Source organism: Xyrauchen texanus, chromosome 23 (genome assembly GCF_025860055.1).
Source record: "Xyrauchen texanus isolate HMW12.3.18 chromosome 23, RBS_HiC_50CHRs, whole genome shotgun sequence".
NCBI classification, from domain to species: Eukaryota; Metazoa; Chordata; class Actinopteri; order Cypriniformes; family Catostomidae; genus Xyrauchen; species Xyrauchen texanus.
The window spans coordinates 37,521,808-37,582,755 of NC_068298.1; the positions used below are offsets into that span (position 1 = coordinate 37,521,808).

General features: G+C 39.5%; 1 protein-coding gene across 1 annotated transcript; it reads right to left on the minus strand.

Annotated features, from left to right (window-relative positions):
• Positions 1-14,951: 14,951 nt before the first annotated feature.
• Positions 14,952-57,411, minus strand: atg2a (autophagy related 2A). The gene is made up of 42 exons (XM_052154973.1): positions 56,909-57,411; positions 56,009-56,171; positions 54,878-55,027; positions 54,368-54,470; positions 53,907-54,045; positions 53,371-53,583; positions 51,952-52,054; positions 51,079-51,246; positions 50,764-50,906; positions 46,191-46,266; positions 45,788-46,040; positions 44,966-45,107; positions 44,182-44,280; positions 43,521-43,688; positions 41,744-41,990; positions 41,420-41,507; positions 41,142-41,310; positions 39,173-39,315; positions 38,864-39,015; positions 38,614-38,768; positions 36,738-36,888; positions 36,299-36,483; positions 36,139-36,219; positions 35,946-36,052; positions 35,762-35,854; positions 35,609-35,679; positions 31,940-32,016; positions 31,645-31,815; positions 31,426-31,552; positions 29,010-29,230; positions 28,657-28,886; positions 26,183-26,318; positions 25,546-25,761; positions 25,335-25,436; positions 22,814-22,898; positions 22,583-22,730; positions 22,421-22,490; positions 21,843-21,925; positions 19,093-19,214; positions 18,803-18,957; positions 18,403-18,555; positions 14,952-16,748 (listed from the first exon to the last, which is right to left on the minus strand). Exons 1-42 carry the CDS (start codon positions 57,077-57,079, stop codon positions 16,512-16,514), a joined length of 6,066 nt encoding a protein of 2,021 aa, XP_052010933.1. The 5' UTR covers positions 57,080-57,411; the 3' UTR covers positions 14,952-16,511.
• Between the last annotated feature and the right edge of the window lie 3,537 nt (positions 57,412-60,948).

The window sequence follows — 60,948 nt, forward strand, 5'->3', positions numbered from 1 at the left end:
TCCGTTCTTATCTCCTTTGGCCGACATTTTGTCTGCACAACAGGTTCACACTGGCTTTAACAGTATTTAATAAATGATGTTTACCTTATTTAATGCAACACTAATGTGTAAACACAGTGGTATACAAATACTATACTCATTGTTTAAATGTGTAACACTTTACAGATAACAGCAGTTCACTCATAGTTTCATGTATCTCTTGTAAACAAAATAATGTATTTAATACATATGTGTATCAAAATACATATATTAATCAAACAAGGTGGCAGGGTAATTGCATTTTCTCCACATAACACACCACCAGTGGCGATTTCTCAGGGCCAGCAAAGCTTTCTCTTCTGGTCTAACATGCTAATAATACATAATTTTCATCCTTTCATTCTCAGTCACCTTTGATTAAGAGTGGAAAGCAATTGCAAATACAATCTACAAACAAATAGAGAAAAAGCAAAGTGTGAAGTGCCCGAAGAATTTCTACAGGATCTCTCAACAGTGCAAATGATTGAGCCAACTAAAGTCAGTTTGTTAGATTCATCAGCCAATCAGATGGATTTATTTGTTCTTATGTAATTTGAAAGCAAAGTGCGCAAGATCTTGCTGATGAGTGAGGCGAAGACTTTGACAATGGCCTGGTGTCAAGAAGGGCAGCAAAGAAGCCACTTCTCTCCAAGAAAAACATCAAGGACAGACTGAAATTCTGCATTAAGTACAAGGATTGGACAGCAGAAGACTGGTATAGATATTTTCTCTGATGAAGCCCCCTTCCGACTGTTTGGGACATCTGGAAAATCGATAGTCCAAAGAAGAAAAGATGAACGCTACCATGTGTACTGTGTCATGCCAACAGTGAAGCATCCTGAGACCAACCATGTATGGGGTTGCTTTTCATCCAAGGGAGTGGGCTCTCTCACAATTCTGCCCAAAACACTGCCATGAATAAAGAATGGTATCAAAACTTCCGGCAAGAGCAACTTCGATCCAGGAGCAATTTGGTGATGATCCGTGCATTTTACAGCATGATGGAGAACCATGTCACAAGGCAAGAGTGATAATGAAGTGGCTCACTCAGATCATTACATTGAAATTTTGGATCCGTGGCCAGGCAAACCCCGGATCTTAATCCCATAGAGATCCTGTGGTCAATCCTCAAAAGGCGAGTGGACAAACAGAAACCCACAAATTGTGATCAAATCCAAGCACTAAGTCAAGAATGGATCGCCATAAGTCAGGATTTGGCCCAGAAGCTGATATCCAGCATGCCAGAGCGAATTGTAGAGGCTATGAAGAACAAGGGTAAACACTGTAAATATTGACTCTTTGCATAAATTGAGTGTTTTTGCCAATAAAAGCCTTTAAAACTTATGAAACGCTTATCATTGTTTTCCAGTATACCATAGAAACATGTGAAAAAATTATCTACAAATACTGAAGCAGCAAACTTTGCAACACACAAAATGTATGTCACTGCCAATCATTTTGGCCACGGCTGTAGAAGGTAGGCAGAAGCTGAAGCCTGGTGCCGTACCGTTGTTGTTCCCCTGGAACGATTGCTCTCTTGGAGTGAGAAGGCTTGGAGTTTTGGAACAGATAAATTGTGCAGATTGGGGAAGATGTTGGCCCTATATACGCCAACGACCATGATTACGGCACAGCTCCGAACCCCGCATTTGTTGATGCTGTTCTCAGCGAGATTGTACAGCTGAGGCAGCAGCTGGAGCAGATGTCACTCAAACAGCGTTTTGGGCTACAGCATTTTTTAGGCTCTGACAGGGACATCCATTTCTACACAAGGTATTTAAGCCTACATTTTAATAGCCTAAGTGACATCTCACTAATACCATAGTCTATTTTGTCATGTCACTTTGTTCACTTAAGTGTGATTGACTAATATTTCTTGTTCTGTTATTCAGGCTTGTTGTTCAGGCTTTTTACTTTGTCCTTGGCTAAAACAGAGCCAAATACATGAGAGTTGTCCACAAATGTTACTTATACCACTAAATGCGACTATAAATCTTGTAAAAGTAATTTCCTCATTAACACTTAGGTTACAAACAAATGCTCTCCAAGGCACAAACATTTTAAGAAAGTTCCTAAGAATGCGAACAGATGGTCATACAGACAGACAAATACAAGTTACCTGATTCACCTCTGACTAGTAGTGAACCTTGAATTTACTAAAATACTTTTCACTTTTAACTATACTCAAGAAATGCAAGAAATGTATGCATACCATGGCATTTCTATTTTTCCAGGTTTTCTTCTTATGACCACCTGATACGGTTTTGGCAGCTCATTGAACCATCGCTGCAATTCATGGTTTGAGTTTCCAGAGCAAGAACTACAAACATGACTACAAAAAGTGCTGCCATGGTATATTATTACAATTACTTTTTACAATTTTATCATGTAACCATAAAAAAATCATTTCATATTAACATTAATAACCTATTCTGCATAAAAGCAAATGTAAGAATATTTTTTTTATACGTTTCATCTGACATAGTCTTTACAGCCAATAGATGAACTGTTCCTCTTCCTGAACTACCTTGCCCTTGGACTGAAGCAGAGGAACCTGCCTGATCGGTATGGGGTCCAATCTATCGTCAGCAGGATCATCCTTACATGAAGTAGTTTTTTGTTCTGTATTCTTGGATCACAGTGAATTTGAATGCCCAACACAAAATGAATGAGCACTTGCCAGTAGAGTTCAGAGATTACGCAGACACTACCTTAATCATGGACTGCACAGAGCTCAGATGCCAAATACCTACCTCTCCTTTGCTCCAAAGTGAAGTGTATGCAACATTTTGTTTGATTGTTTTTATGACCCTCCCATCTCTGAATATTCTTTGAATAAAAATGTCATCTTCAGCGTAAACAACAAAATCACACCATTCTGAAACAGTGATGAGTAGTTGGCCCTGTATCTGCCAGTAGCATGTGTGAGATTGTTTGAGCTGTAGCACTCCATAGGAGACCCTAAATTAGGAACAGCCTACATATCTTCTCACATTTGGGCACTTCACTTCTACCATCTGGTGATGAAATAGGCCAAGGTACATCAGGGTGGTTGATGAAACCACAAGGGTAGTGATTTACCTCCTTAACAAAGCTGTATTCCTCTACTGCTTTGGGCTCCATCTGAAGGCCCCTCTTCATTTCTCCACTCTGATAGCCTGGCAGCAAAATTCTCAGTGCCAGGCTCTCTGCTGAGGACTGTCCTCTCACATGGCAAACCTCTCTAGAAATACATCAATATATACCAACACCATCAATTTTTAAATAACATGAAAAATCAAAATGCTGACAGTCGTGTCCCAAAGTTTAAAATTACCTGAATCTAGAGGAAGTCACACGCGGCTTTCTTAATTGATGCCATTCCTTCAGCGTGCTTTACTGTCTTGTGCTTTTCTCAGTTTGGTGCACCATGACCTCTGAAGTTGCTAGAGAATTCATGTGCAGCCACTGATGGTAGCTTTACACAAAACAGCACTCTGAGGGACCCAGACAGTAGCCATAAAGGGGTAAGGATGGTCGTGGTGGTGTGGTGGTATGGTGGTATGTGGGCATGTTTTTGGTGGACTCCATGCTGGAAGGTGATAGGAGAGAACACTCCCCTCTTGAAATTTTCCAAAGGCACTGTCCACCAATGGTATATCCCCTGCTATTCCCATTGTTGTTATGGGTGGAGCAGTTTCCCTTCGCATTCATAGGTAAATCTCATTCACATGCAGAAATGACATGTCTGGAAGGTCACAGGTCTGGTCACATTCCCCTTTGTACAAGTTACTCCTGAAAATATACAAGACTGAACAGTTAGACAAGCATTTATTTACTGTTTGATATTATCATAAATGAATGCTTTTCATGTCAAATTCTACTTCAGTGTTGTGTAGCTCTACGCTACAGGGATGTTGTGTGTGTCTGTGTATAGACATTCAGGTCAATTAGAGGTTCATTAAAGACTACAATTTTACATTTCAAGTACATATTTTAATTCATGTAGCGGACATACTGCCCATTCCTACACATTACCTGATCCCTTCAGCCAATCTTGTTTAGCTCATAGTTTCATAAGGAAGGATGCTGTATTCAGCCATGAAAGTTGATGTGATTTACATGACATATCCAGGAAGAAGTGAGACACATAATGTAACATATGTTAATTGTTGTAGTGTTGAAAATGTCACCTGGGTTCTAGGTTTGTGCCACTGCTGCTCAGACCCTTAGCAGTTTTATTATGTTAACCAATGCTAACGTTAAGCTGTCGTTGGTCTTTCAACTTAACGGTAGCTAACTTAAGTTCGGCAACGTTAGCTAAGTTAGCTCTCTATAGCTAGCTTACAGAATGAAATAATTATTACGTACTTTTGCTAACTTATCCAGCTATATCCAGGTCTATGAAGGTATGTACAGCTTAAATCCTTTTTCACGTTTGCTTGAAGTATTTGAATTTGAATGAATCAGGCGTTGTATATCATTTATGCTGATATATCATTTATCGAGGTAGATCCTGCAGGCTGCGAGTATAGAAAAAACTTATTACGGAGTTAGGGGACATGATTAAATGCATGTTTTTGTAATGTTATTTTTTACATAATTAGTAGCCCAAGTTAATATACAAAATGTAAGGTTCTTCCATCAAATCCTCATTAGCTTTAAAATGTGTTTACTCTCGTTGATGTTGCATTTAGTATTCGCTATACACAACACATAATTTAAATGAATTAAAACCGACTGAATACTTCTCACAAGACTCCACACTACACTGTCATTTAAGGGTTAAACACCACTTGACACAACAGCATGACATAGATTTCAGTGAAGAGCCTCTGGTAAGAAACCAGTTTACATTTTCTTTGATTGACACCTGTTTGGCTGTAAAGAGTAGCATCTCTAGTTTTGTTTGATATGCCTCTTTAAATAATCCATTTAACAAGTTCACATATGTGGAAAATGAAAAAAAACAAAACAAAAAAAAAACCACACACACTTGTTAGTTATTTTGAATAATGTTTTAACTATAACATCTACAGGTCATTTTGCTTTATTTTAAAATACAGTGGGTACGGAAAGTATTCAGACCCCCTTAAATTTTCCACTCTTTGTTATATTTCAGCCATTTGCTAAAATCATTTAAGTTCATATTTTTTCCTCATTATTGTACACACAGCACCCCATATTGACAGAAAAACACAGAATTGTTGACAGAAGCACCCTTTTGATCTAATACAGCCATGAGTCTTTTTGGGAAAGATGCAACAAGTTTTTCACATCTGGATTTGGGTATCCTCTGCCATTCCTCCATGCAGATCCTCTCCAGTTCTGTCAGGTTAGATGGTAAAAGTTGGTGGACAGCCATTTTCAGGTCTCTCCAGAGATGCTCAATTGGGTTTAAGTCAGGGCTCTGGCTGGGCCATTCAAGAACAGTCACGGAGTTGTTGTGAAGCCACTCCTTCGTTATTTTAGTGGTGTGCTTAGGGTCATTGTCTTGTTGGAAGGTGAACCTTCAGCCCAGTCTGAGGTCCAGAGCACTCTGGAGAAGGTTTTCGTCCAGGATAGCCCTGTACTTGGCCGCATTCATCTTTCCCTCGATTGCAACCAGTCGTCCTGTCCCTGCAGCTGAAAAACACCCCCACAGCATGATGCTGCCACCACCATGCTTCACTGTTGAGACTGTATTGGACAGGTGATGAGCAGTGCCTGGTTTTCTCCACACATACCGCTTAGAATTAAGGCCAAAAGGTTCTATCTTGGTCTCATCAGACCAGAGAATCTTATTTATCACCATCTTGGGCTTTCATGTGTCTTGCACTGAGGAGAGGCTTCCGTCGGGCCACTCTGCCATAAAGCCCCGACTGGTGGATGGCTGCAGTGATGGTTGACTTACTACAACTTTCTCCCATCTCCCGACTGCATCTCTGGAGCTCAGCCACAGTGATCTTTGGGTTCTTCTTTACCTCTCTCACCAAGGCTCTTCTCCCCCAATAGCTCAGTTTGGCCGGACGGCCAGCCCTAGGAAGGGTTCTGGTCGTCCCAAACGTCTTCCATTTAAGGATTGTGGAGGCCACTGTGCTCTTATGAACCTTAAGGGCAGCAGAAATGTTTTTGTAACCTTGGCCAGATCTGTGCCTTGCCACAATTCTGTCTCTGAGCTCTTCAGGCAGTTCCTTTGACCTCATGATTCTCATTTGCTCTGACATGCACTGTGAGCTGTAAGGTCTTATATAGACAGGTGTGTGGCTTTCCTAATCAAGTCCAATCAGTATAATCAAACACAGCTGGACTCAATTGAAGGTGTAGAACCATCTCAAGGATGATCAGAAGAAATGGACAGCACCTGAGTTAAATATATGAGTGTCACAGCAAAGGGTCTGAATACTTAGGACCATGTGATATTTCAGTTTTTCTTTTTTAATAAATGTGCAAAAATGTCAACAGTTCTGTGTTTTTCTGTCAATATGGGGTGCTGTGTGTACAATAATGAGGAAAAAAAAATGAACTTAATTGATTTTAGCAAATGGCTGCAATATAACAAAGAGTGAAAAATGTAAGGGGGTCTGAATACTTTCCGTACCCACTGTATATATCCATCCATCCATCTATCTTCAACCGCTTATCCGAAGTCGGGTCGCGGGGGCAGCTGCTCCAGCAGGGGGCCCCAAACTTCCCTATCCCGCGCCACATTAACCAGCTCTGACTGGGGGACCCCAAGGCGTTCCCAGGCCAGTTTGGAGATGTAATCTCTCCACCTAATCCTGGGTCTTCCCCGAGGCCTCCTCCCAGCTGGACGTGCCTGAAACACCTCCCTAGGGAGGCGGCCAGGGGGCAACCTTACCAGATGCCCAAACCACCTCAACTGACTCCTTTCAACGCAAAAGGAGCAGCGGCTATCTCTAAGGGAGAAGCCCGCCACCCTTCTGAGGAAGCCCATTTCGGCCAAATATATAATATAAACAAAAAATAAAACAAAATATATATATATATGTTTTTATATTATCACTATATAATACAGCTCTATTCATTAGTAAATGCATTCTTATAGATTTACTATACATTTTCACACTGCGAATAAATGCATTCATGATAATGTAACAGAACAAAAGTCTTAATAAAGACTCATATACAGGTTCTTTAACGGACCATTAATTTGGTGTGGGCATCAGCAACCAAGAAAAACGCTTCACTGCCCCATGCTTGGTTCAATTATATAATTTTATTTATACAAAAAGGTCTTAAAATCTAAAACACTGTAGGGAGCAGCAGGTTAAGAACCATCATAATACATGCATGAGATGTTAAGAGTCTTAAATTGTTCAACCATAAATTTACAAGCTTTTAAACTGCAAGCACATCAACATACCAATTAATATTCAGCAAAAGCTTCAAAGCCCTTTTGTCCTACATGCATTAAATTCATGACTCATGTAAACACCCAATACACAGCAATTCAGTACATATCCACCACACACAAATTCATAAATACCTCATAATAAATACACACCAAAACAAAATAACATGGATACCATTCTAGCCAAATACATAACTGTCGTCAATTAGCTACAGTAGAGAAAGCATGGAAATTAGGAAAATAACCTGCCCTCATACCCCCACTGAATCACACGCACACACAAATTACAAGTGCCGGGGGCCACTGGTTAATACTCCCAACTAGACCCTGCACCCCGGCAAAAAGAAATCCCAACCAGTCAAACTGCTGGCCTCCTTACCTGCTACCGGACGTGGGTACCTTGCTCGGAGAAACATCAAGGACGGCCGCACCCAAATTACTCCGACATCCAATTGTCCCTCCCAATTTACTTACACACGTGCAATACGACAATAAACGTCCCAGCATGGCAGCGTTAGGTTTGGCGCTCAAAAGTACACAACCCCCGCACGCACTGCTTCCATGTTTTATGGGGACTTTCCATAGACATAATGGTTTTTATACTGTACAAACTTTATATTCTATCCCCTAAACCTAACCCTCACAGAAAACATTCTGCATTTTTACATTTTCAAAAAACATAATTTAGTATGATTTATAAGCGGTTTTCCTCATGGGGACCGACAAAACGTCCCCACAAGGTCAAAAATTTCGGGTTTTACTATCCTTATGGGGACATTTGGTCCCCACAAAGTGATACACACAAACACACACTTGGAGCACATTAAGCAAATGACCAACAGGTGTGCGGTCCCATTCACCACCCAATGAGACAGGGTGGAAATGCTGCAAACACATGGTCCCTCTTATTTATATTCAACAGCTTACAACCACCCTCCCTACTCCAAAGGAGTCCTCACATTCCCCCTAGAATCACATTTGATACCACTGAGGCAACGAGTACACCATCGTAATTCCTCCATTTCCACTGGCAGAAGGTGTGGGCTTGGGGGACCTTCCCACTAGGACGCATGCGTCCCTGCTCCACCAACATCTACGTCACAATCAGTCCCCCCATCATTCTGGGCAGGTGCCGCTGAACCTGTAACACAACCTCCCATCCAAGGATACATCCACCAGTTACTCTGCATATTATTAACATTACAATCTGGAGGTAAAACTTCCTTTTCCTCTATGGGCTAGGTGGTTTCAAACTTGCATGGGCGTAACATATTGCAATGCAACACTCTCTCCACACCCTTACCCCCTTCCAACTTAACCACATAAACAGGTACATCAAAATTAGGTTGTGACACAATGACATATGGATACCGTTCCCATTTGTCGTCCAGTTCACCTCACACCCTGGACCTCTTATTCAGGACCATTACCCTCTGAACCATCAACAATGGTTCCCCTTTGACCTTATGGTCAAAATCCTTTTGATGGAGCTGAGACTTTTGAACCTGTTTCCTGGCCTGGTTATAGGCAAACATTAACCTATTATGGTGGTGATGCACCCAGCTGTCAACAGTCCCAGAAAATCCCTCTCCCAGTCCCAGCATCACATCCATGGCCAATTTAGCATGGCGACCAAACATTAAGAAATAAGGGGTGTATCCTGTCGATGGGTGAGGCATGTTATTATAAGCCTGCACCAGTTCTGCCACATATTGGTCCCAGGTCTCCTTCTGGTCATCCTTTAGTGTGCCCAACATACTCAAGAGTGTCTGAAACGTTCACACTGCCCATTCCCTGCTGGATGGTATGGGGTCGTATGGGACTTCTTGATGTTATACAATGAGCATAGATCTTTGATAACTTTTGACTCAAAATTGGGACCCTGGTCAGAGTGCAGCTGATCAAAACCCCCAAATGGCTGTATCAAGTGCTCCCACAGCACCTTGGCCGTGGTCACTGCTGTTTGATCCAAAGTTGGCACTGCCACCACATACCGGGTAAAGTGATCCTTCATGACCAAAATATTATATTCCACTGCGCGAGGTCTCCAATGATAAAAAGTCAACAGAAACAATGTGTAGAAGGTATTCTGATTGGATAGGCACAAGAGGGGCACTCACTTTATTGACTGGGGTTTTCCGCAGACTACAACGAACACATTGGAGACACCACTTCTCTACTCCTCGTGCCAGGCCCGGCCAAAAGAAGCGTCGACGTACCAAACCCAGGACCTTCTCCACCCCAAGATGTCCAGCCTGGTCATGCACCCATTCCAAAACTTGATTCTGCAGACAATGGAGCACTATCACTTGCTTCAGCTGGTCAAGAGTCTTTGGATCGCATACCTCTCTGCAAAGCAACCCCTCCTCAACACAGATGCGAGTCCAATGTCGTAGCAACAGCTGGGTGACCGATCTTCTGCTGCTCACTCTTTTGGGGCAGGTCCTCTCCCTCTGTCCATCTAGACCCATAACCATGACACTACAGGATCTGTACGTTGGGCCCTGATCCAATCGGCCAGAAGACTGGGGCCAAGTCTGTCCTCTGGATTTTTCTGTGCTGCTATTCCACCATCCTGGCATTCCTTAAGATGCTCCCTCAATGGAACAAAAGCCTGCACACAGGCGCAAACTATTTCAGGTGCCACATATCCGATCCCGCCACAAGGGGCTACCCAGTCCTCGGCTGGGCTACCTTCCGTTTCACCCCTAGGTCACCTGGACAGGGCATCAGCATTTCCATTTGTCTGCCCAGATCTATAGCACACCTCAAACTGGAACCCTGCCAGCTGGGCTGCCCACCGCTGCTCCACTGCACCTAGGTTTGCTGTATTCAAATGAGCCAATGGATTATTATCTGTGAACACAGTAAAGGGAGACACAGCAAGATATTCTCTAAACTTTTCCACTATGGCCCATTTTAAGGCCAGCAATTAGTTTGAATGAGCTGTAGTTTTTATCATTCCTTTCAGCTGGACGGAGGCTTCTACTTGCATAAGCAATCACTTTCTCCTGCCCCTCCTGTACCTGTGCCAGCAGTGCCCCCAAACCTTTCTGGCTAGCATCAGTGTACAACACGAATGGCAACTGAAAGTCAGCGTATGTCAATATTGATGCTTGTAAGAGGCTGAATTTAAATTTCTTGAAAGCTGCATCCTGTGCCTCTCCCCATGCCCAATGAACTTTTCTACCTGGAGCAGATTGGGTGCACCGCTTTGATGTACCCCACGTCATTGAATTCAGGGGTGCGGCAATCTGGGCAAAATCTGTGATAAAACGCCTGTAGTATCCCGCTAGGCCCAAGAAAGCCCGAAGTTGAGTAATATCCTGAGGAGTTGACCAGGCCTTCACTGCCCGCAGTTTCTCTGGGTCTGGTGAAACTCCACCTTCTGCAATCACATGGCCTAAATACTGGACTTTAGTCTGAAAAAGAGAACACTTGATGGGTTTAACTTTTAAGCCATAATTCCCCAAACGACTGAAAACCAAATCCAGGTGGGAAATAGGAGCCTCAAAGGATGGGGAAAAGACTATTATACCATCCAAATAAAGCAGCAGTGTTTCAAAATTTTGGTCAGGGGTTCTCCACCAGTCTCTGAAAAGATCCTGGGGCATTAAATAACCCCATCGGCATCCGATTAAATTCAAATAGCCCCATCGGGGTCACAAAAGCAGTCTTTTCTTTGTCAGCTGGGTGCACCCCCACCTGCCAATACCCATGTGCTAAATCTAATGTTGAAAACATGCTAGATTTTTTTTAATGAAGCCAATGATTCTTCAATTCTGGGGAGTGGGTATGCATCTTTATGGGTAACCCCATTCAGCCGCCTGTAGTCTACGCAGAAACGAAGGGTGCCGTTCTTCTTTCTTACCAGCACTACAGGTGCTGCCCAAGGACTATAGCTTTCCCTAATGATCCCATTGTCCATCATATTCCCCAAAAGCCCCCTGACCTCTTGGTACAATTTTGGTGGAATTCTACTATATCGGTCTCTAATTGGCGCAGAATCACCTGTAGGTATGACATGTAGGACCTTATCAGTATACCCATAATCTTCATGTTCTGAAAAAACCCTCTGATGCTTGGATAATAATTTAGTAATCATCTCCTGTTATTCAATGGTAAATTGTAACGGATCTAACGAAACAGCTACCGGCCAAGCCGCATGTTCTGATGGTAATTCCTGCACTCTAGCCTGCCTGACCCCTACCTCCACGGTCTCATCTAATGGTCTTATCTCTACTTCTCCTTGAGATTTCAAAGGGCATAACTACATCAAAAATATGCCCTATCCGACAGCGCTTAAAGTGTCACTGGAGCTGGGGAAAGGTTCAATATTCGGACCATAACTCTATCCTTTGACACTGTACTAAGTGACCGGGCTACCAGTAACTGCCCTGGTGAAGCATCATCTTGGAGAGGCTCTACCAAGCCCACATAGTCCTTTCCATCAGGTCGTAAACGTGCACAGGCCTCTACCACAACCTCCGAATGAGCTGGAATGACCTTCAGTCTTCCCTATGGCCAATAAATAGAACTTAGCTGCCCTAACTCATCAGCAAACTTTAAGAAATCTTCACACACGGAGAACATTTGACGCCACACCTTAACTTGGGCTACACTTTCTAACCCCGAACAACTGTCCCCAGCCTGCGTCATCAAATTCTCTACATTCTCTGATTACATTCATGCCAATCAACCCCGGATACGATGACCCACAGGAATCTTTAACAATCAATACTCCTCTTTTTGGTATTATTTCTCCACATATGTTTAAGTCCACCTCAATATACCCAATGTATGGAATAACTAACCCATTAGCAGCTACCAGATTAAACTTTTGAATGGGTGGGTGTATTGTTGGCCGTCCAGTTTCAAAATGTTTCTTAAAGTAACTTTCTGTCAATGTCATCACTTGTAACCCATTATCAATTAAACAAGACGTTTTAACCCCTTGTATAACTACTTCGACTACCAGACATTGCCCTATTAAATGTTTTTTGTTCTCTAATAGGCCACTACCCAAAATACCCACCGTTTGGGCCTGCACAGTGGGTTTTATTAGTTTGAAGACCCCTGAGCTCCATCCGCAACCCTACAACGCCTTTCAATGTGGACATCTTGCTTACAACGACGGCAAATAGGTCTTCCCTATGGTCGAATTGATCAGAGTCTCTTCGGCCTCCCCTTAACTCATTCCTAGTTCCTGCACTTCCGCTTCTTGGTAGTAGATTCTGTACACCCTCACGCACTTTAATCATTCCAGCCAGAATTTCTTTTATTTCACCTTTCAACTGCAAAAACACCTCCTGTCTAATTTCCTCAACTAATTTTGTTGTATCCAGGGAGGGTTTTACCTGCACTGTTGCGGCTACTGCTTGAGCTATTTCCCCAAACTCATCGGCTCGTAAAATTGCTTCCTGTTTAACCTCTAAAAAGCAACATTGGTTCGAGCTACACCCATACTCCGGAGTTCCCTATGCAATCATACGTCAGACAGTCCTGAAATAAATTGATCTTGTAAAATATTACCCCCAGTAGTGCCATCCCCCCTACCCCCAAGAAGGTTACTTAATTCTTGAAGTGCCAGGGCAAACTGTCTAACATTCTCATTAGTCCTTTGTTTATGAGTGAAAAATTGTGACCGAAGATTAGCAAGGGGGACTACATCTCCATAAATGCCTTTTAAATAGGTAAAAATCTGCTCAACAGTTACACGCTGGGCTGCCGGCAAAGCTAGTACTTCCCTCTTTGCTTCGCCCTCCAGATTACTTATAGCAGCTGAAACCTTTTGCACATCAGAAAAAGGATATATGTTAAACGATGTCTGAGCGGTAAGCCAATCTTGAAAACAATTTTGAGAAGTTCGTTCACCATTAAATGTTGGACCCCATAGTGTCCCCATCAAAGGAAAAGGTTATTTTAAAAGTTAAGAATCATCATAATGCATGCATGAGATGTTAAGAGCCTTAAATTGTTTAGATGTTCAACCATAAATTTACAAGCTTTTAAACTGTAATTACATCAACATACCAATTAATATTAAGCAAAAGCTTCAAAGCCCTTTTGTGCTACATGCTTTAAATTCATGACTCATGTAAACACCCAATACACAGCAATTCAGTACATATCCACCACACACAAATTCATAAATACCTCATAATAAATACACACCAAAACAAAATAACAAAAGTACATACCATGGATATCATTTTAGCCATATACATAACTGTCGTCAATTAGCTACAGTAGAGAAAGCATGGAAATTAGGAAAATAACCTGCCCTCATACCCCCACTGAATCACACGCACACACAAATTACAAGCGCCGGGGGCCACTGGTTAATACTCCCAACTAGACCCTGCACCCCGGCAAAAAGAAATCCCAACCAGTCAAACATTAATTCATAAATTTAAAATACCTTACTGCTGGCCTCCTTACCTGCTACCAGACGTGGGTACCTTGCTCGGAGAAACATCAAGGACGGCCGCACCCAAATTACTCCGACATCCAATTGTCCCTCCCAATTTACTTACACACGTGCAATACGCCAATAAACGACCCACGTCCCAGCACGGCAGCGTTAGGTTTGGCGCTCAACAGTACCAAACACACCCCCCCCCCCCCAAAGAAACATACCAGCTTTATAACTTGGAGCACATTAAGCAAATGACCAACAGGTGTGCGGTCCCATTCACCACCCAATGAGACAGGGTGGAAACGCTGCAAACACATGGTCCCTCTTATTTATATTCAACAGCTTACACTAAAGCTGAAAAGTTTTGCTTTCAGAGGCTTTATATGGGGTTAGGATGAAAATAACGTGCATTTCGTACTGTTCTGAGACCAGTGCAGATAGACAGCACACTGGAGGTCAAGTCATTCACTAAATAGGGAGCAAGGGTGCATCCTATAGCTTTCCATGCAGTTAAGTGCATTCACTGCTATAATCTGACCAAAAGTTCAGTTTCAGGCTGCAGATGATGTTTGGATCACTCAACATGTTTGCAGATATGGGACAAAGATAATCAATACATAGATTCAGAATTGTATAATGTATAATTTTATTTTAACATGTTTGGCAGTGATTGATGATTCTGGTCACTACTTAGAATCAGAATTATTTATTCAGCTGTATAGAAAATCTGCTGTAATGTCTATAATGTCTCAAAAACATGAATAACCAACACTCCTGGATACTTATAAAGTATTTGTTGGAAAAAAATTTGATATGACTTTCTATAGCTTGGTATTACTTAAAAATGTATAACTTTAGTCCCGCTGTCATATGAGGACATACATTTTTAGGGAAAACAATTTGTTCTAGAATAATTATTATATATATATATTTTTTGCATATTTATTAAGTGCTACTATTTACAAATAAAAAGGGAAATGGAAAATGCACACTGCAGTCATGCAGGGTTCTCAGAAGGTTAACCTAAATACATTTTGTTCTTGTATGAATCCGTTATGAATTAGCATTTTGTGTTAGCACATCATGACCGAACATGCCACACTAATCCATTGTTGGTAGAAAAATGTATTTCTCATATTTGTGGGTGCAATGAATTCACACCATGAATTTCAAACATTCTTCAAATGTAATTTTTATTTTATATTTTTATTAATTTGCTTACACATTGTCTTGGTACTATACAGGTAATTCATACAGCATATGCCATAGTTATAATTACAGAAGAAATAAATGCACACGGATAGCTGTCACATTGCCAGCCAAACACAAACATGCATATCCTTACACACTCACTCACACAACACACTGTACACATACTAAAACACAAGCCAAAACAACTCACTTCCCTTACACTTTATGCAATTGACAAAAAGGTGACATTACCCACAGAGCTCCTTCTCAATTGCCCGAATCTCCACCCCTTCTTTTTGCACAAGGACATCAATTGCTCGACCTCATACATTTTTACATATCATTAGTCATAACTGCAAAGTGAAATAAAACATTTAAAACACGTAGGAAGGCAGCTAATGAGACAAAAGCAAGCATGTTTGGTTTTGGGGTAAATCGCGTATAAAAGGGTGAATCTCACAAAATTTCTCTAGAACATGTCCAGGTCATATTTCAGCCCCTAATCAGAATGAAGAATCATAAGAAATTATATTGTGCTTAAAAGCCTATTTTTTTTCACATATTATTTTCATGACAATTTCCCCAACAATTGGAATTAATGTAATGCATTACAATGCAATGTCATTTATCTTTATATTTTATGGTGTTATTTTTTGTACTACCTTAATGCTAATTTAAATTAAAAGACGTATTCTACTATATAACAGTTATGAGAAACACTGTCAAAATAATAATGGGAATTACAATAAACCTAAAAGCATACGGATGCATTACAGCAATGTTAATATGGGTAAAAAAATGTGCTTTATTGTCATGTAAATACTTTTAACAATGCAAAGAAATTACAATAAATTTGAGGTAAAATATCACCTGGACATATTTCAACTTTCAATCACATTCTGAAAGAAAAACAAAATGATGAAGGTGTTAGTTTAGGCTTTTGAGAGAGTTAAACAGGTTGAAACTTTAAAACAAGATCTTTATAATGTCAAAGAATCAATTATGGCACAAAGACACCAGGAAAAAGGACTGTGCTTAAAACACAAGTCAAAGAGGACAAAGATGAATCGCTTTCCTAGCGTTACAAAGACATCCACAAAAACTATATGGTAAGGCCACCTGACCTAAATTAGAGATTACAAACGGCATTATGTTTGTAATATGTCAGAGGGAGAATATTGATTCAATCAAACGTTAAATGAGCGTTTAGAAGCAAGAAAACACTTGGTCTCTAGCTCACAGGTAAACAGTGTTACAGATTGATATGATTGCATATGTTTCAGTAGGACGAGAGAAACATGGGTTGCACTTGGCTGTCTAGAGAGCTCCGCTTCTAGCAATGTACAAAGTGAAAACAATTGCATTGCATTAAACAAAGTGTCTAACTACGTGGAAGCCACTTACAATTTTTTCCATTGAGCCGTTTCCATGTTTTTTTTTTTTTTGTCCTCCATTTTTGCATTGATACTTAAAGATTAACTCGCATACTATCACAAGTCATTCATTCATACTTCATTTTTACATTCACACTAACAAAAAAACACATCAATCTCATTCTTGGCCATCATCTGTGCGCCATTTTAAGAAGTCCTCTTTCCGCGCATCTGGTTTAATTTGGTTCCGCATGCCTCCCAGCAGGTTGGAGGTGGCCTCTGAGGCAACTATTAGGGGGCGGACAACGGTGGGTGGGATCTGGCGCAAAACCCCACCTACTGCCCCGGGAAGACCTTTCTGCTCGTGCCCACGGGATGCCACATCACACAGGGTCTGAGCTGTGTCAATCACTCCCTGTGAAAAACAAGTTTCCATTAGTGTGTATGAGAAGGCAGTTAAAGCATATGCTAAAGCTGCAGTCATCAATTTCTGCACCACTAGCGGCACCAAATAGAATTGTAAAACAACACCTTTCAAACAAGTTTCCCAAACACTCCTCAAACTCCCATCCCAAACACACTTCATTGGCATAGAGCCAATGTTAAGCTTAAAAAAAAAAAAAAAAAAAAAAAAGATTTTCTGATTAATCGTGGTCATTTAAAGATCCTGATATTTATTCTTAAAATCACAAGGCCAGTCTTGTACTCTATGTCTGACATATTCCTTACGTCAATTGCAATATACCACTGGGTGTCTTGTGTTAACAGGCCAAAAGGAAAAGAGACTAAAGAGAGAAACAACACAAATAACAAGAATTTTTACGTTTTTTTTTATTTCCTCATTTCGGCACCAACAAGCTGTTTGACTGACCGACAGGTGACTTATGTGTGCATGCTCTGACAATGCTCGCGGTGTTGCAGTAATGAGTACCAGGTGAAACTCGCCTAAATGGTAAAATTAGGTGAAAATATCCTTCTTTGAGAGATATAATGTAAACACTGTAATTTATGCTTAAAGTGCACTTAAACAGTGGGACAGCAGGTGGATTTGTTGCTGTCTAGTATGTTGTAATATCAATCAACAACAATAACGAGAGAACAGCTCTTGGCGGGTATTGAAATTTAAGGGATATTTCACCCAAAAATTTAAATTCTCTCATTATTTTCTCACCTTCATGACATCCCAGATGTGTATGACTTCCTTTCTTCTGCAGAACATAAATGAAGGTTTTGAGAATAATATCTCAGCTCTGTATGTCCTCACAATGCAAGTGAATGGGTGCCAAAATTTTGAAGCTCCAAACATCTGCATAATAATAATCCATGAGACTCCAGTGGTTTAATCAATGTCTTCAGAAGTGATATGAATGGTGTGGATGAGAAACAGATCAATTTCACATTCTTCTACTAGTGTTTTTGGTAATTCACATTCGTCAAGCACATCGCCCCCTACTGGACAGGGAGAAGAATTTCAAGAAAAAAGGACTTAAATATTTATCTGTTTCTCACCCACACCTATCATATCACTTCTGAAAATATGAATTAAAACACTGGAGTCATATGGATTACATTTATGATTCCTTTTATGTGCTTTTTGGAGTATTATATTTTGGCACCCATTCACTTGTATTGTGCGAACCTAAAGAGCTGAAATATTCTTTTAAAAATCGTAATTTTTGTTCTGTAGAAGAAAGTCATACACATCTGGGATGGCACGAGGGTGTGTAAATGATGAGAGAATTTAGATCTTTGGGTGAACTATCCCTTTAAGGTGTCGAAATTAGTATTAAGAATCATCAAATTACTTTCTATTGTAAGCAAAATCGATATTATAACTGAAATATATGCATTAATCAGAATCGAATCAAGAGTTTGTGCATCAGAATCGAAAATGCTTATCGATACACCAAGCCCAACCTAGAGTTGGCCATTTTTTTGTCCAATTGTTGGCATTTTTTTTTAATTGGTAACTTATACAAGGTTCATATAAACCCACAACATGATAACTCACACGACAACACAACAACTCACAACATATTTGACATATTTGCAATAGTATAGAGACATACTTCTCTGACGGTGTCATAGGCTTTGGCCACGCCCTCTCTGAGGTCAGCTGGTTGAGGGGTGCGCCTGGGACGGCAAGTAGGGCGTCCCTCAGTGATGTAACGTGTCAGAGGAGGAGTCGGAGATAAGATGTCATACACAGTCTCAGCAGTAGCCTGGAAATACACAGTCAAAATATGACTTCATATATCCAAGACATCTAACCTCATGCCTGCCCTGAAAAGTGTGCTCAATTTGTGTACACTTGAGTCAATTAGGTTAAAAAGCATAACCAGAAGTATCTAGTGACATTCACAAAACAGAAAGGCATTGTCAAGAAAGATTGGATCTGGCAGTATTTTCAGGTCTTCTATACCACGGCTCAGTAATATTTGTGAGTGTGTGTGTGTTTTGTGTGTATACCTGTATGGCCTGCACCAGTCTGTTGCTGAGCTCGAGGGCAGCAGAGGCTGTAGAGGTGCCGAACGATGCTGCCCCCCTCTGGAGCCCTCGGATAATGCGCCCGTCCTTCCGGTACTGTTCAATGGGCATCCAGAACAGATCGCGCACACCGTGGACTACAGAGTAAACAGCACAAGTTAAGAAAGCCTCTATCTGTTTGGTATATCCAAATGCATCTCAAAGTTATTAAATTTGAGAGAGAGAGCCAGTTGAGAGAGAGACAGTGCTGTTAAATGATATCTTGTACTCACAGAGCTGTACGACAGAATGCATTGGGCCTACACCTCCCAGAATCCCCGGCAGCTGGTTCTTCCTAATGTCCGTAAGCCACTCATTCACAGCATACTGAATAACCTTATCAACACCCAGCAGCCTAAGAAGACCGAGAGAGATCAAGAAGTTCAATTTTAATTTTTATAATACATTTATTTTTGGTCTGGATGATGGATTTAAAGATGTGCTTGAGTGTTATGTAAAATAAGGCAAGGAGAATTGTTTTTAAAAGGCCATATTTTACAATTTTGTAGCATTTTATAAAGTGCTGTGAAAAAGTATTCTCCCTCATCCTGATTTCTTCTGTTTTTGTGTATATCTGATACTAAATTCTTTCAAATATTTAAACAAAATCTAACATTAAACAAAGGCAATCTGAATAAACTCTAAATACAGATTTTAAATGACAATGTTATTTATTTAAGCAAAAAAGTTATCCAATACCATCTGGACATGTGTGAAAAAGTATTTGCACCCTTAGTTACTAAATCCCCAAATCAATTAAACTGCATTCATAATTGGGTTCAGTTGGACAAAACAAACCAGACCTAATTACTGCCAGCACTGTTCAATCAAATCAACACCTAAATAGAACTTTTTCAGCTGCATGAAGTTGGCTAGAAGGTCTCACCCAATAAAACACTATGCCAAGGTCAAAAGAAAATCCAGAAATGATGAGGAAAAAGGTGACTGAAATACATCAGTCTGGGAAGGGTTACAAAACTATTTAAAAGGCTCTGGGACTCCAAAAAAACCACAGTGAGAGCCATTATCTCCAAATGGAGAAACCTTGGCACAGTAGTGAACCTTCCCAGAAGTGGCCGACATTCCAAAATTCCCCCAAGAGCACAGTGATGACTCATTCAGGAAGTCACAAAAAAGCCAAGGACAACATCCAAGGAACTGCAGGCCTCTCACATCAATAAAGGATCCATGGTAGAGTGGCAAGGCAAAAACCACTGTTAACTCAGAAGAACATTAAGGCTCATCTGAATTTTGCCACACATAAATGATCCTCAAACCGTTTGGGAGAATGTTCTCTGGACTGATGAGTGGGAAGTGGAACTGTTTGGAAGACAGGGGTCCCGTTACATCTGGCATAAATCAAATACAGAAGTCAACAAAAAGTAAATAAATACGGTCAAGCATGGTGGTGGTATTGTGATGTTGTGGGGATGATTTGCTGCTTCAGGGCCAGGGTGACTTGCAATAATTGAGGGAAACATGAATTCTGCTCTCTACCAGAAAATCCTAAAGGAGAACGTCCAGTCATCAATCCGTGAGTTCAAACTCAAGGGCAACTGGATTATGCAGCAAAACAATGATCAAAGCATAGGAGTAAGTCCACCTCTGAATGGATCAAAAGAAGCAAAAGTAAAGTTTTGGAGTGGCCTTGTCAACGTCCTGACTTGAACCCAATTGTGATGATGTGGCAGGACCTTAAACCTGCAATGTGGCTGAACTAAAGCAGTTCTGCAAAGAAGTGTGGGCCAAAATTCCACCACAGCGTTGTGAAAGTCTGATCTCCAGTTATTGGAAGCGTTTGGCTGCAGTTGTTGCTTCTAAAGGTGGCACAACCAGCTATTAAGTTTAAGGGGCAGTATGTTTTTCACATGGGTGATATAGGTGTTGGATAACTTTTTTGCTTCAATAAAAATATATTTGAAAACTGTATTTTGTGTTTACTCAGGTTGCTTTTGTTTTATGTTATTTCTAATTTGACGATATAAAGCAATTTAGTATGAAAATACACAAAAATAGAAGAAATCAGGAAGGGTGCAAATACTTTTTCAAAGTACTGTATACTCTCACTGAACACTTTATTAGGAACACCTGTACACCTACTTATGCAATTATCTAAATCAGCAGCAGTGCAATGCATAAAATCATGCAGATACGGGTCAGGATCAACCATCAGAATGGGGAAAAATTTGATCACGTTGATTTCAACCATTTTCATTTCAATAGAGTGGTGGTGGAGTAGTGGGCTATAGCACTAAACTGTTAAGCAGAAGGCTGTCGGTTCGCAAGGCACTTAACTCCAGGTTGCTCCGGGGGGATTGTCCCTGTAATAAGTGCACTGTAAGTCGCTTTGGATAAAAGCGGCTGCCAAATGCATAAATTAATGAATGTAAATTTCAACCGTGGCATGATTTATGGTGTCAGACGGGCTGGTGTGAGTATTTCTGTAACCGCTGATCTCCAGGGATTTTCATGCACAACAGTCTCTAGAATTTACTCAGAATGATGCCAAAAACAAAAAGCATCCAGTGAGCGACAGTTCTGAGGATGGAAACATCAGGTTGATCAGAGAGGTCAACAGAGAATGGCCAGACTGGTATGAGCTGACAGAAAGGCTATGGTAACTCCGATAGCATCTCAGAATGCACATGTTGAAACTTGAGGCAAAGATAAAAAAAAAAATACAAATAAATGTTTTACGTGGCTTCATGAAATTTCCACGTAACATCAGACTGTGCTGGTGTCCACTCACTTTTAGGGCAGAAAAATAATTATAATAAAATGAACAATAATATACCTTCAGTACTTAGCCCCCTAGTTAACTTATCTTGACCATTTTCCATCCTCTCTGAGAATTAGAAAGAAAAAGCCTGATTTTGTTACTGTATCTTTATAACTTCTGCATTTAAATAACCTGATTTTTGAGCACAGAGGTTTAGAGAGCCCAGATGAGGATAAAGAGGCACTTGTGAATAAGAATGATTACCCATGTCTACAGCACAACCTCTTCAGCTTCAGTTCAGAGCAGTTCAGCTGGGCCAGACCAATCAAAATTCCAGCAAACGTACCCTAGGAAACCAGAGATTATATTCACTATTAGTACAGCAGCTGGAACTCAAACAAAATAACATTTCCTGTTTTTAAGTTCTTAAATAAAATCATTTTGGCATTAAATCTTCACACTAATTTCGATTTAGACAGATCTGCAATTGACTAGTATGTGAACCATTTTGATTAATTCAGTAAAGAGCTGACATTAACGGATCAATCGTACACGGCTTGCGAGCAAGTTTTACTCTGCAAAAAAGCAATATCTAGCTCATTAAATATTTCACAATATTGATAAACTAGAACGATCTCTTAAAAATAAACTATAAAAATGTCCATTCCATGATTTTTAAGGTTTTATTCATTCCCATGATTTATTCATTGTATTAATTTATTAACTTCAATGATCCATGTTTTAAAATTCCCTGATATTTTCCAGGTTGTCCATGGGAAACCTGACATGGATAAAATGACTTTCATGAAGAAAAGCATCAGTAATTTTAGGTGATCTCAAACCTGCTCAATAACCACATGCTTTCCCTGATAGTCCAGCCAGATGGGAACTTCAGAGGTAAAGCGGAACTCTCTAAAAGAGAAAAAGTTTGAGTGAACGTTAAGTACGATTTCAACATTTGTTTCATTGGACACTGATTGGCGGTTTGATGTCAGATCTTTAACCTGAAGTAGATTGGTTGGTCGGAGGTGGAGCCAGTGGAGGAGGAACTCTGCTCACTATAGGTTGTTTCTACAGAGGCAGCAAGATCATGGCCCAATCCTGAGGCAGGATCAGACTCGTCTAAATGCTTTTGAGGAGCGTCAGTTCTCACTGGGAAGAGATCAAGGGAGTGACAGATGTCAATAATATAAGAAAGAAGGAAAGAATAGAACTGTTTCAGAGTCTAGACTTACCTTCAGCTGCAGGGTCGGTGGGTAGGTAAGGATTTACTCCTGCTGCCATGTTACTGAAGAAGTCCTTCAAGAAGAAAAGTGCATCCTGGGAAATGACAACAAATAAGTTATTGAAGTCAACATGAAATCAAAATGAATCTGCTGAGCAAATAATGATGTCAATCATGTAATATTTCACATAAAAAAATTAATAAATTTTATTTTTTGATTAAATTAAAAGAAGCAGATTTAAAAATGTTGGTTATTTTTGCATTACAGTAATTAGAAGTGGGGGTCAATTTCTCTCTTTCTTTCTCTCTCTCTCTCATATATATATATATATATATATATATATATATATATATATATATATATATATATATATATATATAACCACCTGCCTAATATTGTGTTGGTCCCACTCGTGCCGCCGAAACCGAGATGATATTCTTCTCACTACAATTGTACAGAGCGGTTATCTGAGTTACCATAGACTTTGTCAGTTCAAACCAGTCTGGCAATTTTCTGGCAATTGTAAATATTGTGGCTGATTGGTGTGTGTGTATACAGTGAGGAAAATAAGTATTTGAACACCCTGCTATTTTGCAAGTTCTCCCACTTGGAAATCATGGAGGGGTCTGAAATTGTCATCGTAGGTGCATGTCCACTGTGAGAGACATAATCTAAAAAGAAAACTCCAAAAATCACAATGTATGATTTTTTAACTATTTATTTGTATGATACAGCTGCAAATAAGTATTTGAACACCTGTCTATCAGCTAGAATTCTGACCCTCAAAGACCTGTTAGTCTGCCTTTAAAATGTCCACCTCCACTCCATTTATTATCCTAAATTAGATGCACCTGTTTGAGGTCGTTAGCTGCATAAAGACACCTGTCCACCCCATACAATCAGTAAGAATCCAACTACTAACATGGCCAAGACCAAAGAGCTGTCCAAAGACACTAGAGACAAAATTGTACACCTCCAGAAGGCTGGAAAGGGCTACGAGGAAATTGCCAAGCAGCTTGGTGAAAAAAGGTCCACTGTTGGAGCAATCATTAGAAAATGGAAGAAGCTAAACATGACTGTCATTCTCCCTCGGACTGGGGCTCCATGCAAGATCTCACCTCGTGGGGTCTCAATGATCCTAAGAAAGGTGAGAAATCAGCTCAGAACTACACGGGAGGAGCTGCTCAATGACCTGAAAAGAGCTGGGACCACCGTTTCCAAGGTTACTGTTGGTAATACACTAAGACGTCATGGTTTGAAATCATGCATGGCACGGAAGGTTCCCCTGCTTAAACCAGCACATGTCAAGGCCCGTCTTAAGTTTGCCAATGACCATTTGGATGATCCAGAGGAGTCATGGGAGAAAGTCATGTGGTCAGATGAGACCAAAATATAACATTTTGGTCATAATTCCACTAACCGTGTTTGGAGGAAGAAGAATGATGAGTACCATCCCAAGAACACCATCCCTACTGTGAAGCATGGGGGTGGTAGCATCATGCTTTGGGGGTGTTTTTCTGCACATGGGACAGGGCTGACTGCACTGTATTAAGGAGAGGATGACCGGGGCCATGGATTGCGAGATTTTGGGAAACAACCTCCTTCCCTCAGTTAGAGCATTGAAGATGGGTCGAGGCTGGGTCTTCCAACATGACAATGACCCGAAGCACACAGCCAGGATAACCAAGGAGTGGCTCTGTAAGAAGCATATCAAGGTTCTGGCGTGGCCTAGCCAGTCTCCAGACCTAAACCCAATAGAGAATCTTTGGAGGGAGCTCAAACTCCATGTTTCTCAGCGACAGCCCAGAAACCTGACTGATCTAGAGAAGATCTGTGTGGAGGAGTGGGCCAAAATCCCTCCTGCAGTGTGTGCAAACCTGGTGAAAAACTACAGGAAACGTTTGACCTCTGTAATTGCAAACAAAGGCTACTGTACCAAATATTAACACTGATTTTCTCAGGTGTTCAAATACTTATTTGCAGCTGTATCATACAAATAAATAGTTAAAAAATCATACATTGTGATTTCTGGATTTTTTTTTTTAGATTATGTTTCTCACAGTGGACATGCACCTACGATGACAATTTCAGACCCCTCCATGATTTCCAAGTGGGAGAACTTGCAAAATAGCAGGGTGTTCAAATACTTATTTTCCTCACTGTATATATACACTGATGCATTCTTAGAAAATCCTTTCAAAGAATATATGAAAAATTCACATTGCTGTAATGCAAAAAAATATTCTCTTTACTTTTATTCAAAAATATCATATCGCTCATATTTTGCCGCCACCTGGTGGAGTAAAGATGCAAACTATAGAAATGGGTACTGAACAAATCAGTGAACTAAATTCAAATGAACAAATAATCTAAATCACCACCACTATTTGGAAGTCCACAAACACAAACAAGTGGAGAGATGCAAATAGTGAAGCATCCCAGTGCTGTTGGACTGTATATCAGCACTCTTTGAATGTTGCTCATTCAATCAGGTTTGAGGACTGTTGTATAAATAGTTTACAACATGTACCTGGTCTATATTGAGTCGCAGTGGTAAGAGACTGACTCTCAGACAGCACTCTGGTCCGCCTAGACCTGATTCAGGCATCACCTGTAGAGCTTTTATGGTCAGCTACAGCAGCATGCAGGATGGATGAGAACACAAACAGAGTTAAAGAGAATGGTCAACAATACCACCATAATCACAACCAAACTTTTGAATCCTGCTCTTGATAATTCACCATGTTGGAGTGGGCTCTGCGTGGCATGCTCTCGCTGGTGTGCAGATATAGGAACTTGTTGATTTGAGAGGAGGCCAGTCGATCTCGCACCTCAAGTTCCTGGACGATAAACACCTGACGGGAAACAGGCTGCTCTCCAAGACCCATCCCCTCAGAATCCTGCCCCGGCACAGTAGGGGGCGCCACCACTGGGTATGTCTCATGCTGGAAGCTGACCTGAAGAAACAGTTACAATACAAGTGATTAAAATCTAGCAGTCAAAACCTTGTAACGAAGCATTAGTAGTTGCTCTCAACATATTTCGGAACACAACGGCGCATGCAATCGAGCTTGCATAGCTTAAATCTCCTAAACAGTATGGACACACACACACACACACACACACACACACACACACACACACACACACACATTTACATTACATTTACATTTATGCATTTGGCAGACGCTTTTATCCAAAGTGACTTACAGTGCATTTATTACAGGGACAATCCCCCTGGAGCAACCTGGAGTTAAGTGTCTTGCTCAAGGACACAATGGTGGTGGCTGTGGGGCTCGAACCAGCATCCTTCTGATTACCAGATTACCAGTTATGTGCTTAGACCACCACACACACACATACACACACACACATCACCTTGGTCAGTTGTATCTCCATGAGCAGTGTGTGCTGCCTCCCACTTCCTCCAACCCAACGCCAAGAGTTCTGGGGCCGCGAGGGTCCCGCTGAGCGAGAGGGAGAACCACGTGCTCCAGGAGCAGCTGAACGAACCCTAAGAGACACAAACATTCAATCTGTCTATCCAGAGCTCCCACACTTTTTGACCAGTGAGTTTACATGATCTTCACAACTGGTGTTTAACAAATCATTTTGATGTCATTCAGACCGATTTATTGAAAACAAAATATCAACTCACAAATTAGCTTCACTTTGACGTGAGCAAGTTTTAAGGCCTTTTCACACAAAGCTAATTTTTTCTGTGTGGTTTCGGTTTGCTCTGAACAAGCTTTTAGTATAGGTACAATGCATTCCTATGGCGCCATTCACACCGGGTCAGACAAATCATCCACCGACAATCCAAAATTATTTTATCTGAAGCAATTTACAAAATGAGGAAGGATACAACAAAAGCGATTCATCTTAAGAAGATGATAACATGAAAAGTGCTTCAATTTTATTAGAAATGTTCTAGCCAAGACACAGATCAGAGTGCAACAATAATTTTTTATTTTTTTTTTATAATGATGATGATAATAATAATAATAATAATAATTATTATTATTATTATTATTATGTGTAGTGTCAAGTTCTCATGGACAATTTGAACTAAATTACACGCTAGTCATAATATGCTTAATTTGCATAGCACAACTTGCATTGTGAAAACAGTTTCCGTAAATAACATGCTACACACTTAGGGCTGGATATCGTAAGGGATTTAAAGATTCCAGTTCCTTAATGGTTCCTGTAATTATTTTAGTACCTTTTTTTTTTTAAATAATTATTTGGAAATGAGAAATGCAATTCTTATTATATTTACTACCCTCTGTTGTCTGTTACCAAATAACATTTTATTCAGATTTCTACAGTGCATATATAACAAATCAGAAATATATTTAATACAATTCTTGTTTGCTGACTTTAGAGACATACAATCCAATAATAGATCCTTACTATATTTTAAATAGAACAATTTAAACCAATAATAAATGTGATGGCATATCTCATTAATTAATTTATTATTTTATAAAATTCCACTTATTACAACAAAACTTGTGTATATTAAATTATACACTGTCATATGAGCAACCAGTCAGTAACTGCACTGCTTGATTTAATAGAGACACAGCAGGTCATCATTAAACAAACAGTAACAGTTCCAGAGACAGTTCAGACTGTGTTATGTTGTCTAATGTTGTAATTCAGACTTGTGACATTTCAACAGTTCTTATTTAGAGTTGGACATTCATAACTTGCACATCAGTAGAAGATTACTTGTATACTGAACTATAAATGGAATCGCTGTATGTTTCGCACTATAGATTCAAAAGAACCGGCTCATTAGAATGGTTCTTTCAGAATCGGACTATACCGGAAGTGTGTTTTACACTGTAGAGTCAGTAGAGGGCAGTGCTGCTGCAGAAATGTGCTGCTGGAAACACTGTCAGAGTATTTCAGGATGGTGTTCCAGCCGCATTGTTGGAAAATTGCACGCAGGGAACCGTTAACGGAACTGAAAGTCACGAAGATCATACGATTCCGATTTTTTTTAAAGAATGGAACCGGTTCCCAACCCTATACACATGCAATGCAATATAATAAATGGGCTAATAATGGAAAAAAGCATGGGTAGGGTAACTTTTAAAGAGTAGCTAAAACTACAGTAAATTATGCTATTACTTATGGAGCTCAGGTTTTCACAACAAAGACAGTTGTACAGTATTTCTGTTGTAGAATGGATTTTCTATATGTTTGATATGCTATATTTGATATGATATATTTTTGGTAAATGTTTGAAGATTTAATTTAGCTTGGTCTGTTACAGATTGACAAATATTTTGCACATCATCATCAACTAAAATATATTATTTACAGTGACAAAAATGATAGTCACTTAGGGTAGCTCTGTTGTCACAGTGACTGACTTGATTTACATTTGACATTTGATAAGAAAGCAATGTGGAAGTAAACTATAGCAAGTAAGACACAGGTAAAATATGATATGACATTTAGGTGTACTACTGAAATTCTGTAAGTTATACGTCTATTTAGACTTAAGCAGTGCCTGAGAGAATATATATATATATATATATATGTGTGTGTGTGTGTGTGTGTGTGTGCGTGTAGCTTATAGAGGTAATGAATCCAGTTCTATCTTTTGTTACATTATCTCTTTGATAAATGGAAAATAAAAAAAAAAATGTAAATACAACAGAATATATTCTATTCTATTATTTTGTAATTGCCTTGAAAATGCTTTGAAAAGTTTTTTCTTTTGGGTCGTTAAATACCCGAGATATGTAATGATGTTTGGCGAAATACCTATACATTAATACTTGACCATAACGAAGCATGAGTTTTCAGATCACCGTTGGTTCTGCTTGACTTACTTTTGGCAGTGTTGTGTGTGGGCAGAGCTTGGTTTGCCACCAAAGTCTTTGCCCCCATACAGGTGCCAGACGATGGACACTTCTCGGAGCACCACTCTGTTCTGAGGCACTGGGAACCGGGATGGGGCACGCAACAGGTCTGAACTGCCCCGCGGGCGAGAGTAGTACCCATCCCAAACTTTTATAAGACCCTGAGAGAGCACAGTCACCACAGGCTCACCGTCTCTGGGCTGTCAGAGAGAGAGAGAGAATAACTCATTATGGGATGCAAAAACAAAAAGCTAATTAATATAGATAAATAAATGTCACTTACAGAAAAGAGAAAATATTAAGTAAGAAATGAAGGTACACACCGGGATGCCCATGCCAGGAGCCTCTAGGATGCAGAAGTCATCATTGTCAGAGGACGCCTCTGAAACTTCCTCTGACATATCTGCATGAGCCTCCATAGCGGTGCTCACCAGCCCATCAAGATCAGACTCCTCCCCTTCTAGAACAGAGGGGTGGAGCTTAGGGGCTTCTCCAGGGAACAGATAGACCGAGACCGGTGATGCTCGCCGGATGGAGGGAGTCTCTGCTCGACAAATACAGAGGGGGGATAAATTGTCATTAATCATAATTTGTCATTGCCAATATATAATAATCCATTTACATGTTGCAAATTTCAACAATTCCCTAAGTAGGGCTAGAAAAAGGGTTAGCTGTTCTTTGCATGCTATAGAGGAGTTTTGATTGAAACCCGTCATATTTGTCATAATATGTTCAGTTCAGTTATTTTGCTTGTCCAGCAATTAATAATTTGTGATCTTTTCTTATTTAAAATGGACTTGTAAAGCACCTTGAATTACCATTTTGTATGAAATGTGCTATTTAGGGATGCACCGCTCTGATAACTGGATCAGTATTGGCTCCGATACGGACATTTTTAGACAGATCAGTCTGATGAGCCAGATCCAAATCTGATAGTGTGTTAGTCATGTTTGTTACAGTCAAGCTCCAAAAATGACATAATAGAACCATAAAAGCTACATGAGTCCATATGACTCATGTATTTTATTCAAAGCCACTTGAAGACATGCAATAGCTTTGTGAATAGCAAAAGGATGTGTTTAATAAGTAAATATATACAGAATGCATGCACAGCGCATAAGTAAAGGGCACTGCTCTGTTGACACACATACTTGCGGCTATTTTCATCGCTCAGAGCTTGCGGTTATTTTCACATGTGAGCACTATGAATAAGAAGCTAATTAAGCCATTGCAAACTAGCCTACATACAGACACTTACAGGTTCCAACCGTCAAAATAAAAGCCAGAGTGTTTAAAGGTAAAGGTGCACGACTGAAATGTATTACTGTTGTATTAAAAAAATTCTAATAACAACAATAATAATTTATTATTATTATAATTATTATTTGTTTATAAATTAAAACAATTTGTAAGTTGACTGTTTTTCAAAGAAATTACTGTGTGAATGATAAGTGGACTGATATCTAAAAGTCCAGATACACGTAAAAAAAAATTGCAAAGAAAACTGGCTTATTTTCTACTGAAGACTGATGTTTCACATCACAAGCAAAGAATTTCCAGGAGAGTTAACAATTTAAAATAATTTGTATTATAGATCTTAATCAGAAGTACGGTTTATCATACTACAACTTATGAGCCTGGTCAAGGCTGTGGGTTACTGACCTGAAGGTCAGGGGTTCAAGCCCCAACACTGCCATGATGCCACTGTTGGGCCCTTGAGCAAGGCCCTTTACCCAATCTGCTCCAAGGGCGCCGGATCATGGCTGACCCAGCACTCTGACCCCAGCTTAGCTGGGATATGTGAAAACTAATACATTTCACTGTACATATGCAAACAACTGTGTGTATAATGTGTGACCAAAATAAAGGATTCTATTCACAGCCGAGTTTGATTCACTTGTAAACATATGCAAGTGACAAACTGTGACGTCAGTAAATTCAGAACTTACCTCATTTGTGTTCAACAATGGATGATACAAGACCAATTGTGGAGGTGGAGAAGCACAAAGTGCCCTATTGTTTACCATTTAGATGCAAATGTGGTCCTCCTCCTCATGTAAATAAGATTTCACGAAGATCAAGTTTGTAATACTTATCAATGACCCACTCCTGATAACCATTTTATAAGTTATGGTCTTTATTCAAATAAATGCTCACCATAGTAACATAGAAATCACAGTATATTTTGTACACTTTAAACACTTTAAAAATGCATCCAGTGTGAAAGTCCTGTTGAGCCTGCAGCTGCAGTTATGCTGTAGTTAAGCTGACGCTAAGCTCACATTTCACTCAAGCTTGCGATGTGAAACGGCCGTTAGACAGGAATTACTGTTCATTTTGCTACTGCATTATCCAGCAGACTAGTTCACAAAGTATTTCTTAATAGTCTTTGTTTCATTACATATGAAAGAGTACCCCAGTTAGTTCCACACAATGAGGTATAGATATTCTAAACTGATTGTGAAAAAAACAACACTGGTATCGGATCGGTATAGGTCAATACTGAGATTTCAGATCACGGAATCAGATCAGAAGAGAGAAAGTGGTATCGGTGCATCCCTAGTACTATATACTTGCCTTGCCTTATGTAAAAAAGGTATATGAGAAACTCGTATTATTTCTAATCTTATTATTTTAATTTCCCACCCCTTTCCCTAACAGTAAGTATGAGCAATAATAATATGATGCTTGCCTTAACAAACACCACTCTGTCTTTACAAACAATTGCTAAAGTCTCACCAGAGTCTTGGGCCTCTTCCTGTAGGATTCTCTCAGTGTCTATCAAGGCATCTGTGAGGTCATATTGGTTAATCTCTGCTGTCTCTGCAGGTGGGCAGGATGGAAGGGAGGCGGGGCTCTCTGACAGCTGAAAGAAACAGAGTTTCAGAGTCAGCTACAAACACAAGAAATGTTCAGGAGAAAATCAACGTTACTACAGGTTTAAAAGGCAAATCTCACCAGGAGTTTCTGTCCAGCGATCTCCGTGGGGGACGTATGGTGAGGTGGAGGGTGTAGGTCACCCTGGGAAACCAGGTACTGCAGCATGTTAACCAGAGCAGCGCACGAGTCGGCACAGGTGTGCACGTGAACAACATTATTGGAACAACGAAGCTCAAACAGCGGCTGAGTCTGGAAATATGTTACAGAAGGACAGATGGCTATTCAAAAACAGGGAGAGTAATAATAGCAAAACAAACATAAGGATACACGAGATTTCTACATGCTGGTGTTTTGAAACCAGCGTGACACTTACCAGTTTACTCGAGTCTGTTCCTTTCCATGTCGTAATGGCTAGTTTCAACAGGTCAATGTCTAACACGCACACATAGTCTGAGACAGAATAAAAATTTGATTACAGGCGACCCATCATTTAACCACACTTTTCTTTATTTATGTTACCCTGTCTGACATACAGTATTTTTCTAATAATAAAAAAAGCAATATTCTGGGTTAAATACAAGTTATAAAAGAGATTTCTGATTAGATAAGCAGTGTTAAAAGCCATTGGAAAATGCTAGTATAGTCTACCGTTGAGCGGCAGTATGTCAGCTAATTACGGTGCTTTTGAGACGTTTTTGGACTTACTGGGGACCATCTGTACTTGATAAAGTATGCGAGTTTAAATCTATTAATTCTAAAACATGGCACCTGAGATACAAAAAGGCATCCACCTTTGCAATTTCTAGAAAATGATTCAATAAAATGCCCAATCCAGTAACCACAAACAACAGTCATTGGCCCATCCTTTCCATCGCTGTCTGCGCTGAGAAAAGTAACATGTACCACATCACCACATTCTAGCAGTGGTCTGGATAATAATGGCTTGCAATGAGAAAGTTTAATAGGCATTCAATCAACAACACATATTCCTATAGTTAATAGTGTAATGAAATAAGATGATGTAATATGCTCTGCTGACGTTACAGGAATGTTTGCGTCATCTTAAAGGCGCAGTCACATTTAACTTTGCGCTGCGAAATTCTGCGGACTAATAAGGTGCGGCCAGACATTGAGCGTGTGTGAAACCATAAAAAAAACTAACTGCCAAAAAAACTCTTTTTAAAGGGGTCATACCATGAGGAATACATTTTTCCTTGATCTTTTAACATGCAAGACGTCATTGTACTATAAAAATATACTGTAAGTTTCAAGACTCAAAACTTCTTCTTCACTGCAAAAAGAGCATTTGTTGAAACAGAGCTGCCAAACAACTCGTTCTCTACTTCCTCCACATTATGATGTCACACTGTGGAACACATTTGCATCTGACCACCAACACAACAACTTGACCTCATCACTTCAGTAGCCCTGCCCAGTAGTGGTGAGCAGTGAGATGGCAGGAGAGTAAAGAGCAGAGAGCCAATCACAACAGTGGGCATTTCAAAACACAAAAATCTTAAAGGAGAAACAGCACCAAAACCAAGGGTTTCAGACAGAAGGTCAGAATAGGTGTGGAAAATGATCATGTTTTACAAATATATGACAGATTTTTTGTGCAATTTTTTTTACTAATATTATAAGTGAACCCCTTAAGGAACATATTAAAATAATAAAAAAAGGCATGTCATGACCCTTTCGATGCTCAAATCTAACTCAAATCTACAATTATATCACATCTAATAATATATGTGAATATTCAGTGCAGCGGTTTACGAAGCACTGCCCACACAGAGGTCACTGACAAACCAAGCAACTTTCTATTGGTCAACATGGCGAATTTGACAGTTAGTTCACCAAACTTCAACTCCACGGGAAATCCATGGGGGAAATTATTTGCCACAAGAAGTCCCATGTGCAAAAATCACGATTGCGTGGATTTCCATTAATGTGACTGGATTTTTGGCCGCGGAATTTCACTGTGTAAAGGTAAATGTTACCGCACCTAAAATGACCAATCAAAAAACATCATCCAAGTTGTTGCATTCTGTTTCATGCTAACTGCAGTTCTTCCGTCATTTCCTATTTCTACGCATTATACACACACCTTTGCACGTTTCCTATTAATGCGCAAAGCTGCTTTGCTGCTTAATTTTTCAAGTATTTCCTGTGGTCATTTATAGCATGCCACAGGTACTGTTCATAGAGCTCACAATGTTAGTTTACCCAAAAATGTACATTTGGTATGAAAAGTCATCATTTACTAACTGACAGCCTCAGTCCCCCTTCAATTTCATTGTATTGAAAAAAAGATGAAAATCTGAAGCAAACATTGTAAAAGTTTTTTTTGTTTTCATGTCCGATACCCGATATGCAGAACCAATAAGAAATAATTGTTCTCTTTATGCCTTTTTGACCTACACGAAATAAATATATAATTAGACAACAACCAGGGCTGGACTGGAAAGAGAAATCGGCCCAGGATTTTACATAGCAACTGGTCCAAAAGATTACCAGTCCAGCCCTGACAACAACAACAACAGAAACATAATAGCATAAGCACATATTAGCATTAGCCTATTAGCTGCTGCGTCTTATCACAAGGAGATTACACTGTTTTCTAGAGTTGTGATAACGTGGATGATTATTACTGGCAAAAATGAAATACAGGTAAAAGTTACAGTATAAAGTATGTTAATATAATGTCAGGAGTTTGGCACAAGTGGATTTAGTTAAAAGCTCTAGCATACGGTGACCACACTAACATTTAAGTTAACATTAATCATTAAATAATTAACCAGAAATGTTTCAATATCAGTTAAAAAACATCTGTAAAACAGATCCAATTCTAATTCTGCCAAACATCTCAAACATGCAAAACATTTTGTTTTCCACGGAAGAAGGAACATCATACAAGTTAGAAACGACTTGAGGTAAAGTGTTGACAGAATTGTCATCTCATTTCATGAACTAACCCTTTTATTTGTATTTAACCCGCAATATTCTTTCAATACCAGTTAGTTTTCAGTACAACTTAGGCAAGTCATTAAAAATAACTTGCTTGCTCTATAAACACAATGACTGTTTTTACAGATGAGTCTTTTTGATGTAAAAAATACACTGAAAATAATTACTGTATTTGTTGGATTTACTTAAAAAATATTTATGTAGCATTTTTGCATCACGCTTTAAGTAAATTCAACTTATGGTCATTTTAAGTCCATAAATAGAAAACCTTTGTTAGATATACACAAACTAATCAGTTCATTCAACTTTATCAAGATTTAACAACTAACAGCACGTCATTTCAAATGAATATTTATATTATTGTTCCTACTTAATTTTATTGGCTAAAAAGAAAATAATGAATGAGGTCAGTCATTTAACTTCAAGATAAAGCTGCACTTCAGTTATGCACATTCACTTGAAAAAATCACATGGATAAAATCAACAAATAAAATAAAATTCAACTTCACAAAAAATAACATTAAATCACCCTAATGGTGACTTTACAAAAAACAACTAATTACAGTAAAACAACATCATTAATACTAAAAAGTGTCCTTAATAACCACTAATTAAAGTTACTTTTGACCAAAAATACTTGCTGAAATTATCCAAGCGCAAGGGCTTATGGGTATTCCCCACAACCTCAGTTCTGTATTTGATCATTTGAGTTAGTAGTAGTACTTTATATCTTAATTGTAAAGATTTTTTAAGCTAAATAAGTTCAAGGAACTAAAAAAGATTAAATTTACTTTATGTATCACTCCAAGTTCACCTTCTAATTTATATTTTGTGTTATACACAATAATGCTAATTTAGTAAAGCTAAAAATTTTATAAATACGTCTGTAGAAGTATGTGAGTAGAAGTGACTTATTTTCATACGTTATGACGTCATACGTTAATGTACAAATTGTTTTTTTTGTTTTTCAGTGTACACTTCACATTTTTGTCCATTGTGTGAACATATTATTGTTCATTTCCACTTCTAACCAGAAGCTTGTCATTTGATGATAAATGACCAAATCTTTTATCTGTACCTCGTCTCAGATCCACTGTATCACTTTCACATTTATCAGACAGGTACAATGCAGAGTCATCCAAGATAAACCTAAAAGGGAATTTCAGAGCAGTTAGATCCAATCAACACACCCATAAATCTGAGCACAAAGTTTCAAATCAGCCATCTTTACCTGAGGTGAAAGGTTGCAGTGTCCACAATGATGTTACTGGACAGAGAGAAGGACTCGGCTGTAAACAGAAGTCGCAAAGGAAGATAGAGTGGTCTGGAGGGGACAAAGAAAAGAACAAACAGAGTGAGAATGAATAAAGGGACATTTGTGGAACAGTATCATACACTCAGGGGTATAATAACACCTATAGTCAACTGCACAGGTGGCCAGGTGAGTGTGTAAAACGGTGATGACGGCAGGCGGGGTGTAGCCCAATATATCATCGTCGATGACATCAAGGAAATCAACTATCTGAATATATAGAATGCAGAAAGACACACATTAGCCAGTTCTGACAAGCTTCAAGTATTCCATCTAATGTGACTGCCAACAGGTACCTGTTCATGCCAGCTATGATTGGTCAATGCCATGTGATGTCGTAAAGTAGCACCATGGAGTCGCAGCGCAACCAGAAACTCCTGAAGACAAAAGGAGGTGAATATTTCTGTCACAACGGCGAGGCAGTTAAAAAAAAAACCATAGTAACAGTACACAAACCTTGACATTCCTCTCAAGGTCTAATGTGATTTTGATGGCAGCAGACAGCATTTGAATGTCTGTTTCTCTGCCACTGATGCTGCTCACCCCCACTTCTGTGGGGTAAATGGTAGGGTCCAAATGCCCCGGGGGAGTGAAGCTAGGCATTTCAAGTCTGACAGGGATAGGGGAGTCCGGGACCTCCGCTGTAGAGAAAACAAGATAATTTAGCATTTTAGGACAGGATATTCAGTACTTCACCATGTAAATATGACATTGGCATTAGCTTTACACTTCACATGAAATCTAAGCACAATCTTTCATTTCCTTTTATATAATCAGATAATTTTATTATTATCGTCATAATTATTATGGGGTGAAAATATGACCTAGATAAATTCTTTGACATTCACCCAGACATGAGTGTTTAACATTTGAAAACCCTTTGTTTATAGCTTACCTTTATGGAAGAGCTCCACTCTTTTGCTCTCTATGGTCAGGAAGTTGAGATTGGGATTGTTCTGATGTTGTGCCACACTAAAAATCTTCCCCCCTTCCAAGTCCAAAATAAGTTCTCCATGATAGTGTTCCACTTTACATCCAGCCTCATTCTACACAAAATGAAAAGAAGGTCTTAACTGTCCGATGTTCATTTTTTTTTTTTTAAATGTACACTAAAACGTAGTCAATATTTCGTCATGTCATATTCATTCATTTCAGCACATTTTACTCAGACTAAAATGTCATATAATTTTAGTAAAACAAAACAACATATTTTAGTTGACGACAATGGAGGATATGCTGATTAAACTGACTTTAGAATGCAATATATGGTTCATTTCCATATTATTGCACATAAGCCTATCATTGGCCTGCAGTCTACAGAAATCCATTTTGCAATTGAATTCAATTAGCTGCGTGCATCTGAAACAGATTTACTATAAAGGGCTTTTTTAGGGATGCATCTATGTACACATGCGTCAGACGGATGCTTTTGTGCACAGATGGACACAATAGCTGCGTGTTGCCCATACAGCTAGAGTCTTGCTTCCTGCCCTCTGCTGAAATGGGATTAAAAGGTGGTACTTCAAGCTTGAATTTCTCTAATGGTAGAAATATTACTTATGGTCCAGGGACGTGATTACTTGTGTTTATTATTATTATAATTATTATTATTTTATTTAATGAATAACATAGGGCAGTACATATTCGATGTGTCTGGGAACATTACACCCAGATAGCGATTCGCTACCACATCCCACAGATGTTCTATTGGATTCAAATCCGTTGACTGGGAAGGCCAATGAAGAACAATGTAACCAGCCTAAGATGACATTTACTTATGACATTCCCCACCCACACCATTACACCATTGCCACCAGCCTGGACTGTTGACAAGGCAGGTTGGGTCCAAAATCTGACCCTACCATCTGTGTGCCTCAGCAGAAATCAAGATTCATCAGACCAGGCTATGTTTTCCCAGTCTTTTACTGTCCTGTCTTTTGGTGATCCTGTGCCCACTGCAGACTCAGCTTTCTGTTCTTTGCTGACAGAAGTGGAACCTGACATAGTCTTCTAATGTTGTAGCACATCCACCTCAAGGATCGACATGTTGTGCATTCTGAGATGATATTCTTCTCACCACAATTGTACAGAGTGGTTATCTGAGTTACCGTAGCCTTTCTGTCAGCTCGAACCAGTCTGGCTGTTCTCCTCTGACCTCTCTCATGAACAAGGCATTTCTGTCTGCAAAACTGTCACTTACTGTTTTTTTGTTTTTAGAGACTGTTGTGTGTGAAAATCCCAGGAGATCAGCAGTTAAGGAAATACTCAAACCAGTCCGCCTGGCACCACCAATCATGCCACGGTCAAAATCAATGAGATCATGTTTTTATATTTTCTCATTCTGATGGTTGATGTGAACATTAACTTAAGCTTCAGACCTTTGCATGCATGATTTTATGAATTGCACTGCTGCCACATGATTGGCGGATTACATAATCGCATAAATAAGTAGTTGAATACTTGTTCCTAACAAAGTGCTCGGTGAGTAATCAAACCATGGCTGCATGATATGACCTATAAAGGAGGAAGATCTTGATGGGAATGCAAGAACTGGAAGCAATAGAAAGGATCCAGTGTCCAGCTGCTGGTGGTGGCAGAGAGACATCCCTGACCACTGCCCCACCACCAGGAGATGTTCAGGGACATCTATTATGGGTGGCTGATGACCCCGTTGCTGAACGACTGAAGGCACTGGCGGACGTGCGGCAGGCAATAATGCCCAGTAGGTTTAGACAACTACCTGTGCATCTGACATATATAAAATTGTTTACCTTGCTGTCTGTCATGGCTTGGAGGCGACCTTTGCCTATGAGCACAGTTAAACAGAGCAGGCTGAGGGCATGGCTAGACTGAGACTCTGACGGTTTCCTTCTTTTTGATTGGTTAGCTGAGTAAAACTGAGGCTCCTCCTCTTCAGAGTCAGAATCTAGAATGAGGAGAGACACAAAAGATTATGAAATGGAAACCAAAACATTTGAATGCATCATAATTTGAAATAGGGAAAGGACGAAGATGACCGACCCAGTCTGACGGCAGATTTACAGAGGTAAAACTCATCCTCTACATGTCTGTGCTGGCGGGAGGGACTACGAGCACCTTGCAGAGAGGAGGGAGGAGCAGGAGGAGACTGAGGTGGTGGAGGAGGCTCCCACATCAACAGATCATTATTAATCCTGTAGAGAAAGAGAGGGAGGATACAACACATACAAAAGGATTCTATTAGACTTTGTTAAAGCTTGACATACATGGATGATTTAATTCTAAAAAGTAAAACTAACTGATGTCCAGAGATAAACTGATAAGATGACAGTGAGTGTGTGTGTGTGATACCTGTTATAGATGCTCTGGAAGGCCTCTTTACTAGGCAGAAGGATGTAAGCTACAGGAAATGTGATATCAACCACATACTGACACTGACTTATACATTGAGACTGAAATTCATTCATCTCCTCTGGGTCTGCTGGGATCACCATCTGAGAGAGAAAGACAGAGAGATAGACTTGTAAAGAGACAGACTTGTAAAAATAAGAGACAAAACACAGCACATGTGTTCCCCACAAGCCCTTTCAGTGCAGGACATTCATTATATTTATACACATCAACAATTTACTTGTGAAAATTCTTATTATTGATATCAGTTATTACATTTGCACAATTTAAATGTTGATTCTTGAAATATAAAAAATGACATTACTTGTGGAAATGCCCCTTTTGTTATATAAAAATGTGAATTTCAACTTTCATAAATACTGATATCTGTAACAGCATTTTCACTAGTAGTATTTCACAATGATCATTCACTCCTGTTCAATACACAATTACGTATTTCTATAATTAATTTCTTACTTGAAATTAGCACTACTTGCTAATAAAAATTAAACTTTTTTATATCTATAATATCAGGGCTGGGAAATTTAGCACGTTCATTTCTGCAATTAATATGTTTGAAGAAAAAAGCAATGCAGTGACACAGGTTGAGCACAGGTTGAGCAGAGAATCAGAATGACCCAAACGCAGAGTAAAAACAAAAAGGATTAACGCAAAAATAAACAAAAGGAAAAACAAAAACTACCCTGAAGAGGTAAAACTAGGTACTGGGTGGTTATGATAAAAACAGGCTGGACTGGATAACGGGGCAAAACACAGGACCCACCGAAACCAAACCAGACAGGGAAGTCAGGATCCAGACACCATGCTCAGAACATGAAACATGAGATCAACCGAGGAGCGTATGGCAGCGAAATAACAACTGAAACTGTGAGCTCACACAAAGACAGAACTGAAGCACAAGAGAGACACAGAACAATGATGTCACGACCCTGTCACACACACAAAAAAAAAAAAACAGACTGATAGTGTGACAGGACCGTGACATTCTTTTTTCACTTTCTGAAACTAAACTAATGTTTTTCCCCAATTTCTGTGGTTAACATGGGTATATATACATTTTCAGGAGGTACAGGCTTGACCCGACTGCACATCCTGACACAGAAATAGATTGTGTGGAGCAGTGCACACTTATTCATCACATGCGACGCATGTCCCGGGCATAATAAACACTTTTGATCCACTTTTTAGTGGATTTCCTGTACGGAGTCAGGTGTGGGAGAGATGCGGGCAATCTGCCATATCTCTTCACATCACCTGAACACGTTCCCACAATGCCATCTGAATCAGTGTGAGAGAGACCAAGTGTATGAGTGAGAGATCTAAAGGCAGCCAGAGAAAATATAGTTTTGTGATTTTAATTATAAATTAAACTTTAGATTATTAATTTTAATAAACTTTCATTCAAAACTAATAATAATTAGCATGTCACTAGTAAAAATTGGATTGAAGATTTCTATAATTCATATCCTGCATGGGATTAAATGTAGAAAGGGCTTGTGATAGTCCACATCATATTTCACCCCAAAATCAAAAGAACATTTTTTGAAATATATCAGAAAAAGAACTCGTCATGTCTAAATACAGTAATCAGTATAAATCTAGTTCATTACAACATATAATACAGTGATGTTTACTTTACATTACACATTTTTACTAATCCCAAAAAAGTTATAATGCATGTATACACACACACATTACAGTAATGAGAATTGTGGGTGCAAATATGCTTAATTGGCATAAAAATGTCACAATGCAAAACAATCAAAGGTCCGAAAAAGATTTCATTTTCTTTATGCAAATTATAATTTCATATTTCTTTCTTTTGATTTTGGGGTGAAATGTGAGCCGGATATTCCCAACATACAGACAGACAAACAAACAAACAAACAGAGTGAGAGTGTGGATGCACCTCTTCGGTCTCAAACATGGTGCGGTTGGATGAGAATGGAGAGTTGTTCTTCTCTCTGAGCTCACAGGGATTCTCCAGAGATACAGAGTTCAGACCCAGATCCCTCTTCACACCATCACACACACCTCTGTTGTCAGAGCCCGCTCCCTCTTTCACTCGTACCTGGATCCTAGAGAAAAAGACAGAGAGAGAGACAGTTGGCAAGATGTTCACATCTTAAAAAAGATCAGTCAGTGTTATTATATAACACATAAGCACACACACACACACACACACACCTTGGTGTGCCATCAGGGTTGTGTGGATCAGGACTCTTCTGTACACGGATACAGGGAAATGATTCTCCCTCCCATCCCTCATACACTCCTAAAACAAACACACAATGCGCCAGTTGATCTAACATCTGAGAGAGTAAACAACACCTCAACAACAATATTCCCAACGCGTTTAAATTCAATATTGTAACATATTCAGCACCAAACAGTGTAAGGCGGGGCTTTATTTTTATATAATTGAATTAATTATTAACAGGGCTTAATTCATCCTCGATATTGGTAAATGAATAGAATATCTGATCATTCTAAGCACAGGATTTTCCTCACCATGCAGATCAGTGAAACAGGCCTCCAGCAGTTTGGTGAGTTTGGCCTCTTGCTGAATGTCCGGCCCCTGCTGAGACCTCAGCTCCAGATTAGAGATCTGCAGACTCAAGACCTCACTGCGCACTGCACGCTGACTCAAGGGTCGCCTCAGCCCTGGAGGTCGAAGGTCAGGGATGGGGAAACGGATCTTCAGCACGGCGTGAGGAGCTTGAAGCAGGACAGAAGAGTGGAGCTCCACTGAATGAGTCTGCAGAGAGAAAAAAAGAGAAGGAAACAATAAAGTATGACCAATTGTACCCTGTAAACTATTTATTATTATCAAGCGTATTTGAAGGAATGCTCCAGGTTGAATAAAAGTAAAGCTCTGACAAAATATGTGGTGTGCTGTTGATTACTACAGAAAATTATTAGTTTGAAAAACAAAAGAAAATAAGTTTACAGTAATACATACAATGGCAGCAAATGGGGGAAGTGTACAGCACCATGAATAACCATCTGAAATATGCAACTTTTGCAGTGTTAGGAAGTATAACACTACCTTGTCTCTGCATATCATATACACGCTTTCAACTCATGTCATGACTATGTAAACTATGTATGTAGTGCATGATATCTACACAATAATACAAGAAGGGGATGTAAAGTAACTATTATTAAAGGGATAGTTCACCAAAAAATTGAAAATCTCACATAATTTACTCACCCTCATGTCATCCCTTATATGTAGGACTTACTTTCTTCTGCAGAATACAACTCAAGATTATTAGAAGAATATGTCAGCTCTGTAGTTCCATACAATGCAAGTGAATGGTGACCAAAATGTTGAAGCTCCAAAAAGCACATAAAGGCAGCATAAAAGTAATCCATACGACTCGTTGTTTCATCCATGTCTTCAGAAGATATATGATAGGTGTGGGTGAGAAACAGATCAATATTTATGTCCCATATTACCATAAATGCTCTTCCCTGTCCAGTAGGTGGTGATATGCATGAAGGATGCATATCTGCAAAAACAAATTGTAGAAGTGAAAGTGAAAGTGGAAATGTATAGTAAAAAAGTCTTAAAATAATGATCAGTTTCTCACTCGCACCTATCATATCAATTCTGAACACATGGATTAAATCACTGGAGTTATATATAAGCTACCTTTATTGGAGCTTCAAAAGTCTGGTCACAATTCACTTGCATTGTATGGACCAATATGGTAAATGGTCTGCACTTATATAGCGCTTTTTTAAACTTAGTGGTTTTCAAAGTGCTTTACACTGTGACTCATTCACTCATTCACACACTCACACACCAATGATGGCAGAGCTGCCATGCAAGGTGCTAGCCTGCCATTGGGAGCAACTTGGAGTACAGTGTCTTGCCCAAGGACACTTCAGCATGAAGTGTCATGTGGGCCGGGAATCGAACCGCCAACCCTGCGATTAGTGGCCAAGCCGCTCTACAGAGCAGAGATATTCTTATAAAAATCTGAATTTGTGTTCAGTAGAAGAAAGAAGAGATAGCATGAGGGTAAGTAAATGATGGGAGAATTTTCATTTTTGAGTGAACAACTCCTTTAATGCACTGTTTAAATGGAGCAAGCTCCACCAATCCTCCTTGAAAAGTACTTCCATCTAAAGGCCTCAACAAAAATATGAGCTTTAGATTTTCTGCTCTTTAAACCCTTTGGCACATCTGCCCCATAGGCTTCCATTGTATATGAATTACTGTCCACAAGTATGTCACAGATGCAATGGTTGGTGTTCTAAAGCAGGAGAGTCCAGTCACCTCTGCAGTGTGTGCTTTGGTTCTTTGGGGTGTTGTTGGGCAGTAGCTCAGAGCCTGCAGGATGTTCTCCAATCTGCCAAAAATGTCCAGGTCCAACTCTGAGATGAGCTCCCCGAGCTCAACCTGCAGTGAGCTGTCTCTACGCACCACACGCTTCCTCGCTCCACTCTACACGACAGACAATAGGAAGTGCAAACATGTGATCAGCTTCTAAAATGTAGCTGTTACATATGGATGAATCATCAGGCACCAAATAAAATAGCATTTTCAATTTTAATGGAATATTTAAAAAAAAAAGTTTTTTGAATATCATGACAGAAATATCCAACTATGTTTGGAATAGAGTGCTGACTAGAATATTGTAATAATAATTTTTTTTAATTGTTGGAACTTAGATGTTTTGGTAAATTTGCATCGATTGAAGCAAAAAAGAACAGTGTAATAACTCTAATCTAAATATATATCAATATTAAGAGAATGTATTGTTATTCCAAACACAGGATAATTTCAACCAAATCTTTGGTTTCAGCTTTTAACCAGATGTGTCCAGATGTACCACTACTGTTTCAGGCAGATGACAAAAAACAATGAGAGTATAAAACACGCTTAGATACTTCTCTTAGATCTATGTCTCAAGACATGGCGAATAAAGTTACAGTACCTTACGCATGTGTTTCTCAGACAGACTGTGGTGGAACTGAGCACATGGTCTGGCAGCTGCACCCATCGTGAAGAGACCTGCTGACTGGAACTGCAAAAGCTGGGAGAACAAGATGTGCATGCACAATCATTTAAAAGTAACTCTTCCAGAAACTTTGTGTATCTGTAAACAGTTTCCCAGCAGTCTGATTTACTCGAATTCAAACTGTGTTCATGGTTATTTTCTGATAGTAAGACAATTTGACCAATTTGCCAATCCAAACTGGTTCAGATTGCAACAGAAATTAAATGAAATACTCCACAGAATGATGCAGAGAAAGTATTTACAGGTGGCATAACATGAAAACAGGAATACATTAACATATGACCGTCTATGTTTAAATATCAACAACATTTCTCATGAAAAGAGGTTAGCCAATCAAAACAGGTCATTACCCTGTAGAAGTCTTAAAGGCATAGTAGCAAAAACAGCATGTCAGGTAAAACTAAAGTATGACGAAAGTATGTCATCACTGTAGTGTGAGACATCTTGACTTTCTAAGTGGACTTTATGGTACATGTATGCTACAGAAGTGCAGAATATGACCCTTTTATGATATTCACTATTAATCTCAGGGCACTCATGCTTGACAAAACAAATTATTTGGGTGGAACCCTACAAAACTCTTTCACTACTGGGTCTTGTGGCTCAACATACTGTATCTTTCTCCATAATCATGCAATACAGACTGCCTGATAAAAGCTGATAAATGGACGAGGCAGAATTTAAAGAGTTTGCCGTGTACCTCCGTGTACTGCATGCCACCTGAGTCCCACAGGCACTCCAGCAGTTCCAGCCTGCTGAAGGAGAGGTCAGAGGTCGTGACTCGGATGTGCCGCCCAGCGCTTCGCATCTCACATGCCAGCTGCACTGCTGCACCAGTCACCCTGGAGACCAGAGGTCAGAGGTCATCAAAGGCAGTGTTTACATGTCTACAGAAAATGTGCAATGATCTTTTGTCAAATAGGTTACACTTTGGTGCCCCATTCCTTTTGTTAAAGCATTAGAGGCACACATTTTGTTGTGAGAACTATTAGGTATGCTAGATAATATATTAAACATCAAGTCAGTATCCCCCGTTGAAATAGTGATTTTGGTCTGTCCCACCTCAGGAGGGACCCACCATCAGATGTCATAATTTAGACATAATCTGTTGAAATGATATCCAATTTATTGTAGTTAAAAAAAATGTTTTTATTAATTACATTTTTTGTGGGACTTTCTCAGTAAATATTGGTATGTAATTAATTGCGATTATTCACTTAATTATTTGGCACATCATTTAATTAAACCAATTAAATATTTTAACTGGTTGACAGCCATAATTTAGATGTGTCCCATGTTTTGAGCCCATGGTTACAGCATGATTTCCCCCTAATATAAAAAAAGGTTGTTCATAACTTGAGCGACTTATCTTCCTGTCGAGTTAATGGCTCTAACAACTGGAAAAGCACTTCCATTAGGTTAGAATATAGAGTTCAGTAGACGATAAAAGAAAAAGAATATAAAAAAAAGATTTTATCACCCCAGTATATGGAAAGTGGCACAAACACCATTCTGGTTGTACCTGATGTGGGAGTAGGGACATGCTTTAGCAAAGCTCCCTCTCAGATTCTGGAAGTCTCTCTCGCTGAACATGCTATCCTTAAAGAACGCAAGCTCACGGAAAAACAACTGCGACACCTCAGCCAATGAGGACAGCCCATCCGGCCTAGGGGGCGGATCCTGCTCCAACAGTGTCAGAGTGACTCCGCCCAGAGAGATGCGGATCAGTGAGTCTGGTTTCAGTGGCTCCGATTGGCTGCCGCGAGACGAGCGTCCTGTTGGAAAGAATCGTGTCAGAATGGAGAAGATTGATGCCTGATTGCAAGAGAAACAGAAAGGAACTGCAGTGACATGAAAATGATGTGTGTGTGTGTGTGTGTGTGTGTGTGTGTGTTTGTTTGTTTAAAACAGGTTAAGATACATACTTGGAGGTCTGCTACATTGTGGCAAACTAGATAAGGATCCTGGTACAGGATAACGACGAGGACAGTTGAGCATGCCCTGCAGGACAAATTCCACACAGATCAGTCTCACTGAACACCGTAAATGAGCAGTTGATGCATAATGTGTCCATGGACAATTTGGGTTAAAACGTATATGAATTTACAAGGTAAATCTTGTAACTAGTCACCATTTGTTCAAGTTTTTCACCATTTTAATCTCCTTTTAACCTTTCTGGTTCATTTGAAATGGTCCTGTTGTGTAAAAAAATTATAATTAAAAAGGAATAGTTCACCCAAAAAGGAAGATTCCCTAATTTACTCTCCCTCAAGTCATCCCAGATGTGTATGACTTTCTTTCTTCTGCTCAACACAAATGAAGATTTTCAGAAGAATTTATTGAGCTCTGTAGGTCCATAAAATACAAGTGAAAGGTGACCAGAACTTTGGAGCTCCAAAAAGCAGATAAAGGCAGATTACAAGTAATCCATACGACACCAGTGGTTTAATCCATGTCTTTAGAGCGATATGATATGTGTGGCTGAAAAACAGATCAATATTTAAGTCCTTTTTAAAAATAAATTACTATAAATCTCCACTTTCAAACAGCCTCATATGCAATGTTCATGGAAGTTGTTTTTCTTCTGTTTTAGCATCTACTGGGCTGATTAGCAAATATGATTTATTTATTCTTTTCCATTACTTTATCCCTCCATTTTATTTCTTTCTCCTTCCTGTCCAACAGATGGCGAACGCGCTTTTTGCGCTGGTCGAAAATGAAGATTTGTTGTAAAAAGGGACAAATATCGATCTGTTTCTCACTCACACCTATCATATTGCTTCTGAAGACATAGATTTACACACTGGAGTCATTTGGATTATGTTTGTTTTGCTGCCTTTGTGCTTTTTGGTGCTTCAAAGTTTTGGTCACCATTCACTTGCATTGTATGGACCAACAAAGCTGAAATATTCATCTAAAAATCTTTATTTGTGTTCAGCAGAAGTAAGAAAGTCAAACACATCTGGAATGGCATGAGGGTGAGTAAATGATGAGAGAATTTTCATTTTTGGGTGAAATATCGCTTTAAGTACAAATATTTCAGGTAGTCTCTTAATTAATATAATAAAAAGCTCCATGCAAAATAATTGTGAGAATTACCCAAATATGAAATAAACTTTGATGGTGTTTTTAGCATGTCACACCATCAGAGGTCAACTCCCCAATGTATTTCATGTCAACAACTCATATATAAGGCCTGTTCACAGAAAGTCCAATTCAACTTCAAGTCACTTAAGTAGAAAATATTTACAAATTCTTTTTTGCAATAAAATTCCAAACCAGAATTTGTATTAATTCTTAAAAAAAACATTTGCATACATGAATGAAATGTTTGTTCAACCAATCTGATAAAAAAAAAAGAGAGAGAAAAGAATCAATGGGTCCGGTTAAATAAAAATGAATAAAACTAAAATAAAAAAATAAACCTTACATTTTAGTCAATATATTGTCATAGTACATTTTACTTTTTAAATCAAATTTTAGTAAATGAAAAAAAAAAAAAACAGAGTTGATAAGGAGCTAAATTAAAACAAACGTGTCAAACAGTAACAGCCTAAACCAGGGGTCCCCAAACTACGGCCCGCCCCCACATTTGGACCGGCCCTCTGAACAATGCCATGCAGAGAAATATTTTTACAATTTAATTTTAAATATGTTTTAATCATATCATATTTGTATTTGATAATACATATTGGTTTTCAAAATAAAATTTCCCTTAGTTATAATTATTAAAGTAACCAAATTATTTGTTAGATTCACCCGGATTAACGTTCCATCGTGATCGAGCGGGTGCACGCTGCACGCGATCCAGCAAGAAAATTTAAAGTGACAACAAAATGGCCAAACGGTTGGGAAAGAGAAAAGTTGATTCAGAATGCAGGGTATTTAACCAAAAGTGGACAAGTGATTATTTTTTTGTTCAATGCAAAGAAATGGCTGTTTGCCTCATCTGTCAAGAAACAGTCTCCGTGTTCAAAGAATACAATCTGCGCCGACACTATGAAACCCGCCACAGAGAAGTATGCGAGTTTACAAGGCCAAATGAGAGCAGACAAAGTGTCAAAGCTAAAAAGTGGACTATCTGCTCAGCAAAATACGTTTGTACGGCAAACCCAGTTGAACCAGTCATCCATTCGAGCTAGATTTCAGGTAGCTAAACTGATTGCAACCTGCGGTAGGCCATTCAGTGATGTGAGTTCGTAAAGAAATGTATGAATGCTGTTGTGGAGGAGGTGTGCCCCGATAAGAAAGATGTCTTAAATGCGGTGAGTCTGTCCGCAAGTACAATCACCAGACGAATTGAAGAAATGGGGTATAATGTCCAGCTGAAGGAAAAAGTGAAAGAATTAGATTTTTTTGCATTAGCGCTGGATGAAAGTAATGACGTGCAGGACACGGCACAGCTGCTCATTTTTCTTCGTGGAGTTAGCTCAAACTTTGAAGTGTCCGAGGAGCTGGCAGCCCTAAAAAGTCTCAAAGGTACTACGACAGGGGAGGATATTTTTGGTAAAGTGTGCCAAACGATAGAACAGTTAGATCTAGACTGGTCTAAGCTGGCCAGCATCACGACTGACGGAGCTCCTAGTATGGTTGGCGTGTCAAAGGGACTGATAGGACGCATGAATAGAGAAATGGAGGAAAGAGGTCTCATGCCCCCTTTACAAGTACACTGCCTAATTCACCAGCAAGCACTGTGCTGCAAAGTTCTGAAGTGGGAATCGATTATGAAAGTGGTGGTGTCATGTATAAACTTCATCAGAGCAAACGGACTTAAACACAGGCAGTTCCAAGTCTTTCTGTCCGAGCTAGAGTCTTCTCACAGAGATGTCCGATGGTTAAGCTGGGGCAGAGTTTTGAGGCGTTTTTACCAGCTGCTACCCGAAATCAATGTTTTTCTTCTGACAAAGGGCAAAACTGGCCCAGAACAGATCGACACAAAATGGAAATTGGACCTCGCCTTTTTAACAGATGTGACAGAAATGTTGAATGGCCTCAACGTGCAGCTCCAAGGCATGTGACATGTATTCCCACATAAAAGCATTTGAGGTGAAACTAGCACTGCTTGTGGGACAAGTGCAAAAGCAAGACTTCACCCATCTCCCTGTTACCCAAAGCCTCTCAGCTGAGAAACCAGTGGTCCTATTCCCAGCTGAAAAGTCAGTGGAAGCGCTGGAAATGCTGAAGGAGGAGTTTGATGTGCGATTCCGTGAGCTACATGTCCACGCTAAAGAAATCCGCCTTTTTCAGAACCCTTTTGCTGCTGACATTGACAAAGCCCTGCCTTCTTATCAGTTTGAGTTGGCTGAGTTACAGAACTGTGATGTTCTGAAAGACGCGTTTAAGCCCAACAGTCTCACTGAATTCTATACTGCCCTCCCTAACGAGACCTACCCAAACATCAGAAGGAATGCAATGAAGATGTCCACACTTTTTGGCACATATATCTGTGAGCAAACCTTTTCACGCATGAAACTGATGAAAAATCCGATGAGATCAAGACTCACTGATGAACATTTGCATCAGTCTTTGAGACTGGCTGTGACAGGAATGGAACCTGACACTGGACTTCTCACCAGCCAGAAACAAGCCCATAGTTCACACTGATTAGCCTAATACGCATGAGTAAGTAAATAATTTGATTTCAATAGCAATGAATATGAAAAAATGTCATTACGATAGTAATAATGCTCTTTTAATAGGCTACCGGTATATATCACTTGATATGTATGGTGCATAAATAATAAATTAATCTAGCATTAGGAGGCATAATACTGTAAATCCATTTAAAATCATAATAAAATCTCCACAATAAACCCATGCCATTTTCTGTTAGACTACAGCCCTCCATTATAGAAAGGAAAAATGATGTGGCCCTCATAGAAAAAAGTTTGGGGACCCCTGGCCTAAACATTAAATATTCAAACATTTAGAAATATTTATTAACATAATAAATTAATAATATTTTAGACATATACAAAATAATCCAATTTATCAATATAAGCAGCATTTGAAAACTGTCCTTGTTGTGACAACATGAATAGTTCCTGAAATAACAGCATACAATGAATAAACTGAAGTATTTCATTGTGAATTCTTTAGGATTTAGAGACTATTCAGTTTTAGACAGTTATTGCGTTACATGTAGCACATTTTTATGAATACAGCATACTCACAATGCAAGTTACACACTCTGACTAGCTCATAACTTGGCTGAAGTTCATCTGTGTATTTGCTTCAGTGTCTGTGCAGATGTAAACTGTAATAATACATTTATGTTGTGGATATTTCTGATTAATCTCATATAGCTATAGGAAGTGTCAACAAATATTTTTGTTAGCAATATTGTTGAAGATAATAACACAGAATGAATCATCGCTACAGAATATGTCATACACAGAGTGAAGATCACAGAGATGCACTGCTTTCTTTTCAAGTTTTGTCATGTATGTTCTCTCAACAGAATTAAGGTCCTCTCACACTTTCACTACCAGCACTGACCTGTGGAGACAGAGGGTTTGTTTGAGCAAGGCTGCTCTGGCTGTGAATTGACGACTCCATGTCGCTGTCGGACAACTCACTCCCAGATCGTGTCGACAGCACACTGCTAGTCATGTAGCCTGGACCCATCGAGTAGAACATCTCTGAGAGAGAAGAACGGTCAAAGAGAAATAACTTCACAGAAAACTGAACATGAACCTCAACTACAAATGTAATTCTAGAGACAGGACAGGTCTGCCCACAGAAGCCATTTGTGAAATCACATTCAAGACATGAAGAAATGGAGACATCAGTTTGTTTTGAATGGATTCTTACCTCCAATATCCATGGTGGTGATGTAAGGCTCGGTGTCCAGCTCCAGGTCTCTGTCAATTATTTCTGCACTCAGCTGTTTACTGAGATCCTCTTCAATCAAACGCAGATCATCAGAGTCCAGCGGCCTAGAGACGCCCCCAGCAGATACACCTCCACCACTGCTGCCCTCTAAAAGACACAGAGCGTTGGGAACACAATCATACCACTGGCTACACAGTCAGACTGGAGCATGATTCAACTGCATCATGATGGGATCCTAGTTTAGGACATTTTAAAGGGATAGTTTGTCCAAAATGAAAATTCTCTCATCATTTACTCAACCTCATGCCATCCTAAATGGAAAGAAGACTTTCTTCTGATTAACACAAATTAAGATTTTTAGAAGAATATCTCAGCTCTGTAGGTCCATACAATGCAAGTGAATGGTGACCAGACCTTTGAATCTCAAAAGGCAACAGAAAAGTAATCCATGAGACTCAGTGGATTAATCCATGTCTTCAGAAGTGACATGACAAGTGTGGATTTTTTCTTCAATAAACTCTTCTCCCTGCCAATTTGGAATATGAGATCGCCAACAACAAAAGAAGAACATGAAAGTGAAAGTGGAGATTTATAGAAAAATTTAATTAAATATTGATACTGCTTCTGAAGACAAGAAAAAAGTAATCTTTCCATCTGGGATGACACAAGGGTTAATAAATGATGAGAGAATTTTCATTTTTGGGTGAACTATCCCTTTAATAAGTGAATGATGATACATTTGAAAACTTTTGCATGAAGAGTCACTTCATGGTATCAGAATATGAGACTGAGTCATCGGTACCATCGCAAGACATGAACGCACACAGTTGACGTTACAAATGTTGGGGTTACCTGATGTCTCGATGCAGAGGGCAGACAGGAGATCGGTCAGGTGAGTGATCTGATCGGGGGACAGCAGCAGGTGGAGACAGCCCACCTTACCATCCAACTCAAACTAAGAGAAGAGAAACAATTCAGCACCTAAAAAACTTCTATAGATATTTTGTGGTCATCTTTCATGCACCCCGACGCAGAATGATGCAATCCTTTGTTCTAACTAATACAGAAAATGTATGAATGTCCATCTTATGTGAAAGGCCATAAAACTTTCTTATTTCGTCTTTCTACTCGGTGCACTGTATACTTGTGTATGATTAGAAAATAAATGCTGTAACTATGCTGTCAATTTAATCCGTTAATTTGGTGCAATTAATTATGTAAGGGATGTGCAGTCAGCCAGTTGATATAAAACAAAGCCAGACAGGACGATCAGGTCTTGTCAGTCTTGGATCACCCCGAATTCATTTCGTATCAACAACCGACTAACTACATTATCCAGCTTATTACATGGCTACTAACCAAATAAATAAATAAATGCACATGAAACATTGATTTGAGTTGAAACAATTTGATTAGCTTACTTGTAGATATCGCACTGTGAGCCGAGAAACAGGAAAGATTACTCGTAATACTCAGATGAGCGGTATGATCTAATCATAATCCCCGAAAGAGCGGTTGGTCCTCAGAAATATCAGACCACTAGATGGCGGCATTGACCAATTAGAATAGAGTATTCCCGAGGCCCATGTAATAAAATAAAAAATAAAGTAACCAACCATGCCCTTGGAAAAATTTATATTTTCTTATGGAGCAATTCAAGTACATTTAAATACATGTTTTTAAGAGCCTTGTCAGCAGGGGGCAGTCAGCATGCCTAAACAAATCTTGCGAAAAGTGCAGAGACAGATCTAACACAGGACTCATTCTTGACAGCTGGACAAGCACAACAGAATGCAGGGATCTCAAGATTTTCGAAGTTTTAACTGTCGTAGCCCCCTAAAAACTTTGCATTTATTATGCTTAAAACCAGCGAGAAGTGTCTTTCTGACCCATAATTAAATAAATTGACAAATCACAAATAGCACAGACGGAACATAAGAACATGTCCAGTGAGAACAGAACACATTGACGAAAACAATTGCAAAATGGAATGCTGTCGACTCTAGGCAAACATATATACAGAACATGTATAATTATTTGAATTAATATTAATTATTTATATTGAATTAGCTTCATGCGAGTACTTGTTGATATATGTGATTTATTGTGATTCTATTAATTAACTGAAGCGTTATGTAATTAATTAGATTAAACATTTTGATCGATTGAGAGCCCTAGTTGTAACTTTAGAGCAAGGTAGTGAAAACGAAGACATTGCAATTGTTGCCTGTTTAGGCACCGTATTCAGTCTGATGGATTGTGAGCACAAACCTTGGGCCCAGGCAGCATTTCATTTTGTTTGATTTTGACCGTTGTCTCAATAAATCCTGAGCACTGTCCAATCAGCAAGGGTTCAGGGGGCTTCTGAGTTGGATGCAGTGATTGTGGGGCATCGGTGGCAACTTCATCATCATCATCATCATCTTCCTCATCTGTCTTTTTAAAACTCTCCCTGCTGCTCTCCATGTCAGAATGAAACAGCCCCTGAAACACAAAAAAGAAGCTCAAATAATGGCCTTTTTTCAGGGATCAAACCTACAACATGTCACATCTTTAACCACTAGGCTGCCCACAACACACCAAAACTTCCGCTATTTGTCTGTGATTTCTGTACAGTCGCTTGCAGAAACTGCTGTGCCATCATTATGGTATAATCATTCACAATTAACCCAAAACTGCAAGTAATGACAGACATAACTGTGATTGAGCACTTTGCGAGTCAGTTCTAAGAGGGTGGTTCTTGGCTAGTTTAAACTGCAATGATCCCCAAAAATTTTGTTTTTTCTCAATAATGTAGTGCTCCTGACCTGTGATCCTCCCAGGGTCTCGTAGAGCAGCTGTACAGAGTTGAGCTGTAGGATCTTGTGCAGGAAGGCTGGTGGCTGGTGGATGTCTACAGGCACTGTCTGGCTTGAGTCTCTCACAGCCTCATCACAATAGTCCACACTGCAATATAGCACACAGCCAGCGGGGACAAAAAACAGCTCAGTTACAAACAACGGAATGCATTCTAGGAAACATTTTGTCCATGAGTCACCAAGTATATCAACACTGCTTTTAGTAGAACCTGTGGATCTTTAAAAAGAATGCATTTAACAGGAAATAAATGTGTTGTTTTTCAGAGTTTACTTTAGGTGACTTGCTCTGTTTGTGGTACTGCCAATTAGTAACACCTTAGAAATTTTAGAAACACAGAGAATACAATTTTATACATTAAGATACATCCCTTCATCATGTTCACAAAGATGTCATTTATGTGAGGTCTCACCGTTTAATGCGCATCTCTAAGGCAACCCCAGTATCAGCGTCCAGGGGACGGTGTTCTACTCTCACTATGGTCTCCAGAAAGGTGACTTTTATTCGACGTAGGACTGCAAACATAAAAACAGTCCGGTAAATCTGAATATACCAAGTTAAAGCTTCCAGCAAGTGACTGAACTACAATAAAAATAATAATGGAATGTTCCAGATTCAATACAAGTTCAGCACTTTTGAAAGCATTTGTGGCATAATATTGATTACCACAGAAAATCAATGACGCTTCCATCCTTTACAAAATAAAAGTGCAAAAAAAGTAAGGCATTTACAATGGAAGTGAACGGGGCCTGTGAAAAGTATCGCCACATTACACACGTTAACAGTTTTAGTGTGATAAAATCACTTACGAACTTTATCGGTTTTAAAAAGGTTAGTAAAGTGATTTTATCACAATAAAATCATGTTAACATGCAAACTGTGTCTATAAAGTAGAGCAAACTTGGTCAGTCTTGATACACACCAGTCTCAATGGTCTGTGCAAACATTTCCAGCCCCTCCAGTGGAGCGGGCGGCTCTTCGGATGCCTCAGGTGGGTCCTTCAGGCACTCCTGGGCCAGCTGCATGCTAGAGGTCATACATGAGGACCACCCTTGAGAATCCCAGCTGCCATCTAACAGAGATCATTAAAAAAAATAAAGGGTCAACCAATATATATTTCAGTGGTTGACTTTTAAAGCTGAAGTGTGTAATTGCTTTAAAATAGGTTTCCCAGAACACTCGACATGTCTGTTATTAGTTGGGCAAAATAGATCGTCCCGCCCCATGCCATTGGTTGAGCCAACTGTGTTGAGCTGATTGGGATGCTCAAACAAATAGAGCAATGTTTTGATAGTGCCAAAAAGTCATGGTATTTCCAATTTTCAAGAAATCAATCTATAGATGGTAGAAATGTCATGAAATATCGATACAACTATTAATCGGCTCATTATTTTCACGATGTGGTTTTAAGGCATCGATACATTAACATTAGCTGACATTTAAATTAGAAGCCAATTTGTATGATTTCCAATTTACCGTAAGTTGCCCTTCCGTTTAATGTAGTCTGGTGTAATAGCTTTGGGAGACCACAAGGGGGCAATATAACATTTACTGTACTTAATACTGAAGGGCAGGTCAATGCGGTGCAGGTGGCAGTCAAGAGTTGTGAATCTAATAACCATACACACAAAAGTTAGGTTTTTGTACTTTTTCAAGAATGAAAGTGACGGAAAACTATTTAATTTAATGGAAAACTACACGTTGCGCTCGGTGGCGCTGCAGGTGTAGCTGGGGATCGCCGACAAATGCCGAGCGGCACCGGTGGTGGGTGTACCTTCACAGAAAATAATTGTTTAGAATTTTAGAATGTGCCATGTCGCCTGCCAGAAACGTCCGGTGGGCAACCCCCTGTTGTGATAAAAAATATATATGAAGAAACAAAAAACACTGTGCAACGATTTTCCCTATGGCTTACTTATAGTCTCTGCGTATTAAATTGGGATAGGAGAACGTTTTTAAACAGCTAAATTCTTCACCTTCACACATTTGAACTTTAAATGATTACATTTGGTCCTGAATATGTGCTCCACAAAGCACAGTCCACTGAACTCACTGGTTCTGTATTTGGGTCTGCATGTTATTTGCAATCCAGTGACTTCAAGGGTGCAGTGGTCCGTCACAAGTGCAGCCCAGGGAATAGTCACCGCTATGCTGCTCACAAAACCTTCAACAATCTCTAGCGGAGCCCCCAACGAATCCAACAACTCATTCACCGCCTGAAAGAGAAGGATCAGAGAAGACAGGATCTGTGAAACCTGGAGGTGGACAACTGACCACATTGAAGAACAAAAGAAACAGGCGGGACAAAAGAGGTGAGGACTTTAAAACGGGGGAAGGATGTTGAGCTAAATGGCAACACCAGATACATTGCAAAACAAAAAGTGTGTTATTTCAGAATGTGAAAGCAAAAGTTAAGGCATTCAATTACTTTCATTTCTGTATAAGAGCAACTTGAACATGGAAGAAAGTGAATGGTGACCACAGATGTCGAGCAAGGTTTTTATTGAATAAAAACTAAAATTTCAGTCGGTTCCTAGCTCAAAGTTATCATATGGCTTCATAAGTCTTGGAATAAAATGCATGAGTCATGTGGACTATTTTTATTGTGCTTTTTCATATTTTTTTAGAGCTTCACAGCCCCCAATCACCATCCACTTTCATTGTTGCAGTGTGAACATTCTTCAAACGTTGTCTTTAGGAGTTGTTACAAAGAGGAAGTCGAACAGGTTTGGAACCAATTGTGAGTGAGCACATGATAACAGAATCAATAACTTTTAGCCATAACTTTATCTGCAGGACATTAAACCTGGAAACATGATTAGTGAGTCGAGTTGATGTCTAGTTTGTCAGGACATTGCGAAACACTGGCAAAGGAAACAAGGGCCACATGGTGGAGAGATCTAAATACAAACTGTCCTGGACATGTCTCAACCAACCCCCCCAACCCACTTACCCAAACGTCCAGGTTAATGTCCCTAATGACCCCGCTGCCATTGTACAGATCCAAGCTCAGCTGGTCCAAACTGAGTCTCTCTTCCAGGAAGTGGCCCAGGTAGTGTTGCAGGAGGTACTGACAGGCCCGTTTCTTAATAGAGCCCGACCAAGGGAAGAGCCACCGAGACATAGGGCCACAGCAGACGGGGAGAGGGATCTGAGAGGCGACGGAGCGAGAGACCAGTCCGGCATAACAGATTTAAACCCCCTCGGTAGTGTGTACAGATGAGAATACAATAATAAAAAAAAGATATATATAAAAAAATATGAAAGCGTCTAACTTGTCCTCTGACACCAAAATCCCCCGAATGTCCGTCTTTGGACCTGGCTTTGTTTAGAGCGGTTTTTAAAAGAGCTTCTTTATGTTGAAACGGGTCTTTCTGGTTTTTCTTTTAATCATAAATATCACAAAAATATGCGACAGGTTCCTCTGTGCTTCTTCTGGCCAGCGGGTTGTTTATTGTTTTCATCCTCAGACTGAAAGAGTTGCGTCATTACATCATCGAAGACGCAAGAAGCCGGAAGTTGGACGTGGGGATCCGCCATGTTGGGAAGGTCATTAGAAAGCCACACAGCACGAAAAGCAAGCGTTGAATTTAAAATTTTCGATTAAAAAGGAAAGATATGTTAGTTTTGCATCACAGGTTTTTTGGTGTATGTGTTTTTAATTGCTCCTGTGGGCGAGAGGGATGCTTATACATATATGGGCAGTCGCGAGTTTCAGTTGTTTGTGCTTATTTCCAGAATTCAGTTCACTGGTTCATTATTACATTTGATGCAATGCCATTAATACAGATTTGATGATGCCGTTTTACTTTGAAACAGACCTGTATTTTAAATGATATGTAAAGGCCTCACTTGGTCTTATACTGTTCGGTTTCATATGGCTTAATACAGCTAAAGAGCCAAGAGTTTTATTCTGAAATTGAGAGCACCCTTTTGTTTCTCGCAAATGTTTGTTATTAAATCGGTAAAAAAAAAAAAGTTGTTCATGACTATACTAGATCCAGAAGAACACATACGGTCAGTGTTGCTAACTATTTTTCATGGGAAGTTGCCAAAGGCTTGCTGAAATGTTACTAAAAGTAGCTGAATCACGTGATGAAATAATTTATTACGCAATACGTCAAATTTGCACACGTAAATGAACTGGCGTAAAGAGTTACGGCAATTATTTAAAGGTGAAAAACCATGTTTTATTTTTATTGAACTAATGATTTAACAATTAAACTACTAATCATCTAACCATAACGAATTTAGCTGGTCAAACACAGAATGGGAATTCTATTTATTTATTTTGTAATTAAACTGCATTATTGAACAATGACGAAGTCCAAATTTATCCTAGCAATAGCAACCAGGGGTAGGCGGTGGTGCAGCGTTGGGGATGTTCTTTTATTATTTATTTATAAACATTGATCTATATGCCTTATAATGCCTCACATGGAGCTAATCAGTAATATATATATATATATATATATATATATATATATATATATATATATATATATATATATATATTTTTTTTTTTTTTTTACATATCTGATGTGTGATGTTGAAATATCAGTGTGTATTACTTGTGCCAGTGTTACTGTTTCACAATTACTTTTTGACAGCGACACCTCATCTGTTCAGATCACTTAATTATAGGTCAGGGGTTCATATCCATTCCATTCTCTTTCTCACCCAGCTAGACAATTTCTCAATGCTCTTCTATCACTGTATGTTTACTTTTCTTTTCTAAACGGAGAGCACGCATGTGAATTGAGGTTGTGATTGTCGCAACAAATACCAACAACATGTAAGCTCATGACACTCGATTTACAGAACACCTTTATGCACATAAATCCAACTCCTAATGGCATGCAGGTTTGTCATATTATTTTAAACACAGGAGGTCGCGAGAAAATTGAGAAATTATAAAGCTGATGTTTTTGTGTTGCAGGAAAGCGTTTGAGTCACTTTTCAAGAATCAGAATAAGCATATTTTGTAAATTTTTTACGGAATTTGTTTAGGTGTTGTAGGCGCGTGTCACACATTCTCTAAATATAAAAAACAAGTATTAAAATATAAGCAATATAATATAAATATGTCCACACAGTTTATATTAAAATTACAAATAAAAGAGCAGCAGAGTAAGTACAGTGGCATGTAGAGCCAGAGGTGGAGTGTGTCAGGGTGGGTACCGGGCCTTGTTGATAAAGCAAGTAGTGGATGGGAAGAAACTGTTGTTGTGGTGTGAGGTTTTTGTCCTGATGGACCTTAGCCTTCTGTCAGAGGGGAGTGTCTCAAAGAGATTGCGGCCAGAGTGGGAGAGATCAGCCACAATCTTTCCAGCATGCTTCAGGGTCCTGGAGGCGTACAGGTCCTGGAGCGGCAGCAGATTGCAGCCAATCACCTTCTCTGCAGACCGGATGACATGCTGCAGTCTGCCCTTGTCCTTGGCAGTAGTAGCAGCATACCAGATAGTGATGGAGCATGTGAGAATGGACTCGATGATGGCTGTGTAGAAGTGCAACATCATTGTCTTTGGCAGGTTGAATTTCTTCAGCTGCCGCAGGAAGTACATTCTCTGTTGTGCTTTCTTGATGAGGGAGCTGATGTTCAGCTCCCACTTGAGGTCCTGGGAGATGATAGTCCCTGGAAGCGGAAAGACTCCACAGTGTCGATTGTGGAGTCGCAGAGGGTGATGGGGACAGGTGCAGGAGAGGCTGAGTTCTTCCTGAAGTCTACAACCATCTCCACTGTCTTTAGAGCGTTGAGCTCAAGGTTGTTTTGATTGCACCAGGTCACCAGGTGGTCAACCTCCCATCTGTAGGCGGACTCATCACCATCAGAGATGAGTCCTATGAGGGAGGTGTCGTCCGCTAACTTCAGAAGCTAGACGGACTGGTGACTGGAGGTGCAGCTGTTAGTGTACAGAGAGAAGAGCAGAGGAGAAAGAACGCAGCCCTGGGGGGATCCAGTGCTAATGGTCTGTGAGTTCACATGCTGCTTCCTGTCAGTCAGTGATCAGGCACACTTAGCTGGGAGAGCTTCTCCTGGGATGATGGTGTTAAAGGCAGAGCTGAAATCCACAAACAGGATCCTGGCGTAGGTTCCTGCGGAGTCCAGGTGCTGGAGGATGTAGTGGAGGGCCAAGTTGACTGCATCGTCTACAGACCTGTTGGCTCTGTATGCAAACTGCAGGGGGTCGGTGATGTCTTTGAGATGTGAAAGCACAAGGCACTCAAAGTACTTCATAACCACAGAGGTCAGGGCGACGGGTTAAGTCATGTGGTCCTGGACTTCTTGGGAACAGGGATGATAGTTGAGGACTTGAAGCCTTTAAATGTACCTGTTATTTTATCCCCTCCCCCCCCATAATTTGCTAGCGATCTAGTAACAGCTGCGCCATGTTTGATTGACAGGCGGCATATTTGCGTGTGCTGAACATGTGTTCTGAAAATGCTCGCGCTAATGCAGGCCTGAACAGTCGAATACATTTAAAAAAAAAGCAGATTTGTATTAAAATGTAAGTATAAATGTAAGCTAACAGACCTGCTGCCATCTAGTGTGTCATTATAATAATCAAACAACCATAACAAGAAAACACTCACTGCTCTTGACTGAGTAAATTTAGTACCTTTAAAAAGTATTAATTTACTATAATCATACAGTGAAGACCAGTAGTAGTTTTATGTTGCATTTCATTCTGGCATTATGTTGCATTTTATTTGTTCTATTAATTGTAATCTATTTCTATTCTTTGCTGTTTTATATTGATATTTTATTACTGACTGATTACTTGTCTTGAATAATTACTTAAGAACTTGAAACCATTCTTCCATAATTAAAATATTATAGTTGTGTTATTACTTGTTGTGGTTTTGAAGCTGGTATTGAGAATCATCACATTTCACTACCGATTACTGACATTTTGGTATTGTGATAATGTATAGCCTTTATTGTACATGGTAGATTTGGCTGCCATAACATGATGAAAAGTAGATCTTATT

Bases quoted from the DNA above. Each gene is read 5' to 3' on its own strand.
- atg2a (XM_052154973.1), bottom strand. From the start codon at position 57,079: ATGTCTCGGTGGCTCTTCCCTTGGTCGGGCTCTATTAAGAAACGGGCC. The intron at 36,484-36,737 runs GTAAGCTATAAA...TTTTCTCTACAG, and splicing joins AGTGGAGCTCTTCCATAAAG to CGGAGGTCCCGGACTCCCCT. The intron at 25,762-26,182 runs GTGATGTGTGTG...CTGTTTCTTCAG, and splicing joins TGGAGATACAACTGACCAAG to GTCAGCTTCCAGCATGAGAC.